At 44.0% G+C, this 51,893-nt stretch overlaps 1 pseudogene and 1 gene segment (V, D, J or C); both read right to left on the reverse strand.

The window, feature by feature from the left end:
• Positions 1–12,353: 12,353 nt before the first annotated feature.
• Positions 12,354–33,401, reverse strand: LOC111139908. The segment is given in 4 exon segments: positions 12,354–12,496; positions 26,172–26,300; positions 32,821–33,144; positions 33,302–33,401. Coding segments are annotated over 4 exon segments (642 nt in total).
• Positions 33,402–47,008: 13,607 nt separating this feature from the next.
• On the reverse strand, positions 47,009–47,842 carry LOC111139910 (annotated as a pseudogene).
• Between the last annotated feature and the right edge of the window lie 4,051 nt (positions 47,843–51,893).

Raw genomic sequence — 51,893 nt, forward strand, 5'->3', positions numbered from 1 at the left:
TGCATTGTTGTGTGTGTGGTTCTGGGCTGGGAACTCGGGGACACAGGACTCAGGCTCTGTTTCTTAGTGACCCTGGTGGCTGGTGCACCAAAACAGGGCAGTGGTGGCTACAGTTCCAAGGATAGAGACAGGAGAACACTTACCTGGCAAATAATTTATTCAGACCTACATTGGCTTTGCAGAGTTTCCATCCTGGGAAATCTTTGTGAGGAAGACAGTTCTTCTCTCAGAGTTGCCATGTTGTGGTTGGGGTGGCATAGTGGACACATTTGTTTTGGTGAGACCGTAGACAGTCTCTACCACCTTTTACCTAGGTCTTATTTTCTATATTCATTTGAAAGCCAAAGCCATTGTTATTCCCATGTCCTTCTAGGCCAGGACTAACCTTGTGTTCATTACTGGCCAATAGCTATGTCATTCATCTGGTGATCTTTCTGGGAATTTTTGATCTCATGATGTAAAGAAACATGCTAGATATATGGAGTGTCTTTCCTCTTGAACTTGGTGTGACAGATGGAGCTGCAGCAGTCATGTGAGCTCTGTTGTCAGCAAGAATGAAAAGTAAAGATTCATAGCTCATATGTTGAGACAAAAAGTAAGTAGATTTGGGACAGGAATTGAGAGTATCTTTGAAAGTAGGCTTCTGCCTCCAGACTTTATTGGGAGGGAATTTGTCTGTTTCAGCCTTTGATTATCATTTGTATGTTTTTTGTTAAAGTTTTGTGACCAGTAGGGAAATAATGACCACAAAACAGTTAACTGAGCAAATAACAATAGGGAAATGCCATTCAGTAGTAGGTAATATGCAGACAATTAAGTTGGGATATAGGTAAAAGGAGACTGTGAGGGGAGAGGATGGAGGAGGTCACTCTGGGGAGGTGACACTGGAGCTGCTGTCAGGGTGAGAAGAAGCAACGGCATGAGGATGTGTGTTTGCAGACAGCAGAGTCAGTCTCTGTGGGAAAGATTTCTGTGTGTCTGAAGCTGAAGGAACAGTAAGAACCTAAAGTGTCTGTGATTTAAAACTTGTCAGTACAAGGTAATAATTCCTTACAAGTTAAAAACTGGGGGGCTGGTGTGAGGTGTTGTCAGAATTCATTTTGTTGTTTGTTTCTGGTTTTGGTGAATCACAGGAATGGTTCCTGTGTGAATCAGAGCAAACTGAAATGGAAGCAGCAGCCTTTTTTAGCTCACAGTCAGTGTGGCTCATCTGCAGGGTGGTAAGTCTTTTTCTAATGAAACGATGTTGGATTTGTCAAATATTCTTTCTGCATCGATTGAGATAAGCATGTGAGTTTTGTATTTTATTCCATTGATATGATGTATTGCACTAGTTGTTTTTGTTTGTTAAAACCCTTTGTGTTGTAATAAATCCCTTTTGTTCATGGTGTCTAATTCATTCTATATTTTGCTGGATTAAGTCTGATAGTGTTTTATTGAGGATTTCCATGCCTGTATCTGCAAGAGACAGTGGTCTATAGTTTTCTAGTGACGTGTGGTTTTGGTATCAGTGTAACAATGGCTACATGAAATGAATTGGGAAGTCTACCACATTAATTTAGTTTTTGGAACAGCTGGTGAAAAATTCCTATTACAGTTGAGTTTTGAACAAAACTGGTGTTAGGGGTGCTGACACAGGTGCAGTCTAAAATCTGCATATAACATTTGACTCCCCTAAACCTTAACTGATAGTCTACTCTTGACCATAAACCTTACTGACAACATACACAGTGGATTGACACATATTTTATATGTTTATATATTATATGTATTGTATATTGTATTCTCATAAAAAAGTGAGTCCAAATAGAAAACATGAAGAAGAAAATAAGGAAAAGTGGGATCGCTGGTGCTGGTGTGTGGGCCCCTTGCAGCCCTGCCCGACCAGTACCATGTGAGGCTCCAGTGAGGACAGGCACTGTGCTGACCCAGTGCACCAATCCTCAGGCAAGAACATCGATGGACATATGGTTAATGCACAAGAACCTGTGCATGGTCACCAACCTGCCCTAACAATGTGGCAAACAGACGTGAACTGCACTCAGTTCCTTGACCCTCAAGTCCCCTCTGTTGAGTGGGGTCCATGGAGCCTGGCCTTCCTTTGTGACCAGTTGGAGAGGCAGCAGACAAGGAGTAATGTTCAGATTGAAGAGATCTTCACTGTCTCTCAGGTCAAATCCATCAGTACAGCAAGATCTGAGTGAATAGGGAGAACACTCACCCCTACGGAAGGGGAAGGAAGCCTGGCCCAAGGGATGGAGCATGCTGGGAAATGCCATCAAATGGACCTTCACCAAGTTGACCAGAAGGCTGTGTGGTGACGTGGTATGTCCCATAGAAGGGTCCCTATCTCTCCCTGTCTATACCTTAGGACTTTCCTTACTCAGTAGGAATGTCATACCCATCACTGTTAGCTACATGATCAATTCCAACATACACAGTGATTATATTTGCTGTAGACAGTGATTTATTTTTCTTTTTTCCTCTTTTTAAAGATTTTATTTACTTGACACAAAGAGAGAGACATCAAGAGATGGAATACAAGCAGGTGGAGTGGGAGAGGGAGAAGAGGGCTTCCAGCTGAGCAGGGAGAAGATGCATGTTTGATCCCAGGACCCTGGGGTCATGACCTGAGCCAAAGGCAGATGCTTAATGATTGAGCCATTCAGGCGCCCCAACAGTGATTTCTTTTTCAAAGAGAGTTAAGTCACCAAAAGAAAACCTTCATATTTATCCCTGTGTTTATCTTTTCTGACTTACAATCATTTTGTAGATTCAGATTCTTTCTGAAATCACTTCCTCCTGCCTGAGGGAAATCCAGTAGTATTTCCCGTGATATGGGTCTGCTGATGATCAGTTCTGTCAGTTTGGTAGAGCTGAAGAAACTTTTTTTTAGCCTTCATTATGGAAGGATATTTCCCATGGATAAAGAAATATGGGTTTCTGTTTGTTTAGTATTTTGAAGATGTTAAGCCACTGCCCTCTGTGTGCATTTCTGCTCATGAGAAATTTGTTGGTATCCTTCACTGTTCCTCTGAATCTAGTGTCTTCCTCTCTGGGTGTTGTTTTCATCTCTAGGGGTTTGATTGGGGTGCTTTAATTTTCTTCTCTGTCTCCTCTTAGCTTTTCAATCCTTCAGACGAAATTTGGATGAAAGTCTGCAACCTTTCCCTGACTTCCATCCACAGCCTCCTGTCCTTCCTGCAGCTTCCAGACCTGCCACCCCAGGACTGCCTGAGCTGGTTCTCAAGCTGAGTGACACTCTCCCACCATCTCTGTCTCTCTGTGCATCACAGAGAAATACACACATACATGCACATGACATTCACATCCTATTGATGAAGTTCTAGAACCTAGGTGAGGTTCGGTGGGGTGAGGTCCAGAGCTGATGACCAAGAAAGAATTCTTGAGACACCTTTGGTGCAAAATAGTGGTTTGTTAAAGCATGGGGATAGGACTCATGGGCAGAAAGAGCTGCTGCCCCCGGGATGTGAGGAGTGGCTGATTATATACACAGAAGTTGGGTAGGTGAGGACAAAGGGGGTGTTTAGAAGGGCTATCAAGGTAAAGAGACTGTCAGGATATTGAAGTCCTGGATATTATCAAGCCAAGGCCATTTTTCCCTTTAATGAGGCACTAGCATGAAGACAATTGGGAGTTTCCTGGTGGAATGTCTTATTCCTGCTATCAAGTGTCCTTGTTAGTGAGATTTAGGTTTAGAAGAAATTTAACTTTATTTACATTTCCTTCTACCTCAGCCTCCTTCAGTTTTGTTTATGGAGGGGAGGGTGATGTTAGGGCTTGAGGAACTGAGTTATGTGCCTCTGGAAATTGGGCTATTGATAAGATAACTTCTTCATTGTAAATCTCTAGGACATTTGTAGACCAAGGGAGACTCCTGCATTGCAGGATTGTGATTTCTGCAAGTTAACTATTTGTTTTTCTTTTAGGGCATCCAGGGGTGCCTGAGGAATGTCACACATATTACCGAGGGGAGCAGGTGGAGAGAGGGTGCAAGGTGCCAGCTTTTGCTTTGTCCTCAGCCAGCCTCCTGCTCCCTCATCACTATTAGATCTGTACCCTCCTGGATATTCCTAAGTGATGCACCTTAGGCGATATACCTTTTTGTTGAAAAAAAAATGTGTGTGATATATATATATATATATATATTAGGCCATATATATATATGGCCTAATAAAACATTTTTGTTCAGAATCTCAGTCTTCCTTCCTTTCATTACAAGGTTATTCGCATGCTTTTGGTGCCTCCTGAACAATTCGACCACCTCTACCTCCTCAATCTCCATGAAAGTTATTGTTACCTAAAGTCGTCTGCCATTTTTGTAATTATTTTTTTTAATTTTTTCAGCATAACAGTATTCATTATTTTTGCACCACACCCAGTGCTCCATGCATTATGTGCCCTCTCCAATACCCACCACCTGGATGCCCCAAACTCCCACCGCCCGTCCCTTCAAAATGCTCAGATTGTTTTTCAGAGTCCATAGTCTCTCATGTTTCACCTCCCATTCCAATTTCCCTCAACTCCCTTCTCCTCTCCATCTCCCCTTGTCCTCCATGCTATTTGTTATGCTCCACAAATAAGTGAAACCATATGATAATTGACTCTCTCTGCTTGACTGATTTCACTCAGCATAATCTCTTCCAGTCCCATCCACGTTGCTACAAAAGTTGGGTATTCATCCTTTCTGATGGAGGCGTAATACTCCATAGTGTATATGGACCACATCTTCCTTATCCATTCGTCTGTTGAAGGCATCTTGGTTCTTTCCACAGTTTGGCGACCATGGCCATTGCTGCTATAAACATTGGGGTACAGATGGCCCTTCTTTTCACTACATCTGTATCTTTGGGGTAGGTACCCAGTGGTGCAATGGCAGGGTCATAGGGAAACTATTTTTAATTTCTTGAGGAATCTCCACACTGTTTTCCAAAGTGGTTGCACCAATTTGCATTCCCACCAACAGTGTAAGAGGGTTCCCCTTTCTCCACATCCCCTCCAACACATGTTGTTTCCTGTCTTGCTAATTTTGGCCATTCTAACTGGTGTAAGGTGGTATCTCAATGTGGTTTTCATTTGAATCTCCCTGATGGCTTGTGATGATGAACATTTTTTCATGTGTCTGATAGTCATTTGTATGTCTTCATTGGAGAAGTGTCTGTTCATCTCTTCTGCCAATTTTTTGACATTATTATCTGTTTTGTGTGTGTTGAGTTTGAGAAGTTCTTTATAGATCCTGGATATCAACCTTTTGTATGTACTGTCTCTTGCAAATATATTCTCCCATTCCGTGGGTTGCCTCTTTGTTTTGTTGACTGTTTCCATGGCTGTGCAGAAGCTTTTGATCGTGATGAAGTCCCAAAAGTTCATTATCGCTTTTGTTTCCTTTGCCTTTGGAGACATATCTTGAAAGAAGTTGCTGTGGCTGATATCGAAGAGGGTACTGCCTATGTTCTCCTCTAGGATTCCGATGGATTCCTGTCTCACACTGAGGTCTTTTATCCATTTCGAGTTTATTTTTGTGTATGGTGTAAGAGAATGGTTGAGTTCCATTCTTCTACATACAGCTGTCCAATTTTCACAGCACCATTTATTGAAGAGACTGTCTTTTTTTCCACTGTATTTTTTTCCTGTTTGTCAAAGATTATTTGACCATAGAGTTGAGGGTCCATGTCTGGGCTCTCAAAACTCTGTTCCACTCATCTACATGTCTGTTTTTATGACAGTACCATGCTGTCTTGGTGATCACAGCTTTGTAGTAAAGCTTGAAATCAGGTAACGTGATGCTGCCAGTTTTATTTTTGTTTTTCAACATTTCCTTAGCAATTAGGGGTCTCTTCTGATTCCATACAAATTTAGGATTATTTGCCCCAGCTCTTGGAGAAATACCGGTGGAATTTTGATTGGAATGGCATTAAAAGTATAGATTGCTCTAGGCAGTATAGAGATTTTAACAATGTTTATTCTTCTGATCCAAGAGCATGGAATGGTCTTCCATCTTTTTTGTGTCTTCTTCAATTTCTTTCATGAGTTTTCTGTAGTTCCTTGAGTACAGAACCTTTACTTCTTTGGTTAGGTTTATTCCCAGGTATCTTATGTTTCCTGGTGCTAGAGTAAATGGAATTGATTTTCTAATTTCCCTTTCTGTCTTTTCATTGTTAGTGTATAATAAAGCCACTGATTTCTGTACATTGACTTTGTATCCTGCCACGTTACTGAATTGCTGTATGAGTTCTAGTAGTTTGGGGGTGGAGTCTTTTGGGTTTTCCATATAAAGAATCATGTAATCAGTGAAGAGAGAGAGTTCAACTTCTTCATTGCCAATTTGGATACCTTTTATTTCTCTTTGTGGTCTGATTGCTGTTGGTAGGACTTCTAATACTATGTTGAACAAGAGTTGTGAGAGTGGGCAGCCTTGTCGTGTTCCTGATCTCAACGGGAAGGCTGTGAGCTATTTCCCATTGAGGATGATATTTGCTGTAGGTCTTTCATAGATAGATTTTATGAAGTTTAGGAATGTTCCCTCTATCCCTATACTTTGAAGCATTTTAATCAGGAATGGATGCTGGATTTTGTCAAATGCTTTTTTTTTTTTTTTTTTGCATCAAATGAGAAGACCATGTGGTTCTTCTCTCCTCTCTTATTGATTTGTTCTATCACATTGATTGATTTACGAATGTTGAACCATCCTTGTAACCCAGGGATGAATTACACTTGGTCATGGTGGATAATCTTTTTAATGTACTGTTGGATTCTGTTTGCTAGGATCTTGTTGAGAATCTTAGCATCTGTATTAATCAGTGATATTGGTCTGAAATTCTCCTTTTTGTGGGGCCTTTGCCTGATTTGGGGATCAGGGTAATGCTGGCTTCATAAAAAGAGTCTGGAAATTTTCCTTCTGCTTCAATTTTTTGAAACAACTTCAGGAGAATAGGTGTTATTTCATCTTTGAAAGTTTGATAGAATTCCCCAGGGAATCCGTCAGGTCCTGGGCTCTTGTTTTTTGGGAAGTTTTTGATCACTGCTTCAATCTCGTTAGTAGATATCAGTCTATTCATGTTGTCAATTTCTTCCTGGTTCAATTTTGGGAGTTTATAGTTTTCCAGGATTGCATCCATTTCATCTAGGTTGCTTAACTCATTGGCATATAACTGTTGATAATAACTTCTGATTATTGTTTCTACTTTCTTGGTGTTAGTTGTGATCTCTCCCTTTTCATTCATAATTTTATTAATTTGAGCTTTCTCTCTTTTATTTTGGATTAGTGTGGACAATGGTTAATTGATCTTATTGATTCTATCAAAAAACCAGCTTCTAGTTTCATTGATACGTTCTATTGTATCTCTGGTTTCTACCTCATTGATCTCTGCTCTAATTGTGATTATTTCTCTTCTTATTTGTGGTGTTGGTTTTATTTTTTGTTGACTCTCCAGTTTTTTAAGGTGTAGAGACAGTTGGTGTATTCTGGATATTTCAGTTTTTTTGAGGGAGGCTTGGATGGCTATATTCCCCCCTTAGGACTGCCTTTGCTGTATCCCATAGGTTTTGGACTGAAGTGTCTTCATTCTCATTGGTTTCCGTGAATTAAGTTCTTCTTTGATCTCCTGGTTGATCCAAGCATTCTTAAGCACGGTGGTCTTTAGCTCCCAGGCATTTGAGTTCCTTCCAAACTTTTCCTTGTGATTGAGTTCCAGTTTCAAAGCATTGTTTTCTGAGAACATGCAGGGAATAATCTCAGTCTTTTGGTATCAGTCGTGTCCTGATTTTTGACCCAGTATGTGGTCTATTTTGGAGAAGGTTCCATGTGCACTTGAGAAGAATGAGTATTCTGTTGTTTTAGAGTGGAATGTTCTATATATATCTATGAGGTCCATCTGGTCCAATGTGTTATTCAATGCTCTTGTTTCTTTATTGATTTTCTGCTTGCATGATCTGTCTATTACTGAGAGAGGCATGTTAAGATCTCCTACTATTAATGTATTCATATCAGTATTACTCTTTATCTTGATTAATAGTTTTCTTATGTAATTGGCTGCTCCCATATTGGGGACATAAATATTTACAATTGTTAGATATTCTTGGTGGAGAGTCCCTTTAAGAATTATGTAGTGTCTTTCTGTATCTCTGACTACAGTCTTTAGTTTAAAATCTAATTTATCTGATATGAGAATTGCTACCCTGGCCTTCTTTTGAGGCCCATTGGCATGAAAGATGCTTCTCCATCCCTTCACTTTCAGTCTGGGTGTATCCTTAGGTTCGAAATGGGTCTCTTGTAGACAATATATGGATGGGTCCTGTTGTTTTATCCAATCTGCAGCCCTGTGTCATTTTATGGGCGCATTTAGGCCATTCACATTGAGAGTGATTATTGATAGTTACGTTTCTATTGACATTGTGTTACCTTTGAAGTCTTTCTTTCTGTAGATTGTCTCTGTGTTTCTGTTCAATGATATTTTTAGGATTTTTGCTCTTTATAGAACCCCCCTTAATATTTCCTGCAGTGTTGGCTTGGTGGTCGCATACTCTTTTAAGCCTTGCCGGTCTTGGAAACTCTTTATCTCGCCATTCATTTTTTTTTTTTTTTAATTTGACAGAGAGAGAGAGAGAGATCACAGGTAGGCAGAGGGGCAGGCAGAGAGAGAGGGGGAAGCAGAGAGAGAGGGAGAAGCAGAGAGAGAGGGGGAAGCAGGCTCCCTGCTGAGCAGAGAGCCCCATGCGGGGCTTGATCCCAGGACCCTGAGATCATGACCTGAGCCAAAGGCAGAGGCTTAACCCACTAAGCCACCCAGGCGCCCCAACGCCATTCATTTTGAATGTCAGTCTTGCTGGATAAAGTATTCTTGGCTGCATGTTTTTCTCATTTAGTGCCCTGAATATATCTTGCCAGCCCTTTCTGGCTTTCCAGGTTTCTGTGGACAGGTCTGGCATTATTCTGATGGGCTTTCCTCTGTATGTACGGAGCTTCTTTGTCCTAGCTGATTCCAAGAGGGCCTGCCTACAATTATAATTCTTCATTCTTACTATTAGGTGCCTCGAGGACTTTCACGAACCTATAATCTTGGGGGGAAATCATTCTGAGTCTAGTACATGAATGCTCTTCCATTCGTGAGATTGGGAAAATTTTCATGGACAACTTCTTCCACTATATCTTCTAGACTTCTTTTTTTCTCCTCCTCTTCAGGAATTCCAAAAATTCTGACGTTGGAATGTTTCATGGCATCACTTATTTCCCTAGTTCTGTTTTCATGTTCCAGTCTTCCTCCTGATACTTTCTCTCTATCTGTTTGTCCTCCAGATCACTAATTCTATCTTCTGTTTCAGTTATACTAGCTTTTAGAGAATTTAGATTAGATTGGAACTCATTGAGGGCATTGTGAACATCATCCCTGGTTGCTGTTAGTTCTACCCTAACATTGTGAACATCATCCTTGGTGGCTTTTAGTTCTGCCCTAATCAATTCTGTTTGGTCATCCATGGCTTTATCCAACCTAGCTATTGCCTGGATAATTGTTAGCCTGAATTCCCTTTCTGACATATTGTCTATGTCGATAGCCATTAGCTCTGTTGCAGAAGGCCCATCCTCTGAATATTTCTTCTGTTGTGCATTCTTCCTCCTAGTCATTTTGGTGAGAGATGGCTGAACTGATGTAGCTGGATGTATCAACAGTGGTGCAGTCAAGGTGCACCATGGAACACTTCTGAGCAATCAGGAGTTCCCACCCAAATGAAAGATAAAAGAAAGAGAGAAAAAAGAAAAGAAAAAGAAAAAAAGAGAGAGAGAGAAAGAGACAGGAAAAAAAAGAAAGATAAATAAGAAATCTCAGCCCAAATGGGCTCCAATATAAGATTTGTCAAGTAGACAAGATATATATATATATATATATATATATATATATATATATATATAAAAGCAAAAAAGAAAAAAAAAGAACCTCCTCAAAAAGAACCCCAAGTATAAGATTTATATACTATCAGGACAAACACAAACACACAGAAACACTGGTGGAAGAAAAACATGGGAGAGTGGTTATAAATTCTCACTGTGGGCGAGGAAGTTTATTTTGATTCCTCCTGGGTGTATCTTGATCTCTTTGTTAAAGGACTCTACTTTTGTAAGATAAAGGGGGATTAAAAATTGGTTTACCTATAGGGGTAATGTTGATTGGGGAAAGGGGATTACCTTGAAGTTTAATTCTATATGAATATTAAAAAATAAAAATAAAAAAAGGATAAACTAAATTAAAGTACACTAAACTAAAAGTTAAAAAAAAAAAGAAAAGCTAAAAAAAGACTCGGGTATATGTATCAAAAAGTCAGGTTAAAAGGCTATTATGGAATTTATGTACTGGACATCTCACTGTGATGGTAAATAGGTTAAAAATTATCTATAAAAAATGAACCAGAATAGTGGCAACGGATTAAAAATAAAACTTGTATCTATGAAGTAGTGGTGGTTGTTCTCTTGTCATCTCTTTTTTTTTTTTTTTTTCCTGTTTGGCTTGCTGGGGGAGGGGCATGCCACGTGGGTTTTCAGGCAATGTTCCCTGAGTTAACGCCTCCCATCCCCATCAAGGGGGTGGGCTCTGAGGAAACCGGTTTTTCAGGCTTTTGTTCTCTGGAGGTTTTTATGTTTGTTTGTTTGTTTGTTTTCTCTCGCCTGGACAGCTTTTGATGGTTTTTGGGGTTTAGAGGAAAGCAAACTGCACCCAGACCTCCCTCTCAGAGAGAAGCCTCAGTCTATTTCCCTCTGGGTGCTGCAGAGCACATAAGTTCTCTCTTGGCCACTGGCAGAGCAGGTTCTGAGTCGCGGTCCCTGGGGGACACAGGAACTCCTGCTTGTACCCAAACCCACGACAGCAGCGGCTGTCTGGGCAGCTCCAGACCGCCAGAGAAGTTCCAAGGAGCGATCACACACTGAGATTTTCCTGCTGTCCCAAGCTGGGAGTACCTGGTCTTTCCGGGTCCGAGAGTGCTGGGCTGGTGCCTGAGCGCACCACTCTCAGGGGAGGGCGTGGGGCGTGATTCAGGCTCTGATAGCACCGCTCAGCGCTCATGTGGGGACTACAAAATGGCTGTGCTTCTGCCGGCTGGCGAGGCTCCCAGCCCCTCATAAGAGCCACACCCCATGCGCTCTCAGGTGTGCTGGTGGCTCAGGGACCAAGACCTGGTTTCTCTGCCGCACTCTGGCTTTGCACCAGGGGTGACTGTCCTGGGTCCAGGGACTTAAGCCCCTGTCTTTAACTGCCCAAATTCCCACAATTTCCCCCCATGATCCTTTGCTCTTTTTGAGCGCTTTTAACCAGACTCCAAGTTAATGCTGGTCCCTAGATGCAGGGCACTCTTGTATTGGGGCATTACTTTCCAATGGGTCGCCTCTGGTGGCTCCTTCCCCCTTTTGTTTACCCTCCGATATCAGTCCAATGTTCCCACTCTGCTTTACCTGCCCACTGGCGTCTTCTGCCCCTGTAGAGATCCAGATGTGTATAATTCTGATCTCAGGCTGATTTCATGGGTTATCGGAGTTCTTTGCTAGGTAATCAGCTCACTTTAGGGTACAGGTTGAAACAGCGCCTACTCCTACTTCCCCGCCATCTTGTCTCCCTGTGTCTGTAGCTTTTTTTAGATTATATCTTCACAGACTTTTTATTTCACCCCCAGTTCCTCACCTTCCCTCCCTTAAGTCCCTACACTTGCACACTGTCTCGGTGATGTAAAGGTATCATCCGGGCAATGAGCCTTCATTTATTTTATTAGGTATTTCACCATGTGTTTCATTTTGAATACTTTCCATTGCTATGGCATCAGTTTTCCCGACAGCATTATATTTCCTGTCAGTATATCCCCAGTATTTTTAAATTTCAGACATATTCATTTAAGGAAGTTTTAAAAGAAAAGTTCTTTAAAAAGGTGTTCCATTTCTGCTTTTCACATGTGCAGTCCTTCCTCCACACAAAGTCCCAGAGGAAATGGAGTCCTAACAACTGATTACAAATGCGCTGGTGATATGCGCTGTGCAGCCTGCCTGGAGGACTGGGAGGAATGGGACAGACTGGGGACCTCAGACCTGGGGACCTGGGCCTGAACTTCATTGCTCTGCTCTCCTCCTGGAGCTGGAGGAGAGGGTGACACAGATGGGCAACTGGTTTGTGTTTCACTTCCCCATCTGCCTGTGTCACTGTGAGCATTACCACTATCCCACACTTGACAGTAATAGTGAGCCTTGTCCTCGACCTGTGCCATGCTGATGGTGAGGGTGGCCATGTTCCCTGACTTGGAGCCAGAGAATCGCTCTGGGATCCCAGAGGGCCACTCACTATCTACATAAATGACTGTCAAAGGGGCTTCTCCTGGCTTTTACTGGTACCAGTGTACATAATCATATTCAGTTCCTCTCCAGTGCAGGTGATTGTAGCCATCTGTCCCAGGGCCACTGACACAAAGGGTGGCTGAGTCAGCTCACTGGAGACCACGGAGCCTGAAAATACAGAAGAGGAGAGGTCCAGGGACTCATCCCAGGATCCTAATTCTGAGGTTGTGCTGTGCCTGTGCTCAAGGTTTGTGGCAGGCTCAGCTCAGGTCCTGTGGGGCTGAGAGTGTGGGCAGGACTGAGGACAGCACCAGTGCAGAGAGTGAGGAGGAGGAGGAGCGAGAGAGGGGTCCAGGCCATGGCAGATTTCCTCGGGGCTGCTTCTGCAAATCACAGCTGAATCAGCCTCACCCTGACCTCTCTTATTTCTTTCCAGGCCTTTTGTTCTGTGGTTGATAGTATTTATGCAAATTTCCTCCTCTCTGGGAATCAAACCATCTACAAGCTCAGGCCAGGTGAATGAGGAGGGAGAAATGATCCTGCAGCTTTCTCCAACAGCTCTCAGGTCAGAAAATGAAAGTTGGTCTCTAAATTTGGTATCATGATCACATTCCAGGGATTTGAACACAACCACTGACCCTACCCATTCTGCCTGGGGTTTGTCTGGGGCTGGCCCAGGGTCTTCCAGATTTCTGGCCATGGGCTGCTGGTCTGGTCCCTCTGAGAAATTCAAACAACACTAGAGTCAGGGAAAGGTGGTTCAGTGACCTCATGACCTCCTTCCCTGGCTTCTCGTTCCCTCTCTATACCCCAGAGACTCTGTGGTCCCATCTGTGGCATGACAACAAAATAGGAAACTCTCTCATTTTGAGGTTCATCATCATTTTGTAAGTGGGAGCTTACTAGTCAAACAACCACCTGCTGTTGGAGATTCATCAGGATTTCCAGTCTATTTACACATGGTGCTATTGTCTCTATGAAGCCCCCATCCCACAGCAGACCAGCAATTGACATAATCAACCAGTTGATATTGCTTACTTTTTTCATCAACGTTTCATGCAAACCTATTAATATGGCCTGAATCCATATGAAAATATTTCAAGGTTGGTGGTCTTGTGAAGATCCACATGATCACATGTTCCCATATGGTGTGAGCTCCAGGCCCTGAGCCATGGTCCTTGCAGCCATGAGAGTCATGTTACTCTGGAGACAGTCTCACAAGGAGTCTCGGATGCTCCTTCCAGGGACCAGGGTCCTGAGTGTTCTGCCTCCTGCTCCCTGAGATGCCCTTGAACAAAGGAGCTGCAGCCCCAGGTCTGAGTTGGGGTGGAGGTGGGGAAGGAGAGGCAGAATGTGAGTCATTGGGTGTCTCTGAATGTGCCCAGCACAGAGGAGTCAGTCTCTGGGGACACTGGTGGACAGAGAGGGGACCTGAATTTCCCAGGTGAGATGTGTAAGGGCCTGGTTGGCCAGAGGGATTCATTTTGTTTTTATGTAGTGAACTTAGATCGACCCCGCCCCTCCCAGAGGAACTTACTTGCAAAGCCTAGATACAAGGGTGGGTCAGGTCACGTGAAGACATCCAATCAGTGGGGTGCACATATATCTAACTGGGGTAAATTGAAATTCAACTGGACACCTGTGTGTTACCTAGCAGTTTTTTTGTGTGTGGCAGACCTAGCATGACTGTGCAGTTTTCTCTGTGTATTGCAATCTCATTGGCCACCTGTGTATAGCCCGGCTAAACTACCTCTATAAAAGTTAGTCTGTGAGGCTGGGAGGGGTCTCCTCTTTGCAAGAAACGGCCCTGACTGGTCAGTTTGATTCTCGATGCTTGGTGCAAAATAAAGCTTTGCTTGACCTTCACTTTGTATCAGTCTCGCTCCTTTGATTACATTGGGGGCTCGTCCGCAATCAAATGATGAGAACTGAGCCAGCATCAGAATTTCTGGGAAAAGCCTCTGGAGGTAAGATCATGGGATCCTGTGTGTCTGGTTGTGGAGCTCCAGGGTATGGCCCACTGGGGAGAAGCTGGATGCAGCCATGCTCCCCAGGGCTGGAGTGGATGCAGGGGACACCCCATCCCTCTTCTGGTACCTGCCAGGGGGTTCGAGTCCCCCTGGGCAGTCAGGGGGCTGAGAAAACCCCCACCAGCAGGTGGTTGCAAGAGACCGAGAAAATCTCCACCGGCCGCTGGGTTTGGTTGTCTTTGTCTTGTCTTTTGTTGCCTGTAGTGTTGCTCATCCCTAGGGGACCAAGAAAATCCCCATGGGTGAGCATCTCTAGGGGGCTGAGAAAACCCCCACCAGCAGCAGGTTCTGGGTGAGGGTTGCTGGGTCTGTGGTTGTTTTGTCCTGTCTTTTTCTTATCTGTTGCATTGTTTGTTGTATTTGAAGGAATGGGGCAAGCAGAGAGTCAGGGGACTCTGATTTTCGTCTCTCTGTTCCTCATAATAGATGTGGGGCTTCTCCCTCACTCATTTCATGTGTTAAGGGCTATGACTGGAGCCAAATGGGGTTAGTCTAACTCGAGACAGAGACTTTAAGGAATATTCTCAAGCAGCTGCCGAAACTCCCTTTGTTTCAGGGAATTCCTTGCCTTCTCTGGCCCGACGTGGACTGCCTAGCCCCTCCCCCTTGCTGGCGGGAGAGCATGGCATCTGAAGTGGAGATGGTTATTTGTCTGTCTCAAGGTTTTAATGTGTAATTGTTAAAGTGGCTTCTGAAGTCTTTGGTAACCTGAAACTGTGAAGGGTTGCTTGAATTACAAATGGAACTAAATATGTTGGATATCTAGGTCTTAACCAAATGGGATAAAATGCTAGAGCGTTGGCTGCTGGAACTGGGCTTGTGCTTTTGAAATCTGCTGGTGAACACGTTTTGTACTTAACTGATTCATAAATTTGCCTTCTAATAATTCTCTTGTAAAATGACTTCCACCTTAAAGGAAATTCATATGGAAAGACTTTCAGGACAAATACAGGTCTTTGATATGTTGAAATCCTGGAACTGAAATGGGTAAGAATTTACAGAAGTAAAAGCTGCATTCGGACTAAGCCAGAATTATTAACATGGGACTAGGTGAACTGGAAGATTGTAATGTTGTATCTCTTGATGTTTTGTCTTATTTTAAACATTAATGGTTCTTTAATGTTTGCTCTTCCAGACTAGGGAAACTTTTTCTTAAGTTATCTGTAACTTACAGAGATATAAAAGTAGTCATTTGTAAACAAATCAAGATATTCAACTCTTTCTCTCTATCTGAACCCTCTGAAACCAAAAGGTCTCAGCAAGTATTCTTTCTTCCATGGCAATCAGTCATTTGCATAAGTTCAATAAGAATCTGTTCTCGTTGTAACAGGACACCATTGGAAACACTGGTTATTTTGCCAAGGCTTTGACTAGAATGTCATTTTTGAAAAGACTCAGATATGACTAGACAGCTTAAAGGAACTAAGATTGACTTTATAAAACCTGGAACCATAAAGCCCTTTGGAACTGTTGGCCTGTTACCTTGCTTAGAGAGTTCCCAGCAGACTCAACAGGTGAGTAAAGGATGTTACTTCCTGGCAGGTGCAGGAACCTCAGGATTCTTTGGGGGCCTCAGGAAGAGGAATTCGCCCAAATCGACAGGTATTGCAGGCATGTCTGATGGCAAGTATGTAGCTTGGCTTCTGGCCTGGAGAGGCTATTATAAGTTCAACCTAGAGATTCCTTACAAGAAGTTCCAGCAAAGCAGATTCTAAAATATTTATATGATCACGCACTGTTCTTGCTGAGCTTATGTAAATAATTAGGCCAAGTTTGTTAAAACTGGACTTGTTTTTCAAATAAATTAGTCCTGATTTGGCTATCTCTGGAAATGAGGGTTATTTTAGAGAGAAAAATTATGTTTTAATAACACACATTTATGGATGTTAAATTCTAGATTTGATTGTCTTTAAATGTTTGTTTACCTAAGCTAGACAACTTGAGGTAAACTTCAGGGAAGTTGCACGATAGCTCATTTAGATGATCTTGCTTTGCCAGTCAGTCAGCCCCAGATATAGGAAACTTCAGAAAATTGAAGGATTTGAAGGGAAGAATCTAAGTTAGTGGGAATAGCAGCAAAGGTGTTTAACAACAGGGATGCACAGGAGAAAGGTTTTGGCATTATATGAGGCAGGTAGGGGATGGTAAAAGGAAGGAAAAGCCTAAGCACAGAGAAGGCAGGTGGGAAGACTTAGATTCAGATCAGTGTGCTTACTGTAAGGAAAAAGGACATTGGGCCAGGGAGTGCCCCAAAAGGAAGATGGCCATGCTGGCCTCCAGAGACTGAAGGGGCTGTGGTTTGGAGCCCCTCCTTGAACCTCGGGTAAAAATTGAAGTGGAGGGGAAATCATTTGAAACCTATGGGAAAACTATCTAGAGAGGAAGTCTGGGTACAAGGGGCGAATGGCATAGAAAGACATAAATGGACAACTGTGCAGATGTTTGTGGCAGCAGAAGATGAATACCTTCTTTACGAGCCAGTCTCAGAACCAGAGGAGACAAGAGAAAGGAGCCTTCTCCAAACCCTACAGGTCGAGTTTCCCAAAGTCTGGCCAGAAGGGAAGTCCCCTGGCTTGGCCAAGGGACAGCCTCCAGTGGTGGTACAATTAAAAGCGATGGCTACAGCTGTTCACGTCCAGCTGTACTCCACCCCTCGGGAAGCAAAGGAAGGGATCAGAAAGCACATTAACTGCCTCTGAGGAGATGAGATCCTAGTTCCTTGCAAATCTCCATGGAACACACCTTTGCTGCTGGTCGAAAAGGCCGAGACTGGGGAGTACCAACCCATTCAGGACTTGCGGGAAGTTAATAAACAGGTTGAAGATATCCACCTGACAGTGTCTAACCCCTATACCATACTCTCCCTCCTGTGCCCCAGAACAACTGTGTATACCGTCTTAGATCTCAAGGATGCATTTTTCTGCATGTCTTTAGCAAAGGAATTCTCAGCACCTTTTTGCTTTTGAGTGGTCTGACCCACAGGAAGGATTCCAAGGCCAGCTCACCTGGACAAGACTTCCCCAAGGGTTCAAGAATCTGCCCACTATCTTTGACAAGGCCCTACATGAGGATTTGCATGAGTACAGAACCTCCAACCCAGGAGTCACTCTGTTACAGTATGTTGATACCTTGCTAATAGCCGCTGAGGACTATGAGTCATGTTAGCAGGGACGAGAGCTCTCTTACAGATTCTGCAGGAAAAAGGGTAATGGGTGTCAACAAGGAAAGCACAGCTCTGCCAGAGCCACGCCACTTATCTAGGCTTTGATCTCCATGAGGGAGTGTGTTCACTGTCTGAGTCCAGGAAACAGGTAACACTCGATACCCCCACCCCACCACGTCTGACAAATGAGGAAGTTTCTTGGGATGGTGGGCTAATGTAGGCTGTGGATACCACGGTTTGCAGAGATTGCCTGACCGCTCTACAAACTGGCAAAAGGGGGGCTCACTATGATAGAGTGGACAACTGAGGCAGAAGGAGCATTTTGGGAATTACAAACAACATTACTGAGTGCTCCAGCATTGGCCATCCCAGATGTTACCAAGCCCTTCCACTTGTATGTGGATGAAAAAGCAGGGGTGGCCAAAGGAGTTTTGACTCAGACTCTGGGGCCTTGGCAAAGGCCAGTAGCCTATCTTAGCAAGAAACTAGATCCAGTAGCAGCTGGGTTCCCCCCTTGTCTCCGCATAATGGCTGCCATGGCCCTCCTGGTCAAGGATGCAAGTAAATTGACTTTGAGTCAAAATCTCATCTTGACCACCACCCACGCTATTGAGTGCCTTCTCTGGAGTCTACCCGACTGATGGATGATGAACACCCAAGTGACAGGGTATCAGGACTTCCTCCTCAACGAACCAAGAGTGACCTTCCAGCCCCCGGTGGTGCTAAATACAGCCACGCTGCTGCCAGAGGAGCTGGCTGACCATCCACATGATTGCAATGAGGTCCAAACCCAAGTCACTGGAGTAAGGTTGGACCTCATGAACATTCCCCTTCTGGATGCAGAGATGGCTCTGTTCACAGACAGGAGTAGCTACATGGTCGATGGAAAGAGATATGCAGGGGCTGCGGTGGTTTCCTCTGAGCAGGAACTCTGGATGGCAGCCCTGCCACATGGAACCTCAGTGCAAAAAATGGAGCTGATTGCACTCACCAAGGCACTCCAGATGGCCAAAGGTAAAACCGCCAACATCTATAGGCACAGCAGGTACACCTTTGCTACTCTCCATATACATGGGGCTATTTATAAAGAAAGGAGCTTATTAACAGCAGAAGGAAAAGGAATTAAAAACAGAGGAGAAATATTGGCTCTCCTCCAGGCTATTTGGGACCCAAAAGAGGTGGCCGTTATGCATTGCCCAGGACACCAAAAGGGGACTGATCTGATTTCAAAAGGAAATCAATTAGCAGATCGAGCCACAAAGCAAGCAGCCCAAGAAAAATTGCAAGAGCTGGTTACAGTCCCGGCTCCAGCCCTACCAGAAAAAACGAACTATTCAGAAGAAGATTTAAAGTATCTACAAAAATGGGTTAAATTGGACTATGAAGGGGACTGGGCTAAGAGTAAAACAGGAAAGTTAATTCTTCCTTGATGACTAGGTAAGAATTTAGTAGACCAGATACATCAGGGTACTCATTTAAGGACACGCAAACTCAAGGAACTTATAGGTAAGCAGTTCCAGGTTTCTAAATTAGGGCATATGGTTCCGGATATAGTTGATAGATGTGCTCAATGCCAGGCAGTTAATGTGGGAGGAACTAGAATGGGAAGAGGGAAAAGAGAAAGAGGTAAGGAACCAGGAATTTATTGGGAAATAGATTTTACAGAAATGAAACCTGGAAAATATGGGCACAAGTATATGTTAGTTTTTGTAGATACCTTTTCAGGCTGGGTAGAGGCTTTTTCCCACCAAACATGAGACAGCAGGAGTGGTAGCCAAAAAGCTATTAGAAGAAATAATTCCAAGGTTTGGGCTGCCTCTTGCAATCAGGTTAGACAACGGCCCTGCATTTGTGAGTTTGGTCTCACAGGCATTGGCCAAGGCTGTGGGTACTAATTGGAAACTGTATTTTGCCTACCGGCCCCAGAGTTCTGGACAAGTAGAGAGAATGAACTGGACTCTTAAAGAGACCTTTACAAAGCTAATTCTGGAGACCGGCGGTGGATGGGTGGATCTCCTTCCTTTCGCCCTCCTCAGGGCGTGATGTACACCCTACTTAAACAAGGTGACCCCATTTGAAATAATGTTTGGGAGATCTCATCATCCCCCCACCCTGCTCTGCCCTCAGCTACAAGAGGTTGCCCTAGCAGAAATGACTGATCAGTCGGTACTCAAGTCACTGCAGGCATTACAGTCTGTCTTAAAAAGAACCCTCAAAGGGATCCGAACTGCCCACACTGAGACAGAGACGGAAGTGGGACCACATCCTTAGCAACCCGGGGACTTGGTTTGGATATGGCGTCACCAAGTGGGAAACTTGGAGCCTCGCTGAAAGGGACCATTTACTGTCATCCTGACCACCCCCACAGCGATAAAAGTAGAAGGCATCAGGGCCTGGATTCACACGGGTCACATCAAATGAGCCGAGGACACCCCCCAGAGGTGGAAGCCACAGCCAATGGACACTGCTGACTGTGGACTAAAGCTAAAACTCAAAAGATTATGAGTTTATTGTTGCTCCTATTGTTACCTCTTTATGTAAAGTATAGGTAGGAAATTAGATGAACGAAATTAGGAAAAATGGAAAAGGTTATACAAAGCGATAAATGGCTAACTCATCGGGCGACTGTGCACTGGTGTCATTTGTACAAAAGCAATCTAGAGCAATAAAAATGTTAGACTTACATGCTCAGTGTAACCCCTTACAACCGGAGAACATAGAAGTGGCTGAAAAGTCAAGGATTTGACTAATCTCCAAAGAAAAGGGGGGATGTAAGGGCCTGGTTGGCCAGAGGGATTCATTTTGTGTTTATGTAGTGAACTTAGATTGACCCCGCCCCTCCCAGAGGAACTTACTTGCAAAGCCTAGATACAAGGGTGGGTCAGGCCAGGTGAAGACATCCAATCAGTGGGGCGTGCATATATCTAACTGGGGTAAATCAAAATTCAATTGGACACCCGTGTGTTACCTTGCAGTTTTTTTCTGTGTGTGGCAGACCTAGCATGACTGTGCAGTTTTCTCTGTGTATTGCAATCTCATTGGCCACCTATGTATAGCCCGGCTAAACTACCTCTATAAAAGTTAGTCTGTGAGGCTGGGAGGGGTCGCCTCTTTGCAAGAAATGGCCCTGACAGGTCAGTTTGATTCTCAATGCTTGGCATGAAATAAAGCTTTGCTTGACCTTTGCTTTGTATCAGTCTCGCCCATTTGATTACGGACCCTAACAGATATTTACTGTGTCAGGACTCCTGTCAGTGTCCTGGGTGACACTGTGTGTCTGACCCTCAGAACAAGGTCCTTGTAGCCAGAGGAGTTAGGATGGATCATCCTGACAGCCTCTGAGGACTGAACTTTAGACAACCTGCTGAAATCCTGGCCTGGTATTCCTGAAGACCCCTGGGCAGCCCCAGCCTCTGTCCTGCAGCTCCTGATGCAGCTCTGCTGTCCCCCTGCTGGTGGAAAGGGACTCAGACCAGGAGCTTCCCTCCTGCAGGTCACCCCGGAGCACCTGTCACATGAGTAGGGGTGTTGACCAGGGTTTCCAGCCTCCCACAGGCAGCTGCCCCCCTGGTCTGCCCAGCCCAGCAGAGAAGGTCATATACAAGGTGCAGGAGGCAGGGCAGGTGGGATTATTTTACTTTTTCCAGGGTTGAAATGCCCTGGAGTAGCCCACTGTCTTCTTTCAGAAAGAAAAGTGCGTGGGTCAATGCAGTGCATTTCAAAAGGATCAGTGTCCAGACAAACCTGTGTGATGTCCCACAGCCACTGGGTTCCTGTGTATTTAGGAATCAGACCTATGCTTCTTGAATCCGTATCCATATAGTTGGGTCATGGGAGCAACAGGCAATGCTTCTGGTGCTAAGTTCAGTTGAGCAGGCAAACCTTAATTTTTATCCTCAATAGTGTTACTTTTACTGCATTCTAAATTACTCCAGCCCTCTTCTCATGAGTATTGTGGGAGGATTTGTAGCCTATTCTGTGCTTTTGTGGAACTGGGCATCTGTTAATGCACATGATGCAGGTCACAGGGCAGCTGAAAACTTTTCCTTGGATTCCCACAGAGGACGACCAGACACTCCAACTACAAGCTCAACTCACTGAACTCACATTGATTCTCTCTGATTAGTAGAACTCTTAAAATATTTTGTATCATTTAATGTGAAATGAAGTGCTTGCTTCGGCAGTACATATACTAATGTGAAATTTAAACAGTGTTTCTTACTTGAGTGTAAACTTCCCCATTTCATAGCAGGTAAAGCTGAGGCTCAGAGAGGTGAGCTTCCCAGGAAAACAGAGGAGAGTGGGGCAAGTCCAGAAGTGGAGACCAGATGTACTGGATTCAGATACTGGTCTCATTAGGGAAGAGCTTGACCAGGACAGGAGGAAGGGAGGGTGAAGCCAGGCTGGGCAGCAGGACTTCTGTCCCTCAGCTCACTGCCATCCTCTACATGGCCTGACCTATAAGGGAACTTGGCTAGACAGCCCATGTAGAGGGTCAGGGATGTCATGCCCCAGGTTTGAGTTGGAGAATCTGTGGGGAGAGTAGAGACTGTTTGGTGGTACAGGGGCCTGACCCGGGTCCTGCTGCATCTGCTCTATATTATTGTTTTGTTCTCTGTGTGCTCCATGTTTGAAGGAGTGACAGGGGTCTCATGGGCACAGTAATAGGGTCAGATGATTCTTGCAGTGGACAAAAGTCCTGTACGGGCTCATTCTCTGGGTCCCACCCTCTCTGGCACCCTCTGGGCAGAGCTCAGGGTCAGGGTCAGGCTCAGGGTCCTGTGGGGGCTGAGTCTGTGAGCAGAGCCTGGGCAGCACCTGGGTAGCAAGTGAGGAGGAGGAGCAGAGGAGGGTCCAAGCATTGGTGGGCAGCCCAGACTCTTTCTCTTGAGTCCACTGCTGAGCCTGGCCTCCCTGAGACTCCCTCATGCCCTTTCACTGGTTCCTGTGAAAATGGTCCTCATGCTGGCAGAGAGAATCTTCTTGCTTCTGTGTGAGCTGCACAGGTTTGGCTGATGTGGAGCTTTGCTCACCTCTTAGCTCCATAGGGGAGCTCTGGTCACTCCGTGTTTGAGCTGCATCACAACTGGGGAGAGGGACAGAGGATGGCATTTCTGTTGAAGTTCTCATGAAATTTGTCATGTGATCATTTGATTCTATTTCAAATGAGTGTTCTACTCTCTTTCAAGCGAGTGTTTCAGATACACTAGACATGAAATATTCCATCTTGACCACGTATAAGAGTTCAGTTTAACTTCCCAGATTCTCTGTTCTGTGCTTTTTTTTTACATCTTGAATTATGGAACAGAATTGAGTGCGAATATTGTCTTGATCTTGTACTTAGTATAAGATTATTATGTAGTTTTCTCATCCTTCAGTGTTGCTATTAAAATCATTTTGACAATGTCTGTTTTTAATTTGGGGGTTTAGACCCTTTCCTGACTTTGTGTGGTAACATAGTTTGTTAGAGCCCATCCTGATTTTTATTTTCTCTATGTTCCATGTGTTGTCTTTTCTCCTCTTCCATTTTTATCTTCTTCTTGAGAATTGGAGCATTTTTCTATAATCTGCTTTGTTTTTCTGTTTTGTCTTATTACTGTAACTCCTTGCTGTCCTGTCATCTGTGACTCATCACAGGCTACATTCAGGTGACGTCACACTATGGGACAGGGAGCATCAGACATTAGAGACCAATTCCCACTCTCTTTTCTCAGGGCTGTGGTAGGAATGCCATACCCATCACTGTTAGCTATGTGATAAATTCCAACATATGCAGTGAATTAGATTTGCTCTAGACAGTGATTTATTTTTCAAAGAGAGTTAAATCGTCAAAAACATTCTTCATATTTATCCCTGTAGTTATAATTTCTGACTCTTACAATCATTTCGTAGATCCGGATTCTTTCCGGATTCCCTTCCTCCTGCCTGAGGGACATCCAGTAGTATTTCCTGTGTTATGGGTCTGCTGATGGTCAGTTCTGTCAGTTTGGTAGAGATGAAAAAATGTTTTTTAAGGCCTTTGTTATGGAAGGATATTTCCCATGGATAAAGAAATAAGGGTTTTTGTTTGTTTGTTTAGTATTTTGAAGATGTTAAGCCACTGTCCTCTGTGTGCATTTATGCTCATGAGAAATTCGTTGGTATCCTTCACTGTTTCTCTGAATCTAGTGTCTTTCCTCTCAGGGTGTTTTTCACACTATCTCTTTTTCTCTGCCTTACACAATGTGATTTTGTATGGGGGTTGGGTTGTTGTTTTCCCCCACACCCTGTATTTCATGTACTTAGGGTTTCTCAAGAATTCGGAAACTATAGGTACTGAATTTTCATGAAATTTGAAACATTTTTGGCAAATACTCCTCAAATATTTTTTTATCCTCCCCTCCCCACCCTCACTTCCTGTGTTGACAATCACATGTGCATGACATTACTCACATTTTCCTACACTGAGTGCTGCTCTGCTCACTTATAAAGTCTCTCTGTGCCTTTCACTTGCCATGTCTGTGCTGCATCTTCAGATTCCCTCACGGTCTTCATCTTGTCGTGTCTGCTGGTAATTTCAACTGTTGTGTTTGTGATCTGACACACTGTTGTTTTCATCTCCAGTGGTTTGATTGGCGTGCTTTAATTTTCTTCTCTATCTCCTCTTAGCTTTTCAATCCTTCAGACGAAATTTGGTTGAAAGTCTGCAACATTTTCCTGACTTCCATGCCTTCTGTCCTGTCCTGCAGCTTCCAGACCTGCCACCCCAGGACTGCCTGAGCTGATTCTTAGCCTGAGTGACTTTCTCCCACCATCTCTGTCTCTCTGTGCATCACAGAGAAATACACACTTACCCACACATGACATCCATGTCCTATTAGATCTGTATCCTCCGGATATTCCTAAGTCATGCACCTTAGTAGCTATAGCTCTTTGTTGTTGTTGTTGTTGTTGTTGTTTTTCTTTTTATTTAAGATTTTATTTATTTAGTTGACAGACAGAGATCACCAGTAGGCAGAGAGGCAGGCAGAGAGAAAGGGGGAAGCAGGCTCCCTGCGGAGCAGAGAGCCCGATGCAGGGCTGGATTCCAGGACCCTGGGAATCATGACCTGAGCTGAAGGCAGAGGCTTTAACCAACTGAGCCACCCAGGCGCCCCACTCTTTGTTGTTAAAATGATGTTGTTTTAATAGTTCTTTTTTCTTGTGGTTTGCAGTCAGTCCTCACTTCCTACCTTAACAGAGTTCCTCCCAGTGACCTGACATCATTCACTTGCAGGATAAGGACATCGTAACATGGTCCCATCTCCCTCATCATTTCTGCTTTCATTGTCATGTTTTACTTGTTCTTCCACTATAAATCAAACACGTTGCTATGGTTTTTGCTTTAAGCACATGACTGTATTTCTAGGCATTAACCACTAAAACTTGTTTTAGATTTATCCATGTAGTTATGATTTCCCAAGCTTATTATAGTTTGTGCAGACTCACTTTTCCCTCTGTTACTCTTTCCTTCTCTTGGAGGGGCATCCATCACTGTCACTCATGCTGAGGGTTTGTGGGTGATCAGTTCTGGGAAGACTGTTGTCTAAGAAAGGTTGATTTCGTCTTCACTTTGCAATGACATTTTTTGTCAGTAAAGACCAAAGATGACAGATATTTCCTACTAGAATTTGAAAATGTATCTCTTTTTTTTCTACAGTTTTGTAGTTTACATATTTCATGATGAGAAATGTACTTCCTCCATGATGTTAGTTCTCTGTAGGAAACATGACTCTCCTCTCTGGTTGTGAGAGTTTCTGCATTGTTGTTTTGTTGTAATTTCATACAATGTGTCCTGTGCTGTCTCTCATGTTCCCTGTGCCTGAGCTTCATTGAGCTTCCTGGATATATTAGTTCCTCGGTTTCTCCAAATTTGAAGCCTTTCTGTAGATTGTTTCTTCTCCTATTTTTTTGATTCACCCTCAGTTTCATACCTTCCCTCCCTGAAGCCCCTGCACTTGCACATTGTCTGGGTGGCACAAAGGTGTCCTACAGGCACTTAGCCTTCATTAATTTGTCATTTCACTGTGTCTTTCATTTTGAACACTTTATATCACTTTTTCATCAAATTCCCTATTTTTTTCTTTTCCAGCATCATACTTGCTATCAGTCTATCCCCTGTATTTTTAAATTTCAGACATATTCATTTAGGGAAGTTTTTAAAAGAAATGTTCTTTAAAAAATGTCTTCCATTTCTGCTTCTCACATGTGTAGTCTTTTCTTCACCCACAGTCCCAGGGAAACAGAGTTCTAATAATTGATTACAAATTCCATGCTGATCTGCCCTGTGCAGCCTGCCTGGAGGACTGGGGGGAAGAGGACAAACTGGAGACCTCAGACCTCGGGACCTGGGACAGACCTGCTCAGTGCTCTGTGCACAGATCTGCTGGCATTGGAAGAGAGGGTGACACAGATGGGGAAGGGGTTTGTGTCTCACTTCCCCATCTGCCTGTGTTACTGTGAGCACCAGCACTGTTGTCATAGTACTGACAGTAATAGTCAGCCTAGTCCTCAGCCTGTGCTCTGCCGATGGTCAGGGTGGCCGTGTTCCCTGACTTGGACTCAAAGATTCACTCTGGGATCCCAGAGGGCCGCTGACTATCATCATAAAAGACCATCAAAGGGGCCTGACCTGGCTTCTGCTGGTACCAATGTACATAACCATATTCCAGTTCCTCTCCAGTGCAGGTGATTTTAGCCATCTGACCTAGGGCCACTGACACAAAGAGCGGCTGAGTCAGCTCACTGGAGGTCACAGAGCCTGAAAAGACAGAAGAGGAGAGGTTGCAATGAAGTCCAAGGACTCATCCCAGGGTCCCAATATTGAGGCTATGCTGTGCCTAAGCTTGGGGTTTGACGCAGGCTCAACTCAGGTCCTGTGCAGCTGAGTGCGGGCAGGACTGGAGACAGCACCTGTGCAGAGAGTGAGGACGAGAAGTGAGATAGGAGTACAAGCCATGGTGCATGTGCTTGGTGCTCTGTCTTCTGAGAACTACAGCTGGGCCAGGCTCACTCTATTCTCTCTTATTTCTTTCCAGGCCCTGGGGTGTGTGATTGTTAGTATTTATGCAAATTTCCTCCTCTCTGGGACTGCACATGCATTCAAACCACTTGTGAGCTCAGACCAGGTGACTGAAGAGGAAGAGAGGAAATCTCAGCTTCCTCTAAGCAACTCTCAGATCAGAAAATGAGCCTTGGTCTCCAAATTTAGTATCACACTCACAATTCTGGGGTTTGAACACAACCACTGTCCCTACCCATTCTGTCTGGGGTCTTTTGGTGCTAGTTCATGGCCTTCCAGAATCCTGGCCATGTGGCTGGTCTGGTCTCTCTGAGAGAGTCAGACAACATGTGATTCAGGGAAAGGTGGTTCTGTGACCTCAGTACCTTCCCTGCCCCCCTCCTTCAGGTTCCCTCTGTGTCCCCACAGACACTGTGGTACCACCCTTGGCATATCAGCAGAATAGGAAACTCTCTCATTCTGAGGTTCGTTCATCATCTTGTAAGTGCAAGTTTACTTTGCCTAATAACCACTGCTTTTGGAGATTTATCAGGATTTGTAGTCTATTTACACATGGTGCTATTGTCTCTATGACAGCCCCCATCCCACAGCAGACCAGCAACTGGCATTGTCAGCCATTTTTTCCCTTTTAATTTTTTCATTAATGTTTCATGGAAACATATGAAAATGGCCTGAATCCATGAGAAGCAACCTCAAGGTCTGTGATCCTGCAAGGATCTACATGATCACACGTTCCCATATGTTGTGAGCTCGAGAGCCTGCGCCATGGTCCCTGCAGCCAAAAGAATCACATCACTCTGGAGGAATTCTCACAAAGAGGCTCCAATTTCTCCTCCAGGAAGCAGGATCCCTGAGTGCTCTGCCTACTACCCCCGGAGATGCTCTTGAACAAAGATGCCGCAGCCCCAGGTCTGAGTTGGGGTGGAGATGGGGAAGGAGAGGCAGAGTGTGAGTGTCTCTGGATGTGCCCAGCACAGAGAAGTCAGTCCCTGGAGACACTGGTGGACAGAGAAGGGACCTGAATTTCCCAGGTGAGATGTTCACTGTGTCAGGACTCTTGTCAGTGTTCTGGTTGACACAGTGTGTCTGACCCTCAGAACATGGTCCTTGCAGCCTAGGGAGTTAGGATGGATCATCCTGACAGTCTCTGACGACTGAACCTCAGACAACCTGTTGACAGCCAGGCCTGATGTCCCTGTGAGGCTCCCCCTGGACAGCTCCAGTTTCTGTCCTGCAGCTCCTGATGCAGCTCTGCTGCCCCCTGCTGGTGGAGATGGACTCAGACCCCGAGCTTCCCTCCTGTAAGTTGCTCCGCAGCACCTGTCACCTGAGAAAGAGTGTGGACAAAGGTTCCCAGCCTCCCACAGGCAACTGCCCCACTGCCCTGTCCAGCCAAACACAGACAAGTCACATACATGGTGCAGGCTACAGGACAGGTGCAATTCCTGTAGTTGTCCCAGGGTTGAAATGCCCTGCCCTAGACTGCTGTCTTGTTATAAGAATGAGAGGGAAGGTACAGTGTAGTGCATTTGAAGAGTCAGTGTCCAAACAAACCTGTGTGATGTCTCACAGCCACCGGGTTCCTGTGTATTTAGGAATCAGAATCGATGCTTCCTGCATCACTATCGATGTAGTTGGATCATGGGAGTGACAGGTGATGATTCTGGTGTAAAGTTAAGTTAGCAGGAATATATTTAACTTTATTGTTATTACTGCTGTTTTTATTACTTTTTTTTTATTATCCAGCCCTCACCTCCAGAAGTTTGGTGTGGGAGGATTTGTAAAATATCCTAGTCTGTGGCTTGGTGATGTTGGCAAACTGCTCCTTCAGACCTGGATCCAATCACACATGCTGTAGGTACAGTGTAGCTGAAAACTTTTCCTTGCGTACCCACAGAAGTGTACTGGAGACTCCAACACCAAGAACCCCCTGAGTTGTTCTCATTAAAGAGACACTTCAGTGTTTTGTATCATTTAATTTGAAATGACATATTTCCTACTTGAGTATTAGCTTCCCCATTTCACTGCAAGTAAAGCAGATGCCCAGAGAATAAATTCCCAGGAAAACAGAGGAAAATAGGGGGAGTCTGGTAATGCAGCCCAGGTGTCTTAGATTTAGACCTGGAGCCTCTGGGGCAGAACTTGACTATGGTTTAAAGAAGAGAGTGTACATCTGGGGTTGTGCCCCCAGACTCACAGCCATTCCCCCTCCTGGCCTGGTCTATCAGGGAGCCTCCTACCCTCCCCTTGCAAGTGGGAGGGTCTGTGGGCTTGTGTTTCAGGTTAGAAATGCAGAGTCTATGGGGCAGTGGAGGCAGGTTGGCTGTGCTGGGGCCTGGGCTGGGTCCTGCTGGCTCCCTTCTGTATCACCACTTTATCTTCGGCTCTACTCTCCTGAGCCAGTGGGAGTGACAGGGATCTCATGGCCATCTACAGGGGCATCTGAGTCTTACAAGTGAACAGAGGACCGCCAATTTCAAGAAACTCTGGGGGACATTCTCTGTTTTCCCAACCCCTGCATCAAGCCCTGGGCCAACCTCTGGGTCAGGGTCATGGTCAGGGTTCTGTGGGAGCTGAACCTGTAGGGAGGGCCTGGGATAGCCCCTGGGCAGGGAGTGAGGAGAGAGAGAGCAGCAGGGTCCATGTCATGGTGGGGATAAGAATCTGTCTGTTGAGTCCACAGCTGAGTCTTCCCCCCTGCAAGCCTCCCTCATTTTCTCACTGGTCCTCCTGAAGATGTTCCTTCTCAGCCTGGTAGAGAGAATCTCTGTGCTTCTGGGTGGGCTTCCTGGATCTGGTGCATGATGTGAGAGCCAAAATCACCTCTCAACTCTTCTTGGAGAGCTCTGGTCACTCTGTGTTTGAAAATCTTAAAGTCTTGGAGAGAAGGGACATGTGTGGGCATTTTGTATCTGTTCTCATGTAACGTTCACTGTGTGTATTCCATCTCTTCATCCTGTGTGTGATACACATAAGAGAAAATCATCCTAATTATTTTTAGGGACTCCATTCATCTTCTTAGATTTTCTATGTGTTCCCTATGAATGTTTCATGTCCCAGATTATGGAGCAGAATTGTGTGGGAATGATCTTAAATTGTGGCTTAGATTCTGTGTCACTTCCCTTCCTGGAGGTTTCTGATGGGCAGCATCTACTTGGGTGTTGCAGTGAAATTCAATATAACAATCTTTGTCTTTAATCTTGGCATTTAGAGCATTTCCTGAATGTGACTAGTAATATCATTTCAATATAGCAACTTCCTTTATGTTCTTGTTGTCCCATGTGTCCTTTGTTCCTTCTTTCCATGTATATATTTTTGATTAACATAATATTTTTAAATGATTCCATCTTATCTCCCATTTTTGCTTAAGTTCCTTCTGTCTGATGATCAATAACTTGCAATAGTCTACGTTCTGTGATGCTACCAATTTATATGGTATATAAGCACCTGATAACATCCTTCTGTGTCTCACCTCTCATCATAGTCACTGCGATTTTCCTACATATTATTTCAACTCTGTCAGGAGTTCCAACATACATAGTTATTTTATGTTCTGCACAGTATATTTTTCTGCACACTTTTAAAGAGAATTAGATAATAAAGAGGTCTTAATATTTATCCCCCTAGTTAGCATTTATGATGTTTATATTCATTTTGTAGATTCAGATTCTTCCTAGAATTATTTTATCTTCCTAAGGGATCTATATTGTTGCTTGTATTGCGTGTCAGCTGATGAAAACTTCTTTCACTTATTTTATGTGAAAATTTTCATTGAGACTTCATTTGTGAAGGATGATTTCCCTGGATGAATTGGTTCTTCCCCACCACCCCCGCCCCGTTCTTTCATCTCTAATTTAGAGACATTAATCCAGTGTCTCTTGCTGGCATTTCTACCGACGCAAAAAGCACTAACATCTTCTTCTGTTTGTTCCCCTGAGGGCAGGGACTCTTTCCCTCTGGCTGCTTCTAAGACTCTCTTGTTCATGGCCTTGAATATTTGATATAAATATGTGTTGTTGTTTTCTCTTCCTTTGTCTTGTGCTTGTGGTCTGTTGAGATTCTTGGACCCGTGCATCTTCAGTTTCATCAAGTTTGGAACATTCTCACCAATGACTGTCCAAACATTTTTCCATCCCCTACACACCACTGTCTCTCCTTTTTGGACACGTTACATCCTATTCCACCCCTAAAGATGTCCTCCAGCTTGGGGATTCTCTGTTTACTCTTGTGTCTTTTCTTCACTCTCTCACTTTGCAGTGTCTGTGCTGTGTCTTCAGGTTCCCTCATGTGTTCTTTGCTTTGTCGTGTCTGCTGTTACTCTCGACCCCTGGATTTGTGATCTGAGACATTGGAATTTCATCTGTAGGAATTGGATTTGGACCCTTTAACTTTCTTCTCTGTGTCCTGTGATCCTGTCAGCGCTCAGACTACATTTAGATGAGACATTGCAACATCATTCTTGCTAGAAAATCCAGGCTTCTGGCCTCCCTGCATCTTGAGTGCATGCACATTTTTAAAAAAGCATTTATTTATCTATCTATTTATTTATTTATTTGGGAGAGAAAGAGTGAGAGAGAACAAGCAAGGGGAGTTCCAGCCATAGGGAGAAGCATGTTCCCTACCAAGTAAGGAGTGTGATCTGACTGAACGACCTTGGTGTCCCTATGACCCATTTCTTTAAATCAGCTTCTGTCTATCTCCCTGTTTCTGTCTCTCTGGGTATGTGTGTGTAACATATGAATATATATCCAGGTGTGTATGAATTATAGGCCATATTGGATCCATATTCCCTGGAGAACCCTAACTAATACACCTTACCAGCTCTTTCTCTTTGTGGTTCAAATGGTTTTATTTTGGTGTCTTACTTGGTGTTGGAGATCTTCACTGCTAATTGTCAAGTACCTTCTTGTGACATGGTGTCGATTACATGTAGAAGAAGGATGTGATAAGAAAATTTTCTTTCCCCAACATTTTTACTGACGATTGTCATATATTTTATAGATGCACATTATAAATCACAATATATTGTTCTTATTTCTACCTAAACAGTTGACTCTTTAGTAGACACTAAATAATAAAATCTTTTTACATTTACCCATTTAGTTTTTGCTATCTGATAATTTTTATACCATTGTGTAGACTCACATTTCACTCTGCTACACTTTCCTTCTGTCCCAGGGTGTCCTTCACTGTCTCTTGTGCCAAGAGTCTGTGGGTGATCAGTTCTGGGAGGTTTACAGTCTGAGAAAGGTTTAGTTTGTCTCACTTTTCAATGACATTTTGACTGGTTAAAAATGAAGGTTAACACAAGAAACAAACTCTTCAGTGTAGAAAACAAACTGGCGATTACCACAAGGTGGGGTGGGAGGATGACTGACATAGATGATGAGCATCAGAGAATACAAAAATAAAAAAAATAAGATTGTCCGTTTTTTTAGTTGTATTTTGAAGACATTGCCCCCCCCCAACTCATTTGTCCAGTTTACTTGGTTTGTAAGGAGGAATGTATTCCCACCACGGTACTGGATCCCTATAGGAAACACGACTCTCCTCTCTGGCTGTGAGAGTGTCTACAATCACTGGTTTGCAGTGATTTCATTACGATATCTGCTGTGCTGTCTCTCATGTTCCCTGTGCCCGAGCTTCGTTGAGCTTCTTGGATACATTGGTTTATGGGTTTCACAATTTGAGAACTTGGTGGCTCTTTTTCCTTCAGATATGTTTTCAGTCACCATCCACTCCCCACTGTCTCTGCCTCAGTTACTCCAATTACACATCTTTAGGTAGAAAGAAGCTGTCCTCCCTACACTGGGACTTTCTTCAATTTCTCCAGCTATTTCACTCTGTGTTTCATTTTGAACAATCTCTATTGCTGTGACATCAAGGTGACTATTCCCTTCTTTGGTAACATGTAATCTGCTGTCAATCTCCATCTCTGTATTTTTAAGTCTCAGAATATATGATTATCTTTTAGGGAAGTTTTAAAAGATTTGGGCTTTGGAAAATGTCTTCTATTGTTTGCTTCTAACATATTCAGTCATTCATGAGCTCACATCCACAGCTTAAGTATAGTTATAATAAATGTGTCCTTATCCTCTGCCAATCCATCTTGTAGAACCTGTCTGAAGGTGTGTAAGGAGAGTCAGCCTGTGGATCTCAGATGTTGGATCCTAGACTAAACCTGCTCCCTGCTCTGTGCATAGTCCTCCTGGGGCTGGAGGAGGTTGAGACACAGGCAGGGAAGGGGATTTTGTCTCACTTCCCCATCTGCCTGTGTCACTGTGAGCTTCACCACTGCTTTCTGATGACTGACAGTAATAGTCAGCCTCATCCTCGGCCTGGGCCCCGTTGATGGTCAGGGTGTGTGTGGTCCCTGAACTGGAGCCAGAGAATCGGTCTGGGATCCCAGAGGGACGCTCAGTGTCCTTATAAATGACCTGCACAGGGGGTTGGCCTGGCTTCTGCTGGTACCAATATGCATATTTTTCTGACAGTATCTCTCCAGAGCAGGTGATGGTAGCTGTCTGTCCCAGGGACACTGACACCGAATGAGGCTGAGTCAACACACTGGAGGCCATGGAGCCTGAAAAGACAGAAGAGGAGAAGTTGGTGTGAGGTTCAGGGGCTCCTTCCCTGGGTCCCCATAATGAGGTTTTTCTTGGTTTGAGCTCAAGTCCTGAGTCAGGCTCAGCTCAGGTCCTGTAGGGGCTGAGGATTTGCAGAGGGTCCAGGGACACCACCTGTGCAGAGAGTGAGGACAGGGAGCAGGAGAGGAATCCAGTCCATGGTGGAGATGCCCAGAGCTCTGCTTCCTGAGATCCCACAGCACTGCTGGGTTCCACCCCAGCCTCTTTTATTCCTTTCTATGTCCTTGGGTCAGTGACTGTTAGTAGTTATGCAAATTTTCTCCACTTCAGGGGCTCCTAATTGATCCACCAGTTGTGAGATCAGAACATGTGATTGAGGAGGAAGAGAGGAGTCCCGAGTTTACTCCAAGCAGCTGCCAGTTTCAAAACCATCCTCAACAGCAAACATTTGGGATCAGTTACTTTCCTGGCATCTGAACACATGATAACCAAATGAAACTACTCTATATGGGGTGTGCCTTTGGTTTTCTCTATGGTCTCTCAGGAGCCTGGCCATGGAGGTGGGCTGGGTCCTCTGAGAGATGCAGGAAACATGATCCTATGCCCTCATTACCTTCCTCCTCCTGCACTGTGTCCCCACTGTGTCCCCCTGAGGCACTGTGATCCCATGCTTCCCATGTCATCAGATTGTGGAACTTTCTCATCAGAATGTTTGTGCATCGTTGTCTGTGAGAGTCCACTTATTTTTTTAAGATTATTTATTTATTTATTTATTTGACAGAGAGAGAGAGAGCGCGCGCGCACAAGTAGCAGAGAGGCAGGTAGAGAGAGAAGGCGAAGCAGGCTCTCTGCTGAGCAAAGATCCCAAAGATCCCAAAACAAAGGCAGAGGCTTAACCCAGTGACCTACCCAGGTGCCTGAGAGTCCACTTGTTAAGAGATCTTCACTTTTGAAGATTGATCACAATGTCTAGTGTATTGACACATGGTGATTTCATCTCTCTGACACCCCCATCCCACAGCAGACCAGCTCATACATTGTCAACACATTGATTCCTTTGTGATTCTTCATCGGTGTTACATGGAAACATGCGACTTGCACGAGAAATCACCACTGACAGTTTTGAGCACCATGTGTTGTTAGGGTCCCAGAGTTAGGTCTTTTCACATGGGTGAGTTTTGGAGCCAGGCCAGCCTCCCAGGAGGGAGCTGGATTCTGTCACTGCTAAAGGACAGCCCAGGGACCAGAGCTCTGGCCTCAGGTAGTGAGAATCCCTTAACTCTGAAGACAGTCCCACAAGGAGGCTGTGGTGCTCATTCCAGGGACCAGGGTCCCCAAGTACTCCTTGTCCCACCCTTGAGACCCTCCTGAGCAAAGAAGCTGCAGACCTGGGTCTGCTTCTGCCTGGACATGAGGATGGAGAGTCAGAAGGTGAGTGGTCAGGATGTTCTCAACTTGTCCAGATCAGATGAGTCAGCTCCTGGAACACCAGTGCACAGAGCAGGGGGATCCATTTCCCATGTGAGGCATTCACTGTGTCAGGACTCCCGTCAGTTTCCTGGGTGTCACTGTGTGTCTGACCTTCAGAGCAAGGTCTCTTCAGCAGCTGGAGATAGGAGTGATTATTCCAACTTCTTTCTTTCTTTTTTTTTTTTTTTAAAGTATTTATTTATTTGTCAGAGAGAGAGAGAGAGAACGCGAGAGTGAGCACAAGCAGATAGAGTGGCAGGCAGAGGCAGTGGGAGAAGCAGGCTCCCTGCTGAGCAAGGAGCCCGATGTGGGACTCGATCCCAGGACGCTGGGATCATGACCTGAGCCGAAGGCAGCAGCTTAACCCACTGAGCCACCCAGGCGTCCCTCCAACTTCTTTCTGGGAACTGAACCCTGGACCCCTGCTGACCCCCAGAATTGGTGTCCCTGAGAGGCTTCCCATGGGCAGCCCCAGACACTGTCCTGTTGTTTGTGATGCAGCTCTGCTGTCCCCCGCTGGTGGAGGAGGACTCAGACCAGGAGTTTTCCTCCTGCAGGTTCCCCCACAGCACCTGTCACCTGAGAAGTGATGTGGACCATGGTTTCCAGCCTCCTACAGGCAGCCGCCCACCCCCAAGCCCTGCCAAGCCCAGCACAGACAGGCCACATACACGTGCAGGAGGCAGGACAAGTGGGATTCTTGTACTTGTCCTAGGTTTGAAATGCCCTGAGCTATCCTGGTGTCTTGTTATAAAAAGAAGAGTGCAGGGTACAGTGCCCTGCATTTGAAAAGTGTAAAATCCAGATTAATCCATGTGATTTCCTATCACTACTAGTTTCCTGTGTATTAAGTGTCAAGACTGATGATTCCCCACCCTAATTAGTGTAGATTGTCATAAGTGGGAACAGATGATGCACATAAATCTGCATTATTATTGTTGTTGTTGTTGTTGTTATAAACTCCTCAGGGCATAGCTACCAGGACAGGAAATAGGGAGGGAAGGTGGCAGCAAGCTTTCTGTTCCTGACTCACTGCCATCCCCATCCTGTCTGGTCTCTAAAGAGCCCCTCGGCTTGCACATAGACAGGGTCAGTGGGGTCATGTCCTAGGTTAGAGCTGGAGAACCTGTGGGGACAGTGGAGGCTATTTGGCCATGGGTCCGGGGTCCAGGGGCTCTGCTCAGCATTATTGTTTGGTCCTCTATCTCCTGAGCAGGTGGTAGTGTCATGGCCACTCTATTGGGAAAAGCTAATCTTATAGGTCACCACACAGCCTGAAAAATCAGGAGTCTCTGGGGCTCATTCTCATTGTCCCCAATCTTGCAACATTCCCTGGGCTGAGCTCAGGCTCAGGGTCATGCTTGGGGTCAGGTGGGGGCTTAGACCATAGGCAGGGCCTTACGGGCAAGAGCTGGGTAGAGAGTGAGGAGCAGGAGCAAGAGAGGGTCCCGGTCATGGTGGAGACCCCAGAGTTCTCTCTCCTGAGGCTACAGCTGAACCTAGCCACCCCAAGCTTCCCTCATGTCATCACTGGTTCCTGTGAAAATGCTCCTTCTCAGGCTGCTGGAGAGAATCTCTGCTCCTGGCAGGCTTCATGGATCTGGTGCCTGTGGAGCTGTCCCCAACTCTCAGCTCCATAGCAGAACTCCTGTCTGTATGAAAAATTCTTCTTTAATTTTTTAAAATTTTAATTTAAAATCAATTAATTAACATACAGTGTATTATTGGTTTCAGGAATACAGTTCAGTGATTCATCAGTTGCGTATAACACCCAGGGCTCATTATATCATGTGCCTTCTTTAATATCCATCACCCCCTACGCATCCCCCAGCCTCTTCCCTCCAGCAACCCTCAATTTGTGTCTTACGGTGAAGGGTCTCTATGGTTTGTCTCCCTCTCTGGTTTCTTCTTGCTTTATTTTTCCCTCCCTTCCCCTAAATGTAGGGGAAAGGAGGGAGGGGTGAAGGCTATTTCCCTATCAGTTCCTCATGAGATGTGCACTGTGAATATTTCTTTTTTGTTTGTGTGTGTAAAATACATGCAATATAAATAATTTCATTCTAACTATTTTTAAGTGTTCACTCTCTGTCTCTTCCCTGTGAATGTTTCATGTTCTACATTGTGGAGTAGTATTGGTGTGAACTTGTCTTGAACTTACACTTGGATTTTCACGTGGCTTCATTTATAGTAGTTTTCTGAAATGGGATATAGAGTCGGGCATTACTTTGAAACTCAGTTTGACAATCTGTCTTTTCTTTGCATTTAGACCTTTTCCAGGGCGTGATTAGCACTGACATTCCACATAACATCCTTGTATATAGTGTTTCTTTATCCATGTTCTCCTGGTTTCCTTTCTCCTTTTCTTCCCTTTTTAAGTTATTGGTGCATTTTTAGGATTCCATTTTATCTCCAACTTTTTTTGTTATTAGCTCTATCTATGTCTGTCATATTCTCATGAATTATAATAGTCCACATTCAGGTGTGTTCTCCCATGTCACACAGACTGTCAGATCCTTACAGCAAACTTCTCCCTCTTCTTCTCAGTATTTTTTGCTGTAATTCATATATATTACTTTTAACTCTATTATAAATTCCAACATAGATAGGTATTCGAGTTTCTTTAGACAATGAATTATCTTCAAAAAAGATTTAGATCCTAAAAAAGTCTTAATATTTTCCCTAGTAGTTACCATTTGTGATTTTTTCATCTGTCTTATAGAATGTGATTCTTCCTGGAATCACTCCTTCCTGCTTGAGGGGTGTCCAGTACTATTCCTTTTGTATCGGGTTGGCTGATGATCAATCCTGTCACTTTTTGTATGTATGTCAGAAAATGTTTTATTCAGCCTTCATTTTTGAAAGATGTTCTCCTTTGGCAAAGAATTAATTTTTTCCCTGTATTTTAAAAATTTATTGTCCTTGCTTGCATTTCTGTTAATGAGAAATTTGCTAGAAATTTTCTCTGTCTTTCCCTAAAAACTGTGTGTCTTTCTTTTTGTTTACTTTTGAGAATGCCTCGTTTCCCCTGCCTATTTGACACTGGTGGATTTTTTTTTTAAACCTATGTCTTGTAGTTAAAATGTGTTGAGCATTTGGGGTCTGGGGGTTTTAGTTACAGGTATAGTTATAGGCTGGTTTAACAGATGATCACACAGGGGCTTGATCTAGCCTCTGCTGGTGCCTGTAAGCATGTTTACTTCCAGTGCTATTTCCCCACAGGTGATCCTGGATGTCTGCTCCAGGACCACCTACACAGAGGAGGGTTGAGTCACCTCATAGGAGGCCACAGCTACAAGAGAGGAAAGGAGAGGTTGGCCGGAAAATCAAGGACTCATTCCAAGAGACTGCCCATCTGTGAGGCCTGGCCTGAGCTCCAGGGATTTTCTAGATCTACAGGGGTGCCTCTCTCATCAGCCTTAGTCCCAGAGTAGCATGGGTCTGACTGGTGGTTGGAGCTTTTAAGAAAACTGGAAAAGAACTCTATTCCTGGGCATGGGCATTCCACCAGGGCTCACAGAAAGCCATGAGCACTGTCGGGGTGTTTCACTAACCCAGCTCTCATCCTGCAGCAGGGTCAGGAGTATCCTCACTACAGGCAGCCCCTGAAGGGCTCAGACGTAGAGTCTGGCTTGTCCCAAGGACCTGTAGCTGGTGTGGCTGTGAGCCTGGGCTCAGCACCTGTATAGTGAGCTGGACCCTGAGCAGAAGAAGGGTCCAGGCCATGGTGGAGGTGCGCCGATTCTGCTCCAAGGTCTGAGGTTAGGCAAATGTCCCAGGCCTCTCTTAGCCCATTGCTGGAGACAACTACTGATTTTGCAAATCAGTGGGGCCTCAGAGGCTGCTGCTGAAGAGCTTTGTGGGATCTCATAAAGAGCCCAGACCCAAGGAACACAGAGAGGGCAGGGGTGGTTCTTGTTGACTCAACTCTCAGCCCAGAGGATTCTGTTTCACCCTTGGTCCTATAATCTGGGGCTGACATCCCAGATAGAAAGGATCAGAAGGAAGACTGGAACAAACAGCTTAGAAGCCATGAAAACAGAGTTAGGGAAATAAATGATGCCATGAAACGTTCCAACGTCAGAATTATTGGAATCCCTGAGGTGGAGGAGAAAGAAAGAAGTCTAGAAGATATAGTGGAACAAATTCTCCATAAAAATTTTCCCAATGTCATGAATGGAACCAGAGTTCATGTACTAGAGGCAGATCAGTCTCTCCCCAACAATATAGAATCTCAAAAGTCCTCAAGACACCTGATAGTAAGAATGAGAATCACAGCTGTAGACAGGCTCTCTTGAAAGCAGCTAGGGCAAAGAGCTCCTTATGTACAGAGGAAAGCCCATCAGAATAACATCAGACCTGTCCACAGAAACCTGGTAAGCCAGAAAGGGCTGGCAAGATATATTCAGGACACTAAATGAGAAGAACTTGCAGCCAAGAATACTTCATCCAGCAAGACTGACATTCAAAATAGATGGAGAGATAAAGAGTTTCCAAGACCAGAATGGCTTAAAAGAGTATGTGACCACCAAGCCAACAGTGCAGGAAATATTAAGGGTGGTGGTCTATAAAAGAGGAAAAATCATAAGAATATCATTGAACAGAAATATGCAGACAATCTACAGAAAGAAATACTTCAACGGTAACATGATGTCAATAAAAACGTATCTATTGATAATCACTTTCAATGCGAATGGCCTAAATGTGCCCATAAAAGGACACAGGGTTGCAGATTGGATAAAACAACAGGACCCATCCATATGTTGTCTACAAGAGACCCATTTTGAACCTAAGGATACACCCAGACTGAAAGTGAAGGGATGGAGAAGCATCTTTCATACCAATGGGCCTCAAAAAGCCGGGGTAGTGATTCTCAGATCAGATAAATTAGATTTTAAACTAAAGACTGTAGTCAGAGATACAGGAGGACACTAAATCATTCTTAAAGGGACTATTCACCAAGAAGATCTAACGATTTTAAATATCTATGCTCCCAATATGGGAGCAGCCAATTACATAAGAAAACTATTAATCAGGATAAAGAGTCATATTGATATGAATACATTAATAGTAGGAGAACTTAACACACCACTCTCAATATAGACAGATCATCCAAGCCGAAAATCAATAAAGAAACAAGAGCATTGTATGACATGTTGGACAAGATGGACCTCATAGATATATACAGAACATAACCACCCTAAAACAACAGAATACTCATTCTCCTCAAGTGCACATGGAACATCTCCAGAATAGACCACATACTGGGTCACAAACCAGGGCTCCACCAATACAAAAAGACTGAGATTATTCCCTGCATATTCTCAGAACACAATGCTTTGAGACTGGGGCTCAAACACAAGGAAAAGTTCAGAAGGAACTCAAACACCTGGAAGCTAAAGACCACCTTGCTTAAGAATGCTTGGATCAACCAGGAGATCAAAGAAGAACTTACAGAGTTTATGGAAACCAATGAGAATGAAGACACTTCGGTCCAAAACCTATGGGATAAAGCAAAGGTGGTCCTAAAGGGGAAATACATAACCATTCAAGCCTCCCTCAAAAAAATTGAAAAATCCACCTTACACCAGTTAGAATGGCCAAAATTAACAAGACAGGAAACAACATGTGTTGGAGGGGATGTGGAGAAAGGGGAACCCTCTTCCACTGTTGGTGGGAATCCAAGTTGGTGCAGCCTCTTTGGAGAACACTGTGGAGATTCCTCAAGAAATTAAAAATAGAGCTTCCCTATGACCTTGCAATTGCACTACGGGGTATTTACCCAAAAGATACAGATGTAGTGAAAAGAAGAGCCATCTGTACCCCAATGTTTATAGCAGCAATGGCCACGGTTGCCAAACTGAGGAAAGAACCAAGATGCCCTTCAACGGACGAATGGATAAGGAAGATGTGGTCCATATACACTATGGAGTATTATGCCTCCATCAGAAAGGATGAATACCCAACTTTTGTAGCAACATGGACGGGACTGGAAGAGATTATGCTGAGTGAAATAAGTCAAGCAGAGAGAGTCAATTATCATATGGTTTCACTTATTTGTGGAACATAACAATAGCATGGAGGACATGGGGAGTTAGGAGAAGGGAGTTGGGGGAAATTGGAAGGGGAGGTGAACAATGAGAGACTATGGACTCTGAAAAACAATCTGAAGGGTTTGAAGAGGTGGGCGGCTGGGAGGTTGGGGGAACCAGGTGGTGGGTATTAGAGAGGGCATGGATTGCATGGAGCACTGGGTGTGGTACAAAAATGATGAATACTGTTATGCTGAAAATAAATTTAAAAAATGTTTTAAAAAACAAAATAAAAAAATTGAAAAATCCAGAATACATCAGCTGTCTCTACATCTTAAAGAACTGGAGAATCAACAACAAATTAAGCCAACTCCACAGACAAGAAGGGAAATAATCAAGATTAGAGCAGAGATCAATGAGATAGAAACTAGAGATACAGTAGAACTTACCAATGAAACTAGAAGCTGGTTTTTTGAAAGAATCCATAAGATAGATAAACCATTGGCCACACTGATCCAAAAGAAAAGAGAGAAGGCTCAAATTAATAAAATTATGAATGAAAAGAGAGAGATCACAACTAACACCAAAGAAATAGAATCAATCATCAGAAGTTATTATCAACAGTTATATGCCAATAAGTTATGCAACCTAGATGAAATGGATGCATTCCTGGAAAACTATAAACTCCCAAAATTGAGCCAGGAAGAAAATCACAACCTGAGTAGCCCGATATCTAGTAACGAGATTGAAGCAGTGATCAAAACCCTCCCAAAACACAAGAGTCTAGGACCCGGCTGATTCCCTAGGGAATTCTACCAAACGTTCAAAGAGAAATAACAGCTATTCTCCTGAAGCTGTTTCAAAAAATTGAAACAAAAGGAAAACTTCCAGACTCTTTTTATGAAGTCAGCATTACACTGATTCCCCAAACCAGGCAAAGACCACACCCAAAAGGAGAATTTCAGACCAATATCACTGATGAATATGGATGCTAAGATTCTCAACAAGATCCTTGCAAATAGAATCCAACAACACATTAAGAAGGTTATCCACCATGACCAGGTGGGATTCATCCCAGGGTTACAAGGATGGTTCAACATTCGCAAATCAATCAATGTGAGAGAACAAATCAGTAAGAGAAGAGAGAAGAACCATATGGTCCTCTCAATTGATTCAGAAAAAGCTTTTGACAAAATCTAGCATCCATTCCTGATTAAGACGCTTCAAGATATAGGGATAGACAGAACATTCCTGAACTTCCTAAAATCTGTCTATGAAAAACCCACAGCAAATATCATCCTCAATGGGAAAAAGCTCACAGCCTTCCCATTGAGATCAGGAACATGACAAGGATGCCCACTCTCACCACTCTTGTTCAACATATTATTAGAAGTCTCAGTAACAGCAATCAGACAACAAAGAGAAATAAAAGGTATCCAAATTGGCAATGATTGGCAATGAAGAAGTCACACTCTCTCTCTTCGCAGATGACATGATACTTTATATGGAAACCCAAAAGACTCCACCCCCAAACTACTGGAATTCATACAACAATTCAGTAAGGTGGCAGGACACAAAGTCAATGTACAGAAATCAGTTGCTTTCTTATACACTAACAATGAAAATACAGAAAGGGAAATTAGAGAATTGATTCCATTTACAATAGCACCAAGAACCATAAGATGCCTAGGAATAAATGTAACTAAAGAGGTCAAGGATCTGTATGCGAGGAACTACAGAACACTCATGAAAGAAATGGAAGAAGACACAAAAAGATGGAAGAGCATTCCCTGCTCTTGGATTGAAAGAATATACATTGTTAAAATGTCTATACTGCCTAGAGCAGTCTATACTTTTAATGCCCTTCCGATCAAAATTCCATTTTTCAAAGAGCTGGAGCAAATAATCCTAAAATTTGTATGGAATCAGAAGGGATCCCGAAGTGCTAAGGAAATGTTGAAAAAGAAAAATAAACTGGGGCTATCATGTTACCTGATTTCAAGCTTACTACAAAGCTGTGATCACCAAGACAGCATGGTACTGGCATAAAAACAGACACATAGACCAGTGCAACAGAGTAGAGAGCTCAGATATGGACCCTCAACTCTATGGTCAATTAATCTTTGACAAAGCAGGAAAAAATATACAGTGGAAAAAAGACAGTCTCTTCAATAAATGGTGCTGGGAAAATTGGACAGTTATATGTAGAAGAATGAAACTCGACCATTCTCTTACATCATACACAAAGAGAAACTCGAAATGGATAAAAGACCTCAAGGTGAGACAGGAATCCATCAGAATCCTAGAGGAGAACATAGGCAGTAACCTCTTTATTATCAGCCACAGCAACTTCTTTCAAGATATGTCTCCAAAGGCAAAGGAAACAAAAGCCAAAATGAACTTTTGGGACTTCAAGATCAAAAGCTTCTGCACTGCCATGGAAACAGTCAACAAAAGAAAGAGGCAACCCACGGAATGGGAGAAGATATTTGCAAATGACAGTACAGACAAAAGGTTGATATCCAGGATCTATAAAGAAGTTCTCAAACTCAACACACAAAAAACAGATAATCATATATAAAAATGGGCAGAAGCCATGAACAGACACTTCTCCAATGAAGACATACAAATGGCTATCAGACACATGAAATAATGTTCATCATCACTAGACATCAGGGAGATTCAAATCAAAACCACACTGAGATATGACCTTACACCAGTTCGAATGGCCAAAATTAGCAAGACAGGAAACAACATGTGTTGGAGAGGATGTGGAGAAAGGGGAACCCTCTTACACTGTTGGTCAGAATGCAAGTTGGTGCTACCACTTTGGAAAACACTGTGGAGATTCCTCAAGAAATTAAAAATAGAGCTTCCCTATGACCCTGCAGTTGCACTACTGGGTATTTACCCCAACGATACAGAGGTAGTGAAAAGAAGGGCTATCCGTACCCCAGTGTTTATAGCAGCAATGGCCACGTTTGCCAAACTGTGGAAAGAACCAAGATGCCCTTCAACAGACGAATGGATAAGGAAGATGTGGTCCATATACACTATGGAGTATTATGCCTCCATCAGAAAGGATGAATACCCAACTTTTGTAGCAACATGGACGGGACTGGAAGAGATTATGCTGAGTGAAATAAGTCAAGCAGAGAGTCAATTATCATATGGTTTCACTTATTTGTGGAGCATAACAAATAACATGGAGGACATAGGGAGATGGAGAGGAGAAGGGAGTTGAGGGAAATTGGAAGGGGAGGTGAACCATGAGAGACTATGGACTCTGAAAATCAATCTGAGGGATTTGAAGGGGTCGGGGGTGGGAGGCTGCGTGATCCAGGTGGTGGGTATTAGGGAGGGCATGTGTTGCACGGAGCACTGGGTGTGGTGCATAAACAATGAATTCTGTTATGCTGAAAAGAAATTTTTAAAAAACTAAAAAAAAAAAAGAGACAGTAATCTATAGTTCTCATGTGATGTGTACTTTTCATATCAGTGTAACAATATCTATATGAAATGAGTTAAGAAGCCTACCAGATTCATTTATTTTTTTTGAACAGATTGTGAAAAATTCACATTTCAGTTGAATTTTGAACAAAGCAAGTGTTAGAGGTGCTGACAGAGGTGCAGTCTAAAATCTGCGTATATCTATGACTGCCCCAAACCTGAACTACTTCTAGTCTACTCTTCACCATAAAACTTACTGACAACTTACACAGTGGGTTAACACATATTCTATATGTTATATGAACTATATATTCTCACAAAAAAAAGTGAGTCAAAAAGGAAAATGTCATGAAGAAGAAAATTAGGAAAATTAGGATCAGTGGTGCTAAGGTGGGGCCCCTTGCAGCCCCTGGCTGGGCAGTCCCTGCAACCCTCCATGAGGATGGGCACTGTGTTGACCCGTGCACTAGTCATCAGCCAAGAACATCGATGGGCTTATGGTTCATGCACAAGTACCTGTGCATGGTCATCAACCTGGCCTAACAATGTGGTAAACAAACGTGAACTGCACTCAGTTCCTCAACCCTCAAGCTCCCTCTACTGAGTGGGCTTCATGGAGCCTGGCCTTCCCTTGTGACCAGTTGTAGAGGCAGCAGCCAGAGAATCACGTGCAGATTGATGAGATCTCTCTTTGCTCTCAGGACAAATCCATAAGCACAGCAAAATCTGAGTGAATAGGAGGACACCCACCACCTGTAAAAGGGAATGGAAGTCTGGCCCAAGGTGTGGAGAATGCTGGGAAATGCCATCAAATGGACCTTCACCAAGTGAAGGTATTGACCAGAAGAATATTGAACAGACGGCTGTGTGGTGATGTGGTATGTTCCACAGAAGTGTCCTGGTAATAAAGAAGGACCTTCTCTGCTCCCCATAGCTCTGCAGGTGTGCATTCCTCACAGGAGACCAGGTCCCCTCAGAGCGATCCTTGAGTTACCCTTACTGTCTCCATGAAAACCAGGCTTCTGCTTTGGGGTAGACCCTGGATCAGGCAGGCACCCTGTGTGGGAAGAATGTCCTTCCACCTGTCTGGCTGCTCAGGACTCCCATTCCTGGCTGTCTTGTGGAAATAAAACATACAGGTTTGGGGAAAATGCATGAACAAGAGAAAATACATTTACTTTACTATCATGTAAACCCTTGTGTGTAACTGGACTCGAGCAATTCAGCTCATGTTGTTCAAGGCTCAGCTGTGTGCCTCTCCTGTTGCTTCTGTCTGGAGAACCCTAATGAATACACCTCATTAGATATAACTCTTTGTTCTTGAGAGGTTTTAGTTTATCGTTGCTTCATGGTTTACAGGACCAATCTCCCTTCTCAAAGTCTACTTTCTAGTGATTTCATATCACCTCACATAGGACAAGGACTGTTTAATATGTTCTTCTCACCCACCCCCAACTTTGGGCTATGGTGGTCATGAGTTTTATTCTGAGACTCATCATGAGCCAGATAATGTTGTTACTATGTTTGGCTTCACACAGTGATCATCCAGAGACATTTCTATGTTTGTCCAGGTAGTTCCCAAAGCTGGTGTTCTTCATCCCTTTGTGTGGAGTCACATTGCTGTCTGAGACATTGTTCCTTGGTGCGAGGGGCATCTGTCACTCGCTGCTGTGGTGAGTGTCTGTGGGTGATTGATTACGTGCAGGCTAAGAGTTTTATCTTGCTTCATTTTTGAGAGATATATTCATGGGATAATGGATTTCAGTCAGACAAATTTTTCCTTTTTAAATAAATAAATAACTATATATATGTGTGTGTGTATATATATATATATAGTGTATATGTTGATACAGCATAAAATCTTTATATATATAAACCCTTTTATATATAAACCTTATATATATATAAACCTTTATATATATAAAGCCCAGATCCCTGTTTGTGACCATCTTTATATATATAAAGATTTTATTCATTTGAGAGAGAGAGAGAGGGGGGACACACAAGCACACAAGGTGGTGTTGGGGCAAAGTAAGAGCTAGAAGCAGACTACCTGTTGAGCAGGCAGTGGGACAAATGGCTTGATCCTGGGACTCTAGGATCATGACCTGAGCCAAAGGCAGAAGCTCAACGGAAAGGACCACCCAGGTCCCCTACAGACACATAGTTTAGTAGCTTTCTTGTAAAAGACATTTCTCCACCATCTTGCTTGCATTGCTCATAATAAGAATCTGCTCTCACCATATTTATTCCTCTGCAGACGACCTGCACATTCTCTCTGGCTGCTTCACAGATGACTCTTCCACACTGATGTTCATCAGTATGGGTGTGACGTGATGATAGTGTCGGTACCTCATGGTTCTCGAGCTAGAGCTTTGTTGAACTTGACTATGTCAGTTATTGTTTTCACCAAACCTGTAATATTTGTGCAATACCACTTTAATCGTCATTTCTCTTCCCTCCTGTCCATCTTCTCTGCTCAGGGGCTTCAGTTACAAGCATAGTGCATTGCATGAAGTGATCCCACAACCGGCTGAGTTCTGTTCATTTCTTATAGTCTTTTTTTTTTTTTTTGTCTTATTTCATTTTGGATGGTTACTACTTTGATGTCATGGAGTTTGTGAATCTCTTCTTTTGCAGCATCTAATCTGTTGTCAGTGTTACCCTGTGCATTTTTACTCTTAGATGCTGCAGTTCTCATCTCCAGAGGTGAGATGTGGCCCTGTACAAAGTTTGCCCACATCTGCACTGAACATGTTCAGTCATGCTCTGCCTCTTCAAACAAATGGAATCTCACTCAATGGTAATTTTGAGTGTTATTCATCATACATCTTCTGCAGAGCCCACCTGCAGGGCAGGGAAGAGGGAGCAGCCTGTGAACCTCAGACCTGGGGGCCTAGGTCAGACCTGCTCACTGCTCTGTGCACAGGCCTCCTGGGGCTGGAGGATAGTGTGACTCAGATGGGGAAGGGGTTTGTGTCTCACTTCCCCATCTGCCCGTGTCACTGTGATCACTACCACTACAGTAATAGTCAGCCTCGTCCTCTGCCTGGGCCCCGATGATGGTCAGGGTGGCCATGTTCCCTGAGTGGGAGCCAGAGAACTGGTCTGCGATCCCTGAGGGCCAGTTGCTATCTCTATAATCATCACGGGTGCCTGGCCTAGCTTCTGTTGGTCCCAGGAAACATATGTATTTCCAATGTTGTCTCCCCCACAGGTGATGCTGTCCGTCTGTCCCAGATTCACTGACATTGAGGGAGGCTGAGTCAGCACGTAGGCAGCCACAAAACCTGCAAGAGAGAAAAGGATAGTTGGGCTTTCAAATTTGGGTCTCATCGTTGGAAGCCCCCACCCATGTGACCTAGATTGATATTTAGGGATACTTTAGGCATACAGGGAACCCCTCCTATCAGTCTCAGCCCCTGGGACCCCTGGGCCTGGATGGCAGCTGGAGCCTTTGAACAAACAAGACCATGACCCTCTTTCCCTGGGCAGGTGCAGTCAGTCCCTCAGGGATCACAGAAAGCCCTCCAGTCCTTCATCCAGCAGCTGGGTCCTGAGCCTCCTGTCCCCCACAGGCAGTGAGTGCCCCACTGAGCTCTGTGTCAGGGTCAGGCTTGTGACAGTTCTGTGGGTCTGGGTGGGTGTGAGTCTAGGCTCAGCACCTGTGCAGTGAGCCAGGAATCCGAGAAGAAGAGGGGTCCAGGCCATGATGAATGTGCCCCAATTCTGGTCCCTGAGGCCCTAGTCTGGGCACATTCCTTCTCAGGCCTTTCTTATCCCCTTGCTGGTAATACCTGCAGGTTATGCAAATCATTTATGCAAATATGCTGCTGAGGAGCTTAGTGGTTTGAGAGAAGCCTGAGCTCCAAGGGATACAGAGAGGCACTGGTGTCTCCTGCAGACCTCCCATCAGCCCAGGGGATTCTGCTTTACCAACTTGCCCAATAGGTGGCTCTGATATGTCTTCTCCTTGCTCCTTGGATGGCCATAAGAGGCTTAGATCAGTGCAGTTTCTGCCCAGATCCCTGTTTGTGACCATCAAACATGAAAAGAATTCTTCACTTGCTAAGCACATATGGAGATTTGCAGGAGCCACTGAAGTACTGTAGGTGATGTCCCCAGGGAGAGCTCCTAGGGCAGGTCATAGATTCTGTGGCTCAGTCTCCCCAGTGTGCACTCAGTTCCTGGGATAGATGCAGTGCTTGAGTGAGGTTTGACAGTGACTGGGTTTTAGCAGAATGGGCTGTGCTACAGAGGCATGAAGTACTGGACCTGTGCAAGAGACAGAGGCAAATTCTAGAAGACACAGATCTAAGCAACAAGGAGTCATAATTTTATGTTGGTGGTAAAGGTGACATTATAGAAACGCTATAACTTTTCCCTTAGGTCTCAGGTGGTGGTGATGAAGTCTCCCACCCTGTTAAACCCCTGATGCCCAGACATACCCCAGGTCCTGGTGACTTTGTCAGTCGATCGCTACTGACCCCTGGAGGCCACTCCACATGCTGCTGGAGGTGCAAGAATTCCTTTGTCCAGATTTGAAATTCTGATCAGAAATTCTGATCAGAAGATCCTGATTCCTTGATCCATGGGCTTTAGGCTCCATTTGAGGAATTGCTTTTCTCTAAGAAGCCCCTGCCACCCTCAACATCATGCAAGAGCTCATCAGATTACCCATGAAAATATAAGCAGGCTCATTTAGAGGAGGAGAATGCAGGGCTTATATGAAGCATGGGTGTTGGGTGGCCACGTATGTGGTTTTGGAGGTTGGCACTAGAGGACACAGGAATCAGGGACTTCCTCTTAATGGTGTCAGCGAATGGTGCAGGACCAACCTGGGCAAAGGTGACTATTGCTTCCAAGTCAAAGATAGGAGAAATGTTACTTAACAGACGTTTATTCAGACCCACTTTGTTCTGGGAGGCATTCCATCCTGGAAATTGGTGTGAACAAGATACAGCCACGATGTCAGAGTTCCTGTCTTGGGACTGGTGCAGTAGAGTGGACACACATGCTTTGTTGATATAGCATATAGACTCTAAACCCTTCTCTCTGCATCTTGTCTTCTGTATTCATTTAGGAGTCACACTATGGCTATTCTCAGGTGCCACTGGGTCAACAATGACTCATGGTCCAAAGGTGGCCAGTAAATGTGTTATGTGGCTGGGGATCATTTAGGGGAATTTTACTCTTGTGAAGGAAAGAAACAGACTAGACTTATGCAGTGCTTTTGCTCTGGTACTTGGCTGAGAGAGCTGGAGCTGCCACAGCTGTCCCGAGGTCTGCTTTCAATAAAAAGGAAAAGAAAAACCTCCATAGAAGTGATGGTGGGAAAGTACATGTGCTGCCAAAGCGAGCATATGATGGTGGGAAAGTGAGAAGATTTGGGGCCTATGATTCAGAGGGACATGTATCGCATTAACATCTTCCTGATCACCTAGGATAATAATCAGCAGAAAAACGTTAATTAAGAAAATAATAAAATAACAATAGGGGAAAATGTGGAGTGTCTGATGACTGCATGGAATGAAGTGACATTGACAAAATGACAGGCAGGTTGTTTGTGAGGAGAGGCTGGAGGAGGTGTCTCTGCAGAGTGGACTGTGGGGCTGCTGTCAGGATGGCAAGAAGGGACAAGAACTGAAGTGTGTTTGGAGTCAGTCCCTGTGGGGAAGAGTCTGGTTTGTGTGAGGATGCGGGGACAGTTAGGACCTTATGTGCCTGCGATTCAAAACTAATTGAGTTCCGAGGTAATATTTTCTCATAAGTTAAAAACTCAGTGACAGGTGTGATGTGTTAGAATACTCCTGTTGTATGTTTCCAGGAAAGGTGAGTCACAAGAGGAGCCCCATGAGATCTGCCCTGCATACTGAGTGGGAAGTGGGAGCCTGTTTGTAGCTGACAGTCACGGTGGCTTCTGTGTGGTTCACCTGTGTGTGTGTTTGTGTTTCCATCTGACATCATTTCCTGTCACACACTTCTTTCTATCATATATTTATACACAGACACATATATGAATATCCTTGTGAGTGTGTGTGCACATATATACGAATTGTGTCTGTGTGTGTATATCTGTAGATGTATACATATGATGTATACATATGAATATATATGTATATATATACACAAATTTACAATATATACATACATATTTTCTACAGATTATGAACTCTGAATTGTGTAGGTTTTTTAAAAAATATTTTATTTATTTGACAGAGATAGAGATCACAAGTAGGGAGAGAAGCAGGTGGGGGCGTTTGGAGAGCATGATCCCTGCTGAGCAGAGAGCCTGATGCAGGGTTTGTCCCAGGACCCTGAGATCATGACCTAAGCTGAAGGCAGAGGCTTTAACCCACTGAGCCACCCACGTGCCCCGCAAGTTTTTATTAATAAGGTCTTTGTGTTGTTAGGAGGCATGCAGTCCCACTTCATCAGAAGTTATAAGTTGGGCATTGTTACCATAGTGAATAGCCAGAAGAAATTATTAATCAGACTCATTTTACCATGGATGTTGGTATCAGTTAATTATGGAGTTCCTACAACTGAAATAGAAGGGCAGGTTACTCCTTTTTTTACATATATGTAAAGAGAAAGCTCCCTTTGGCAAACACTTTGACTTGCTATGGAACTTTAACAGAGGCTGTGTGCTCCTTATTAGCCACTAAATCACCATGTGACCAGACTGCCTGCAAGGGCTGCGTGCCAACTGAACAACCATGCCATGGAATTGGGCATACACAGCAGCTGTCCATCACCAAACAGAGGAGATAAATTTGAGATCAGGCTTCAACAAGTCCTAAAGGAACAGGTGAGTTGCATGAGGAAGAGGTCAGATGTCCATAACCTCTGATCCCTGCTCCATTGTCTTCTCTCTGTTGCACACAGCTATGGCCCAATGGGGATAATCCAATGAACAGCTGATATAGATGAAAAAACAGAAGGCTGGTTTTAGAGGTTCCTATGTTATATGCAGGCAACTCTGATAGTTAATAATATTTCTGCTGCATGGTCGTCTTGTGTGAGGTGGACTTTTCATATCTAATGTCAAATCTAGATTTGTAATATTTGCATGTTTCCAGATAAAAAAGAAATGAAAGGCATGATACGGTCTTCACATCAGCCACAGCTCTACTCATGTTGGGGGGGAGGGTATCCAGGCTTACACAGATCATCACTGTGTCCACATGAGGGACAGCCAGCTGGAATCACCAGTATATGTATGTACCCACAACCAGAAAGCGTCAGGCTTCACAGGTCCACCTGGCTGCCTGCTGAAGCCAACTATGGGACTAGCTTCACTCTAGTATTTAAGCATGTGGTGACAAAGGTGGGTGTCTCTTCTCTGGCAAGAGAAGATGTTAGAGCACCAGTAGATAAACACCACCTCTGGGACTGAGCTACATAATGAGGATTAAAAGCATATAATGAAATGTATAAATGGTGAGATATGGTGCACTTTGGTAGGTTTTGAAGGGTATTAATGACATAAACACTTAGAAGCCTACAAATGTGTACTATATGGAATATATATAAGGTCTCTTTCACTGGGTCCTCTTTCCCTCACTACTCCTGGACATCAATTATCTTGGGTGTTCTTCCCAATACCTTTTGTTTCCCATGAGCATCATGACTTCTGGTAGAGCAATATGCAATCTATAGTAAGGAATGCTCATAATGGCCATTTGCTATGAATTTTATTTCACGGGCTGGCAAGAATCCTGTTTTTGACTTCTTATCTTAAACATTATTAACTTATTTTTACTAAAGTTTATTGCATATTAATTAAGAATTAT

This window comes from Enhydra lutris, unplaced genomic scaffold (assembly GCF_002288905.1).
Source record: "Enhydra lutris kenyoni isolate GAN:26980312 unplaced genomic scaffold, ASM228890v2 scaffoldscaffold124, whole genome shotgun sequence".
Lineage (NCBI taxonomy): Eukaryota > Metazoa > Chordata > Mammalia > Carnivora > Mustelidae > Enhydra > Enhydra lutris.